At 47.5% G+C, this 72,089-nt stretch overlaps 2 protein-coding genes across 2 annotated transcripts in view; both read right to left on the bottom strand.

Annotated features, from left to right (window-relative positions):
• Nucleotides 1-13,785: 13,785 nt before the first annotated feature.
• On the bottom strand, nt 13,786-44,821 carry LOC144493425 (myelin and lymphocyte protein-like). Its single transcript, XM_078212309.1, has 4 exons — nt 44,655-44,821; nt 27,134-27,301; nt 23,696-23,821; nt 13,786-14,941 (listed from the first exon to the last, which is right to left on the bottom strand). Exons 1-4 carry the CDS (start codon nt 44,742-44,744, stop codon nt 14,864-14,866), a joined length of 462 nt encoding a protein of 153 aa, XP_078068435.1. The 5' UTR covers nt 44,745-44,821; the 3' UTR covers nt 13,786-14,863.
• A 20,171-nt stretch (nt 44,822-64,992) lies between these two features.
• LOC144493424 (myelin and lymphocyte protein-like) overlaps nt 64,993-72,089 on the bottom strand; it is a 23,910-nt gene continuing 16,813 nt past the window's right edge. Inside the window, exon 4 of the mRNA XM_078212307.1 lies at nt 64,993-66,685. Within this exon, the coding sequence (XP_078068433.1) occupies nt 66,611-66,685 (75 nt within the window). The 3' untranslated portion in view covers nt 64,993-66,610. The remainder of the gene's footprint in view (nt 66,686-72,089) is intronic.

Raw genomic sequence — 72,089 nt, 5'->3', positions numbered from 1 at the left:
GAAGGATGAGAGGAGCGTTAATTGAAACAGATAAAATTCTAATCGGGCTGGACAGATTAGATGCAGGGAGGATGTTTTCCCTGGTTTGGGAATCTAGGACAATGGGTCCCAGTCTCAAGAAATGGGGTAGACCATTTAGAAACATAGAAACATAGAAAACTACAGCACAAAACAGGCCCTTCGGCCCCACAAGTTGTGCCGAACATATCCCTACCTTTTAGGCCTACCTATAACCCTCCATCCTATTAAATCCCATGTACTCATCTAGGAGTCTCTTAAAAGACCCTATTGAGTTTGCCTCCACCACCACTGACGGCAGCCGATTCCACTCACCCACCACCCTCTGTGTGAAAAACTTCCCCCTAACATTTCCCCTGTACCTACCCCCCAGCACCTTAAACCTGTGTCCTCTCGTAGCAGACATTTCCACCCTGGGAAAAAGCCTCTGAGAGTCCACCCGATCTATGCCTCTCAACATCTTATACACCTCTATTAGGTCTCCTCTCATCCTACGTCTCTCCAAGAAGAAAAGACCGAGCTCCCTCAGCCTATCCTCATAAGGCATGCCACTCAATCCAGGCAACATCCTTGTAAATCTCCTCTGCACCCTTTCAATCTTTTCCACATCCTTCCTGTAATGAGGTGACCAGAACTGAGCACAGAACTCCAAGTGGGGTCTGACGAGGGTCTTATATAGCTGCATCATTATCCCCGGACTCCTAAACTCAATCCCTCGATTGATAAAGGCCAGCACACCATACGCCTTCTTAACCACCTCCTCCACATGCGGGGCCGATTTTAGAGTCCTATGGACCCGGACCCCAAGGTCCTTCTGATCCTCTACAGTACTAATAGTCTTTCCCTTTATATTGTACTCCTTCATCCCATTTGACCTGCCAAAATGGACCACTGTGCATTTATCTGGGTTGAAGTCCATCTGCCACTTCTCTGCCCAGTCTTGCATCCTATCTATGTCCCTCTGTAACTTCTGGCATCCCTCCAGACTATCCACAACCCCACCAACCTTCGTGTCGTTGGCAAACTTACCAACCCATCCCTCCACTTCCTCATCCAGGTCATTTATGAAAATGACAAACAGCAAGGGTCCCAGAACAGATCCCTGGGGCACACCACTGGAGACTGACCTCCAATTAGAAAAAGACCCATTTATACACACTCTCTGCCTCCTTTGGGCAAGCCAGTTCTGGATCCACAGGGCAGCAGCCCCTTGGATCCCATGCCCTCTCACTTTTTCGAGAAGCCTTGCATGGGGGACCTTATTGAACGCCTTGCTAAAATCCATATAAACCACATCTACTGCTTTCCCTTCGTCAATGTATTTAGTCACATTTTCGAAGAACTCCACCAGGCTCGTAAGGCACGATCTGCCTTTGACAAAGCCATGCTGAGTATTCTTGAGAATACTAAACCTCTCTGAATGCTCATAAATCTTGTCCCTCAGGATCTTCTCCATCAGCTTACCAACCACTGAGGTTAGACTCACCGGTCGGTAATTTCCTGGGCTATCCCTATTCCCCTTCTTGAAAATAGGAACCACATCCGCAATCCTCCAATCCTCCGGCACCTCTCCCGTCTCCATCGACAACGCAAAGATCATCGCCAGAGGCTCTGCAATCTCTTCCCTCGTCTCCCACAGTAACCTGGGGTACATCTCATCTGGACCCGGCGACTTATCTATCTTGATGCCATTCAAAGATTCCAGCACAACCTCTTTGTTAAAGTCCACATACTCAATCTTTTCAATCCACCGCAAGCCCGCAGTACATCCACCCAGGTCCTTTTCCTCTGTGAAAACCGAGGCAAAATACTCATTAAGCACCTCTGCCATTTCTACTGGTTCCGTACAGATTTTCCCACCTTCACCTTTTATAGGCCCTATTCCTTCACGTCTCATCCTTTTACTCTTCACATATTTATAGAACGCCTTAGGGTTTTCCTTAATTCTACTTGCCAAGGCCTTCTCGTGACCCCTTCTGGCTCTCCTAATTTCCTTCTTTAGTCCCTTCCTACAAGCCATATACTCATCTAGATCCCTATCTTCGCCAAGCTCTCTGAACCTTTTGTATGCTTTCCTTTTCTTCTCGACTAGGTCCTGCACAGCTTTCGTGCACCACGGTTCCTTTAACCTACCAACTCCTCCCTGTCTGCTTGGAACATTGTCCTGTAGAACCCTAGACAGACATTCCTTGAAAAACTGCCACCTCTCTTCAGTAGATTTCCCCGAGAATACCTCCTTCCAATTTACTCCTCTAATTTGCTGCCTTATGTCTTCATATTTCCCCTTACTCCATATAAACGCTTTCCTAGCTTGCCTGATCCTCTCTTTTTCCAATGCAAGCATAAAGGAGATAGAGTTATGATCGCTATCCCCAAGATGCTCTCCCACTGAGAGATCTGACACCTGTCCAGGCTCATTGGTCAGTATCAGATCAAATACAGCCTCTCCTCTTGTAGGCTTGTCCACATGCTGTGTCAGGAAACCCTCCTGAACACACCTAACGAACTCCTCCCCATCCAATCCCCTTACCCTAGGGATTTAGGACTGAGATGAGGAAGGTTTTCTTCACTCAAAGTGTAGTGAAGCTATGGAATTTTCTATCACAGAAAGCCGTGGAGGCCAAGTCATTGCAAGTATTCAAGAACGAGGTAGAATGGAATCCCCACAGTGCAGAAGATGGCCATTCAGCCCATCGAGTCTGCACCGACCACATACCCACCAGGTCGTCTCCCCGTAACCCCATGTATTTACCTTCTAATCCCCTGACACTCAGGGACAATTTAGCATGGACAATCAGCCGAACCTACACATCCTTGGAGTGTGGGAGGAAACCGGAGCACCTAGAAGAAACCCACGCAGACACGGGGAGAATGTGCAAACTCGACACAGCCTGTCACCCAAGGCCGAAATTGAACCCGGATCGCTGGCACTGTGAAGCAGTAACCACCGTGCCACCCTTTTTTTCCCTATTTTAATGGAATCAAGTGGTATGGGGTGAAAGTGGGAATATGACATTGAGATAGAGGATCAGCCATGATCACATTGAATGGCGGAGCAGGCTCGAAGGGCTGAATGGCCTACTCTTGCTGCTAGTTTCTACTTTCTATGACATCGGCGCACTCATGTTGTCTCTCAGCATGTCCCTGGGCTTCCTACACCTCTTACACCTCATCTTCATCTGAGGAGGAGAGCATCTCCTCCTCCAGTTCACCTTCTGCCAGGGCCTCATCTCTCTGCATACTCAGATTGTGAAGGGCACAGCATTCTGCGAACATGCAGCAAGCCCTCTACAGTGCATATTGCAGGGAGCCACCTGAGCAGTCCAGCTATCTGAGTAGCATCTTCAGGGTGTGTGTAGAGCAGTGAGCAGTGTTGTACATTTCCTCAACTGAAGTCTGAGAGTGACACACCAGAGATATGAGGCGGTGTTTAAGTGGGTAGCCCTTATCCCATGGCAACCATCCGTGCAGACCTTCTGGTCCTGCGAAGCTCCCAGCCATCTGGGAGCGACTGGGGATGTAGGAGTCGTGGTAAGGGGCGGCATGGAGGCACAGTGGTTAGCATTGCTGCCTCACAGCGCCAGAGATCCAAGTTCGATTCCTGGCTTGGGTCACTGTCTGTGTTGAGTCTGTATGTTCTCCCCGTGTCTGCGTGGGTTTCCTCCGGGTGCTCCGGTTTCCTCCCACAGCCCGAAAGACGTGCTGGTGAGGTGCATTGGCCGTGCTAAATTCTTCCTCAGTGTACCCGAACAGGCGCCGGAGTGTGGTGACTAGGGGATTTTCACAGTAACTTCATTGCAGTGTTAATATAAGCCTACTTATGACACTAATAAATAAATAACTCCCAAGGGACCATGTACAACTGTGCAGGATTTATTTTTGATGGTTGCATAGCAACTGCACATTGATAAACATTAAGGGCTGTGGCCAGGGAGCCTGTATAGCTACATGGGTGCAATCTATTTCTCGCTGCACTCTGGGAAACCCGGAGATTCCTGCAACGCCCCTGAGCCTCCGAGCCTGGCTATCCTCGTCCACAGGAAAGTTCACTTAATGATGGGCTGTCCTGTAAAGGATGTTTGTCATCTCTTGAATGCACTGATGTGTTGCTGAGTGTCAAATGACACACAAGTCCCCAGTCACTCCCTGGAAAGACCCAGAGGCAAAGAGATTGAGTGCTGCAATCACCTTCAGGACGTTGATGGGGGAAAGCCTCTAAACCCATGTGATGTCAGGTCTTCTTGGAGCACGTGGCATATGTGAAGGGCCATGTCCCTGGCCTTGTCCCACATGCAGTGCCTCCTACTGGAGTGTGCATGCAAGTGCCTTTCCCTCCTTCAAAATTTTTTAAAGTTTAAAATTTTAAAGTTTATTTATTAGTGTCACAAGTAAGGCTTACATTAACACTGCAATGAAGTTACTGTGAAAATCCCCTCGTCGCCACACTCCGGCACCGGTTCGGGTAGACTGAGGCAGAATTTAGCATGACCAATACACCTAACCAGCACGTCTTTCGGATTTTGGGGGGGGAATCCGGAGCACCCGGAGGAAACCCACGCAGACACAGGGAGAACGTGCAAACTCCACACAGACAGTGACCCAAGCCGGGAATCGAACCTGGGTCCCTGGCACTGTGCCACCGTACGCACCCCCCCTTCACCCCGTGCCATCTGTGTCTCTGCTCCTCAGTCTCCTGTTGAAGTTCACGCTTATCATGGCTTTGTCCCACATACACTGCCTCCTGCTGGAATGTGCATGCAAGTCCCTTTCTCTCCTTTGCCTCCGGCCTAATATGGGATTCGTAGAAAAGATCCCTGGACCACTGGATCAATTCTCACTTTTGGTTCCTTTCTGAAAAGAGATGTTGAAGACCAGTACAGCTTGACTGTCATGCCTACTCCCCAAATCCTGTCCACCATCTACAAGGTACAAGTCAGGAGTGTGATGGAATACTCTTCACTTGCCTGGGTGGGTGCAGCTCCAACAACACCCAAGAAACTTGATACCATCCGGAACAAAGAAGCCGGCTTGATTGCTACCCCTTCCACAAATGTTCACTCTCTCCACCACCGACAAACAGTCATGTGTACCATCAACTAGATGTACTGCAGGAACTCACCAAGATTCTTAGGCATCACCTTCCAAACTCAGTTAGGGCACTTGAGAGGCTCAGTTAGGGCACTTGAGAGTTACAAGTTAGCCAGGAAGGACCTAAAGAAAGAGTTAAGAAGAGCCAGGAGGGGACATGAGAAGTCTTTGGCAGGTAGGATCAAGGAAAACCCCTACAGCTTTCTATAGGTATGTCAGGAGTAAAAGAATGACTAGGGTAAGATTAGGGCCAGTCAAGGACAGTAGTGGGAAGTTGTGCGTGGAGTCTGAAGAGATAGGAGAGGCACTGAATGAATATTTTTCGTCGGTATTCACACTGGAGAGGGACAGTGTTGTTGAGGAGAGTACTGAGATGCAGGTTGTTGGACTGGATGGGATTGAGGTTCATAAGGAGGAGGTGTTAGCAATTCTGGAAAGTGTGAAATTAGATAAGTCCCCTGGGCCGGATGGGATTTATCCTAGGATTCTCTGGGAGGCGAGAGAGGAGATTGCAGAGCCTTTGGCTTTGATCTTTGTGTCGTCATTGTCTACAGGAACGGTGCCAGAAGACTGGAGGATAGCAAATGTTGTCCCCTTGTTCAAGAAGGGGAGTAGGGCCAACCCTGGTAATTATAGACCGGTGAGCCTTACTTCTGTTGTGGGCAAAGTTTTGGAAAAGATTATAAGAGATAGGATTTATAATCACCTAGAAAGGAATAGTTTGATTATGGATAGTCAGCACGGTTTTGTGAAGGGTAGGTCGTGCCTCTCAAACCTTATTGAGTTCTTTGAGAAGGTGACCAAAGAGATGGATGAGGGTAAAGCGGTTGATGTGGTGTATATGGATTTCAGCAAAGCGTTTGATAAGGTTCCCCATGGTAAGCTTTTGCAGGAAATACGGACACATGGGATTGAGGGTGATTTAGTGGTTTGGATCAGGAATTGGCTAGCTGTAAGAAAACAGAGGGTGGTGGTTGATGGGAAATATTCATCTGGAGTTCAGTTACTCGTGGTGTACCGCAAGGAACTGTTTTGGGGTCACTGCTGTTTGTCATTTTTATTAATGACCTGGATGAGGGTGTAGAAGGAAGGATTAGTAAATTTGCGGATGACACTAAAGTCGGTGGAGTTGTAGACAGTGCGGAGGGAAGTGGCAGGTTACAGAGGGACATAGATAAGCTGCAGAGCTGGGCTGAGAGGTGGCAAATGGAGTTTAATGCAGAAAAGTGTGAGGTGATTCACTTTGGAAGGAGTGACAGGAATACAGAGTACTGGGCTAATGGTAAGATACTTGGTAGTGTGGATGAACAGAGGGATCTGGGTGTCCATGTGCATAGATCCCTGAAAGTTGGCACCCAGGTTGATAGAGTTGTTAAGAAGGCGTATGGTGTGTAAGCTTTTATTGGTAGAGGGATGGAGTTTCGGAGCCAGGAGGTCATGCTGCAACTGTACAAAACTCTGGTGCAGCCGCACTTGGAGTATTGCGTACAGTTCTGGTCGCCGCATTATAGGAAAGATGTGGAAGAATTAGAAAGGGTGCAGAGGAGATTTACCAGGATGTTGCCTGGTATGGTGGGAAAATCGTATGAGGAAAGGCTGAGGGACTTGAGGTTGTTTTCGTTAGAGAGAAGAAGGTTAAGAGGTGACTTAATAGAGGCATACAAGATGATCAGAGGATTAGACAGGGTGGATAGTGAGAGCCTTTTTCCTCGGATGGTGATGGCTAACATGAGGGGACATAGCTTTAAATTGAGGGGTGAGAGAAATAGGACAGATGTTAGAGGTAGGTTCATTACTCAGAGAGTAATAAGGGCGTGGAATGCCCTGCCTGCAGCAGTAGTGGACGCGTCAACAAAGAACAAAGAACAAAGAACAGTACAGCACAGGAAACAGGCCCTTCGGATGGGAGGCTGGTTTGCGTGATGGATTGGGCTACATTCACGACCTTTTGTAGTTCCTTGCGGTCTTGGGCAGAGCAGGAGCCATACCAAGCTGTGATACAACCAGAAAGAATGCTTTCTATGGAGCATCTGTAAAAGTCTTCACTGGTGGAGCCCAGTAGTGATTCTCACCAATGTCGCGCTCGAAGCCTGGAGAATTCCGTGCACTGGGATTTGAACAGGAAATGAATATTCAAATTCTACTTTAAATATGTTAATTGTCTTTGTGCCCTTTCTGGGCGCGATCTGGTTTGCCCCTTTAGAAAGGGGCCAGGAGAATCATAAACTGTTCGGCTCCGGGCGTGAAACGGATACTTAGCCCCGCGCGCTATCCCCTGGGATCGGTGCACTCTGCTCACTGTGCGGCGAGGTCAGAGAATTCCCCCCCCTGCCCCCTCCCCCTCCCCTCCCCCCCTCCCCCCGCAGTGTCTTCATCATCACTGCCGTGTTGTCTCTCCTGCAATGCCTGGCCAGCTGGCACTTCCTGGGCATCTGATAATATTGTGGTGCAGAGACAGGGTGACACTGCAGGATGCAGGGGGGGGGAGATTGGGGGTACAGAGGGAGGATAGCAGAGTGCTGCTTACTCCAGCTTCAGCTGGTAAATCAGAGCCGAGTGCGGGATGAGGGGGACGTGCGATGTGGGAAGGAGGTTTAGGTTTAAGGATACCATCATCGTTGCTGGTTTCAATTTCACCAGCGGCTGTGGTGTCAACAACCGACATCCCAATAATGGCCAACACTGCCTCCTCAATGAGGGTTAGGCCTGCAGGTACACTCGCCATCACTCAACACCGTGTTATCTTGTTAATTAAATGAAGTTAACTTTAATGTGATGACTGATTGTCAAGACTTTGCTAATTACAGTCTGATAGCAAGATAACATGACGTCAGGATTGTTACACCTACCAACGATCTCTATCGATCAGGTCTCATGTCTGAATGTGTTTTGCTCCACTGCATCCCTCATACACTTAGCAGTGCTGGAAGCCTCCACCCCACAGCTCTCAGGTTACACATAGCGGCAGCTGTTCAACTATGACAGTTCTGGTCGCCACAGTACCAGAAGGACGTGGAGGCTTTAGAGAGAGTGCAGAGGAGGTTTACCAGGATGTTGCCTGGTATGGAGGGGCTTAGTTATGAGGAGAGATTGGGTAAACTGGGGTTGTTCTCACTGGAAAGACGGAGGATGAGGGGAGACCTAATAGAGGTGTATAAAATTATGAAAGGTATAGATAGGGTGAACGGTGGGAAGCTTTTTCCCAGGTCGGTGGTGATGTTCACGAGGGGTCATAGGTTCAAGGTGAGGGGGGGGAGGTTTAACACAGATATCAGAAGGACGTATTTTACGCAGAGGATGGTGGGGGCCTGGAATGCGCTGCCGGGCAAGGTGGTGGAGGCGGACACACTGGGAACGTTTAAGACTTATCTAGATAGCCATATGAACGGAGTGGGAATGGAGGGATACAAAAAATGGTCTAGTTTGGACCAGGGATCGGTGCAGGCTTGGAGGGCCGAAGGGCCTGTTCCTCTGCTGTATTGTTCTTTGTTCTTTGTTGTTCTTTGACAGTGACAACACGGTGTCCTGACACACTGTTCTCTCTCTTGCAAGACAAGGTGGTCCACAGAACAGGAGTTAGCTGAGGAGGATCATAGAATCATCGAATCCTACAGTGCAGAAGGAGGCCACTTGGCCCATCGAGTCTGCACCGACCACAATCCATCCCAAGGCCCTATCCCCATAACCCCATGCATTTACCCTAGCTCGTCCCCCTAATACTAAGGGTTAATTTAACATGACCAATCAACCACACATCTTTGGACTGTGGGAGGAACACAGTAAGAGTTTTAACAACACCAGGTTAAAGTCCAACAGGTTTATTTGGTAGCAAATGCCATTAGCTTTCGGAGCGCTGCTCCTTCGTCAAATGACGAAGATGACTTCGTCCATCTGACGAAGATGACTTCGTCCATCTGACGAAGGAGCAGCGCTCCAAAAACTAATGGCATTTGCTACCAAATAAACCTGTTGGACTTTAACCTGGTGTTGTTAAAACCCTTACTGTGTTTACCCCAGTCCAACGCCGGCATCTCCACATCATGACTGTGGGAGGAAACCAGAGCAGCCGGAGGAAACCCACGCGGCCACGGGGAGAATGTGCAAACTCCACACAGTGACCCAAGGCCAGAATTGAACCCGGGTACCTGGCGCTGTGAGGCAGCAGTGCTAACTACTGTGCCATTGTGCCACCACTGTGGTATTGTCACTGGACTAGTAATCTAGAAACTCAGGGCAATGCTCTGGGGAGCCGGGATCGAAACCCGCCGCGGCAGATGGTGAAATTTGAAACCTGGATGGACGATTGTTGTAAAAACCCATTGATGCGCGATTGATTCACTCGGGAGACAAGGTCGTACCCGGGAATAAAGGCTTTTATTCACAACAAGAATAGAGCACACTGCTTAACAATACTATCCCAGACTAAGGGCTACTAGGAAGTAGCAGTGACCTTTATACCCCTGTAAGAAGGCGGGGCCAAACGGAGTGTACCACAGAACAATGCTAACAGGTGGAACACCCCAACCCTAACCCCAACAGCAACAAGAGTAACATATGTACAAGTACCCATAGTGGTAACCATCTATGGTTCACCACACCCATCTGGTTCAGAAATCTGCTGTCCTTACCCGGTCTGGCCTACAGACGATTCCAGATCCACAGCAGTGTGGTTGACTCTAAAAAATGCCCTGATTGCCCAGCAAGCCACAAAGTTGAGAGGCATAGGTAAGGTAAATAGTCAACATCTTTTCCCAAAGGTAAGGAAGTCTAAAACTAGAGGGCAGAGTTTTAAGATGAGAGGGGAGAGATACAAAAGGGTCCACAGGGACACATTTTTCACACAGAGGGTGATGAGTGTCCCTCTGGACGCTTTTGTATCTCTCCCCTCTCACCTTAATGTGGTTGATTCTCAACTGTCCTCCAAGGGCAACTTGGGATGGACAATAAACGCTGGCCAGCCAGCGACGCCCATTGTCAAATGAATTTTTAAAAAATCATTTGAGTCAAAACTATACTTTTTAAGTGAAAAATATTGGTGCCAGTCAACATTGTATTTTAAACCATGTGGTATTTCGAATCATTGCTTGCACGTGGCTAGAATTTCATTATGCAACAGTTTAATTATTTTATTCAAGCCAATTAGCAACATGAATTACAGAAATTGCCTACAGGACATTGAACAAAAATGAATAAGTGTAGCTAAGATTCAGAACAGTCACAATGTAACTGAATAGCACAACAAGCTCAGGGGGCTGAATGGCCTACTCTTCCTCTTGTGTCAATGAATACAAAATATATCTTTCACATTTTCTTCTCTTCGCTCCTACCCGCAATGCTAAATCTTTCAAAGGATCTTTGTGGCTTCTCTGGCCTCTTAACAGAACGTTGAAAGTTCTTATAAAAGGGAATGACACCTGATCAGTTGTTTATTTCCTTTATATTGTTGGCATTCAATTGTGCCTCTAGTTTCGCTCAGCAGTATCTGATACCTGTACATACAATCTGGCCATTGTTTTACACTTTACAGTGGAATATTTATTTTTGAGGCTACTTTTCCAATGTTCCGATTTGGGCGGCAAGGTGGCACAGTGGTTAGCACTGCTGCCTCACAGTGTCAGGGATCAAGGTTCAATTCCTGGCTTGGGTCACTGTCTGTGTGGAGTCTGCACATTCTCCTTGTGTCTGTGTGGGTTTCCTCCCACAGTCTGAAAGACGTGCTGGCTAAGTGCATTGGCTGTGCTAAATTCTCCCTCAGTGTACCCGAACAGGTGCCGGAGTGTGGCAATGAGCGGTTTTTCACAGTAACTTCTTTGCAGTGTTAATGTAAGCCTACTTGTGACACTAATAAATAAACTTTACCTTCATTAGTTCATTTAGATTTCAGCTTAGCCTATACTCTCCGATTTATAAAAATAACAAGATTTTCTGACTATACAAAGAAACATTGAAACTAGAAGCAGGAGGAGGCCATTCGGCCCTTCGAGCCTGCTCTGCCATTCATTTTGATCGTGGCTGATCATCAAATTCAATATCCTGATCCCCCCTTCCCCCCATATCCTTTGATCCCTTTAGCCCCAAGAGCTATATCTAATTTCATCTTGAAATAAGACAAGGTTTTGGTCACAGCTACTTTCTGTGGTGGTGAATTCCACACATTCACCACCCTCTGGGTGAAGAAATTTCTCCTCACCTCAGTTCTAAAAGGTTTATCCCTTATCGTCAAACTATGACCCCTAGTTCTGGATTCCCCCACCATCGGGAACATTCTTTCTGAATCTACCCTGCCTAACCCTGTTAGAATTTTATAAATTTCCATAAGATCCCCTCTCACTCTCACTTAAATAACCTTATTTTCCTTCCTCATTACTTAGTTCCATCGATCAGCGCATCACAATCTCCATTCCTGAAACCTTTCTTGATACCGAAGATTGAGCGCATTCTTACAGCAGGCACCAAGTTATCTGAAGCACTTGATTTATATAACCAAATTAAACCCAATGTACAAGTCTATTGATATGAATTGTGGGGTTGTTAGGACATGGAATGTATCTACCACAAAAAGTGGTGGGAATAGAATCCATTTTACATTTCAGATCTGAAATAAAAAATCAAATATTGGGAACAGGATGATTCATGACACACAAATGTCAGGCAATGACCATCACCAATAAGAGACACTTTAACCACCGCACCTTGACATTCAATGGTGTTACTATCATTGAGTCCCCCACTGTCAACATCCTTGGCGTTACCATTGACCAGAAACTCAACTGGACTCACCACATAAACACAATGGCTACAAGAGCAGGTCAGAGGCTAAGAATACTGCGGCGAGTAACTCACCTCCTGACCCCCAAAGCCTATCCATCATCTGCAAGGCACAAGCCAGGAGTGTGATGGAATACTCCCCACTTGCCTGGGTGGATGCAGTTCCAACAACACTCAAGAAGCTTGACACCATCCAGGACAAAGCAGCCCACTTGATTGGCACCACATCGGCAAACATCCACTCCCTCCACCACCGACACTCACTGTGGCACAGTGGTTAGCACTGCTGCCTCACAGTGCCAGGGACCTGGGTTTGCTTCCTGGCTTGGGTCACTGTCTGTGTGGAGTCTGCATGTTCTCCCCGTGTCTGTGTGGGTTTCCTCTGGGTGCTCCGGTTTCCTCTCACAGTCCAAAAGACGTGCTGGTTAGGTGCATTGGTCATGCTAAATTCTCCCTCAGTGTACCCGAACAGATGCCGGAGTGTGGCAACTAGGGGATTTTCACCGTAACATCATTGCAGTGTTAATGTAAGCCTACTTGTGACTAATAAATAAACTAAAAACTAACAAAACTAGCAGTAGTGTGTGCTATCTACAAGATGCACTGCAGCAATTCACCAAAGATCCTTAGACAGCACCTTCCAAACCCATGACCACTTCCATCTAGAAGGACAAGGGCAGCAGATACATGGGAGCACCATCACCTGCAAGTTCCCCTCCAAGCCACTCACCAGCCTGACTTGGAAATATATCGCCGTTCCTTCGCAGTCGCTGGGTCAAAATCCTGGAATTCCCTCCCTAACGGCATTGTGGGTCAACCCACAGCACATGGACTGCAGCGATTCAAGAAGGCAGCTCACCATCACCTTCTCAAGGGCAACTAGGGATGGGCAATAAATGCTGGCCAGCCAGCGAATGAATTTAAAAAAGGCAGTTCTTTCTGACAGTTGTGCAATTGCAATTAGTGGCTTCCTTCAGTGCTGCGAAATTTTACGATTCCCACACTCCCAGATGAAAATTAGATATAATCTCAAGATTTCTGCTACTGATTGAATCCATTACTTACCAACACATTTAATAAGGAAGAAATTCTTGCCAGCACTCGCTGTTATATATTGAATAAGGTTCTTGCTGTTTCTCTTTTTGCAAATGTTCTTTCCTGGAACAGGTCACTGTCGCCAGAGGCTTATAGCTTGAGGGACAGCATTCCACACCAAGCGTGGCTGACCAGGAGTCTCTCCTGCTCTTTACTGCCTGCCATTGGCATGTTGGAAGGATTTGCAGACTGATGCTAAACCTGTTTGGCCACGCTATGAAGGCATCTTCCGTGGCCATCAAGTCCTGGGTTTGGGACTCGAACACGGAACTTCTCGCTCAGAGGCAGAGACACTACCCACTGTGCCACAAGACCTCCATATCAAATAAGGGAATACACCTGAATTTCTGACCAAGCATCATTGTTTGGGCGGCACGATGGCACAGTGGTTAGCACTGCTGCCTCGCAGTGCCAGGGACCTGGGTTCAATTCCAGCCTCGGGTGACTGTCTGTGTGGAGTCTGCACATTCTCCCCGTGTCTGTGTGGGTTTCCTCCGGTTTCTTCTCACACTCCAAAGATGTATCGGTTAGGTTAATTGGGGGAGATTTAGAAACATAGAGACAAGGAGTGGGAGCAGGTTACTCGATCCTTCTAGCCTACTCTGTCATCCAGTATGATCATGCCTGATCCTCTATCTCAATGCCATATTCCCGCTTTCTTCCCATACCTCATTGATTGAATCCTGAGGCAGGGGGAAGTGTGGACAGTGTCAATGGATGGGAAATCCAGAGGGAGCGAACCTGTTTCCTGGGTACAAACAGCTCACACACATTCACGCACTCTTAGCCTATAAAAAAAGCTACAACAAAGTGTTTGGCAAAAGATTTTTTCCATATTTTATTATTTTCCTATTAAACAATAAAAACCACAAATAAAATTGCTTTGGACTTACATTCGCCAAGGCGTCAAAAGTAAGAAAATTTGAGATAAAGTCAAACGATCCTCCAGCCAAAATGCAAAAGTACAAATCTGTCACAATGTGGCAAAATAATGAATTGTTGGGAATCAAATATACAAAACGAAAAATTCGATTTTCAAGTTATTTTTTGAAAAAAATCAGTGAGTACAATAGGGTTATTATAAATGCAAGGTAAGAGTTCGGAGTATGTGGCCAGATGTTTTAGGTGTAAAGACTCTCCTGGGTTAATAATATAAAGAATTTGGATAGACAAAATTCAACATTTATGCAGCATCATTGATTTTCCATCCATTTCAATTGATAAGCAGACGACCAACAGGCGACTTTCTGGGCTTATGATTTCAACCTGCCCCATTTTGTTTTTATTTTCCTTCCAAGTTACCGCCTCCAAACACAGGAAAATCGATCCCAAATGCTCTCGATTAGACAATGCTCTAGAATTCTCCACCCAACCAAACCTCATCCACACAAAAAAAAACAAGCCTTTCAAACGTCACAAAGCCTACGTCCTCGAGCTTTCAAACGAGCGAGTGTGGGATAAACGAGATATCCATAGGATATGGAGTGTCGGAACAAAAATAGACTATTCCCCTCCTTCACCAATCAAATAGACAATCTGTACATGCATCTTAAATCTATCGACCTGGCTCGGTTTTGTAATTTAATAAGGCCCTTGTCAAACAAAAATCTAACATACACGGTTCGAAATTTTAGTTGTGTTTTTTTTAGTGAAGGTGTTTCAGAGTTCCATTTTCATTTGGAGCTTTCAATATTCCCAACCATTACATATTAAATTCTTTTCATAGCCTATTAGTTCCACCGTGTATGTTCCTCATTATATATATATAAATGCTGCGAGTGCTGTTGCAGTTAGAATGATGTATAACAGTGTGAAGGAAAAGAGCAGTCAGCGAGTTCGGGAAGGGTGAAATAGCTTTGGGTAAAACGTTGATATCTGCGGCTTGCCCAGGCATTCACGAGGAGGACTTCCATCGCAGTATTGACAATATCGCGTGAATTGTGTAAAGTAAAGTGGCCAAGAAGGCAAACACCTGAAATAGCGAGAGACAAGAATGGTTAATACAAAACGAATATCTTATGGCCTTACCCAGACCTGTGACATAGATTATAGAATCCCGACAGTGCAAAAGGAGGCCATTTGGCCCATCGGGTCTGCACCGGCCACAATCCCACCCAAGCCCTATCCCCATAACCCCCACACTTTCACCCCGCCACGCTCCCTGACACTTTAACATGGAGCAATATAACATGACCAATCAACCTAACCTGCACATCTTTGGACTGTGGGAGGAAGCCGGAGTATTCGCCCCATCAAGCCTGCACTGACCACAATCCTGCCCAGGCCTCATTCTCATAACCCCACATATTTACCCTGCTAATCCCCCTGACACTAGGATCAATTTAGCATGGCCAACCAACCTAACCTGCACATCTTTGGACTGTGGGGGGAAACCAGAACACCCAGAGGAAACCCACGCAGACACGGGGAGAACGTGCAAACTCCACACAGACAGTGGCCTGAGGCCGAAATTGAACCTGGGTCCCTGGGCACTGTGAAGCAGCAGTGCTAACCACTGTGCCACCATGCCGCTCTTTTGGAAGTGAGTTTTGATCTACTTTCCATTCGTCATCTGAAACCAATTTTGCTACTCAACATTGGCATCATGTGGATTAGATGTTTACCCTGTGGGTAACTAAGCCTGGCAGATATGGCTAGAATTGAACTTGTTCACAGTCAGCTGATCAAACGTAGAGCATAGGGCATGAGGAGGCCATTGGCCTAGTAGTATAATTGCTAAACTATTAATCCAGAAACTCAGCTAATGTTCTGGGGACCCAAGTTCGAATCCCGCCATGGAAGATGGTGGAATTTGAATTCAGTAAAAACAATCTGGAATTAAGAATCTACTGATAACCATGAAACCATTGTCGATTGTTGGAAAAACCCATCTGGTTCACTAATATCCTTTGGGGAAGGAAATCTGCTGTCCTTACCTGGTCTGGCCTTCATGTGACTCCAGAGCCACAGCAATGTGGTTGACTCTCAACTGCCCTCCAAGGGCAACTAGGGATGGGCAATAAATGCTGGCCAGCCAGCGATGCCCATGTGCCACGAATGAATAAAAAAGAAAGTAGATGAGGTTCTGTAATTGCCACCCCAAAGGGCATAAAAATCTCATCCAGGATTCCAGCTCTGATTCACTCAGTGATCACCCTGCTGTATGGAAAGCAATGGCAGCGGGAGGTAGGAATTGGCATCAGTTCTGATGCCCTCAGCACCATCATCATTGCCACTCCTATACCTGGGCCATGAGCATAACATGGAACAGACAGGAAAGAAAATATTTTCACTGTCATATTAAAGAAATTTCTATAAGACCATAAGGTGTAGGAGGAGGAGCAGGCCATTCGGCCCATTAAGTCTGCTCCGCCATTCAATGAGATCATGACTGACCTCACTTTCCCACATTATTCCCATAGCCCTTGATTCCCTTAAAAATCTGTCTTTCTCAGCGTTGAATATACTTACCCCAGCTTCCACAGCTCTCTGCGGTAAAGAATTCCACAGATTCACTACCCTCTGAGAGAGGAAATTCCTCCTCATCTCTGTCTGAAATGGGCAACCCCTTACTCTGAGATTATGCCTTTGGTCCAAGACTCTCCCACAAGAGGAAACAACCTCTCAGCATTGACCTGTCAAGCCTGCTGAGAATCCTACATGTTTCAATTAGATCACCTCTCATTCTTCTAAACTCCAATGAGTACAGGCCGAACCTACTCAATCTCTCCTCATAAGAAAATCCCTCCATACCCGGGGATCAATCTCATGAACCTTCTCTGGATTGCCTCCATTGGCAACATATATCTTTCCTTGGATACAGAGACCCTGTTCACTGTCCAAGTGTGGTCTAAGTTGTGCCTTGCATTGTTTTAGCAAGACTTCCCTATTTTTATACCTAATTCCCTTTCAAATGAAGACCAACATTCTCTACTATTTTCTTCTCTATTGCTGAACTTGCATGCTCGCTTTTTATCCAGATTCCTCTGTGTTGCAACTTTCTGCAGTCTTTCTCCATTTATATTATACTCAGTTCCTTTATTCTTCCTACCAAACTGCATAACTTCACATTTTAGCATTTATCAAAATGAACAAGATTCAAAAACAGAAAGTGCTGGAAAATCTCAGCGGGTCTGACAGCATCTGTGGGGAGAGAATAGAGCCAACGTTTCGAGTCAGGTTTAGGATCAGCGAGACTCGAAACGTTGGCTGGATTCTCTTCCCACAGATGCTGTCCGACCTGCTGAGATTTTTCAGCATTTTTCCGTTTTTGTTTCAGATTCCAGCATCCAAAGCGTTTTGCTTTTATCTTATTGAACAAGATTCTCACCGGGGAAGAGAAACTATTCGTATTTGGCCGTGTACTGTGGAATCTTCCCAATTCCGCAAAAGTTTTTTTTTAAGAGTTTATTTATTAGCGTCACAAGTAGGTTTACATTAACACTGCAATGAAGTTACTGTGAAAATCCCCTAGTCGCCACACTCCAGCACCTGTTCAGGCACACTGAGGGAGAATTTAGCATGGCCAATGCACCTAACCAGCATGTCTTTCGGACTGCGGGAGGAAACCGGAGCACCCGGAGGAAACCGACGCAGATTAGGGGAGTACGTGCAGACTTCGCACAGAAAGTGACCCAAGCTGGGAATCGAACCCGGGTCCCTGGCGCTGTGAGGCAGCAGTGCTAACCATCATGCCGCTCCCCGCCTTCCCCCCCAACCCGAAAGTTCATTTAGAAGTGGAAATGAGAGCAGAGTTGGGGACTGGGGCTTCAGGTCAGTGAACCAAGGCGTTCCCACCTCCAATTGATCTTAGAAACATAGAAACATAGAAAACTACAGCACAAAACAGGCCCTTCGGCCCCACAAGTTGTGCCGAACATATCCCTACCTTTTAGGCCTACCTATAACCCTCCATCCTATTAAGTCCCATGTACTCATCCAGGAGTCTCTTAAAAAACCCTATTGAGTTTGCCACCACCACCACTGACGGCAGCCGATTCCACTCGCCCACCACCCTCTGTGTGAAAAACTTCCCCCTAACATTTCCCCTGTACCTACCCCCCAGCACCTTAAACCTGTGTCCTCTCGTAGCAGCCATTTCCACCCTGGGAAAAAGCCTCTGAGAGTCCACCCGATCTATGCCTCTCAACATCTTGTATACCTCTATTAGTTCTCCTCTCATCCTACGTCTCTCCAAGGAGAAAAGACCGAGCTCCCTCAGCCTATCCTCATAAGGCATGCCACTCAATCCAGGCAACATCCTTGTAAATCTCCTCTGCACCCTTTCATCTTGCAGAGGACAAATGGATAACACAAATAGCTAACCGCTCAGCAACAGCAGCTAACTAATAATTAACAATTTGGATGCTGAGGGGAAGACTTATGGGGGCGGCACAGTGGCACAGTGGTTAGCACTGCTGCCTCTCAGCGCCAGGAACCCGGGTTCGATTCCTGGCTTGGATGACTGTGTGGAGTCTGCACGCTCTCCCCGTGTCTGTGTGGGTTTCCTCCGGGTCCTCCAGTTTCCTCCCGCAGTCCGAAAGATGTGCTGGTTAGGTGCATTGACCATGCTACATTCTCCCTCAGTGTACCCGAACAGGCGCCGGAGTGTGGCGACTAGGGGATTTTCACAGTAATTGCATTGCAGTGTGAATATAAGCCTACTTGTGACACGAATAAATAAACTTTAAAACTTATTTGTATCATCCTGAAGTTGGACCCACATCCTATTGTGTGCTGAGGCCCGGGCTGTGGGCAGCAACAAATCCAAAGGGGTTTCTTCTCTCCCCCTCTGAAGGACGTAACTAGCTTTGGCCCTCGACAATGTTAAATTTGATGCGCACCTTCATTCAGAGGCACCCCTTATACTGTCCTTGCTGCCTGAACAGAGCCCACCACTCCCAATGGGCCCTCCAGTCATCCAAAGCTGCGGGCCCTCTGACCTAACCCGCAGCCACAGGAACCCACCTACCATCTTTAATCAGATAATCCTCCTTGGAGGCAGCCTCTTATGATTGAGCAGGTGGGAAGAACTCATCGACCACCTGCCCTCAATAGGAAATATTTGTCCAAAGGCAGTAGGGTTCTGCCCACAGGTATCAGCAGCAAACATTCTGGAGAGGCAGTGGCATAGTGGCATTGTCACTGGACTAGTAATCCATAGACCCAGGGTAATGTCCATAGATCTCTGAAGGCGGAAGGGCATGTTAGTCGGGTGGTGAATAAGGCATACGGCACACTCGCCTTTATCAATCGAGGCATAGATTACAAAAGCAGGGGAGTCATGCTGGAGTTGTATAGAACTTTGGTGAGGCCACAGCTGGAGTACTGTGTACAGTTCTGGTCACCACATTGTGATTGCACTGGAGGGGGTCCAGAGGAGATTCACCAGGATGCTGCCTGGAATGGAACATTTAGAACATAGAACATAGAACATAGAAAGCCACAGCACAAACAGGCCCTTCGGCCCACAAGTTGCGCCGATCACATCCCCACCTCTAGGCCTATCTATAGCCCTCAATCCCATTAAATCCCATGTACTCATCCAGAAGTCTCTTAAAAGACCCCAACGAGTTTGCCTCCACCACCACCGACGTCAGCCGATTCCACTCACCCACCACCCTCTGAGTGAAAAACTTACCCCTGACATCCCCCCTGTACCTACCCCCCAGCACCTTAAACCTGTGTCCTCTCGTAGCAACCATTTCAGCCCTTGGAAATAGCCTCTGAGAGTCCACCCTATCCAGACCCCTCAACATCTTGTAAACCTCTATCAGGTCACCTCTCATCCTTCGTCTCTCCAGGGAGAAGAGACCAAGCTCCCTCAACCTATCCTCATAAGGCATGCCCCCCAATCCAGGCAACATCCTTGTAAATCTCCTCTGCACCCTTTCAATGGCTTCAACATCTTTCCTGTAATGAGGTGACCAGAACTGCGCGCAGTACTCCAAGTGGGGTCTAACCAGGGTCCTATAAAGCTGCAGCATTATCTCCCGACTCCTAAACTCAATCCCTCGATTAATGAAGGCTAGTACGCCATACGCCTTCTTGACCGCATCCTCCACCTGCGAGGCCGATTTAAGAGTCCTATGGACCCGGACCCCAAGGTCCTTCTGATCCTCTACACTGCTAAGAATGGTACCCTTCATTTTATACTGCTGCTCCATCCCATTGGATCTGCCAAAATGGATCACTACACACTTATCCGGGTTGAAGTCCATCTGCCACTTCTCCGCCCAGTCTTGCATTCTATCTATGTCTCGCTGCAACTTCGGACATCCCTCCAAACTATCCACAACACCACCTACCTTGGTGTCGTCAGCAAACTTACCAACCCATCCCTCCACTTCCTCATCCAGGTCATTTATGAAAATGACAAACAGCAAGGGTCCCAGAACAGATCCCTGGGGCACTCCACTGGTCACTGACCTCCATGCAGAGAAAGACCCCTCCACAGCCACTCTCTGCCTTCTGCAGGCAAGCCAGTTCTGGATCCACAAGGCAACAGCCCCTTGGATCCCATGCCCTCTCACTTTCTCAAGAAGTCTTGCATGGGGGACCTTATCGAACGCTTTGCTGAAGTCCATATAGACCACATCCACCGCTCTTCCTTCGTCAATGTGCTTGGTCACATTTTCAAAGAACTCAACCAGGCTCGTAAGGCACGACCTGCCCTTGACAAAGCCGTGCTGACTACTTTTGATCATACTAAACTTCTCTAGATGATCATAAATCCTGTCTCTCAGGATCCTCTCCATCAACTTACCAACCACTGAGGTTAGACTCACCGGTCGGTAATTTCCCGGGCTGTCCCTGTTCCCTTTCTTGAATATAGGGACCACATCTGCAATCCTCCAATCCTCCGGAACCTCTCCCGTCTCCATCGACGATGCAAAGATCATCGCCAAAGGCTCCGCAATCTCCTCCCTCGCCTCCCACAGTAACCTGGGGTACATCCCATCCGGTCCCGGCGACTTACCAACCTTGATGCCATTCAATAGTTCCAACACATCCTCTTTCTTTATGTCCACATGCTCGATCCTTTCTGTCCTCCGCAATCCAGCAGTACAACCACCCAGATCCCTTTCCACCGTGAATACCGAGGTAAAGTATTCATTAAGCACCTCCGCCATTTCTAACGGTTCCGCACAAACTTTTCCCCCTTCACCTTTTAAGGGTCCTATGCCTTCACATCTCATCCTTTTACTCTTGACATATTTGTAGAAAGCCTTGGGATTCTCCTTAATCTTACCCGCCAAGGTCTTCTCATGACCCCTTCTCGCTCTCCTAATTTCCTTCTTAAGCTCCTTCCTACATCGCGTATACTCCTCTAAATCCTTAACACCTCCTAGCTCTCTGAACCTTCTGTACGCCTCTCTTTTCTTATTTACCAGGTTCATCACAACCTTCGTGCACCACGGTTCCCGTACCCTACCAACACCCCCCTGTCTCATCGGAACGTTGTCATGCAGAGCTCCAGACAAACATTCCTTGAAAATCCTCCACTTTCCTTCGGCACTTTTCCCCAAGAATGCCTCCTTCCAATTTACCCGTCTAATTATAAAGAGATTATAATTTAAATTATGAAGAGAGGTTGGATAAGCTTGGGTTGTTTTCATTGGAGCAGAGAAGACTGAGGGGCGACCTGATCGAGGTGCACAAGATTATGAGGGACATGGACAGAGTGGATAAGGAACAGTTGTTCCCCTTAGTTGAAGGGTCAGTCACAAGGGGACATAGGTTCAAGGTGAGGGGCAGGAGGTTTAGGGGGGATGCAAGGAAAATCATTTTTACCCAGAGGGTGGTGACGGTCTGGAATGCGCTGCCTGGGAGGGTGGTAGAGGCGGGTTGCAGGTAAAAAGTATCTGGATGAGCACTTGGCACGTCATAACATTCAGGGTTGTGGGCCAAGTGCTGGCAAATGGGATTGGGTAGGAAGGTCAAGTGTTTCTCACGTGTCGGTATGGATTCGATGGGCCAAAGGGCCTCTTCTGCACTGCATGATTCTGTAATTCTGTGAATCCTCTGGGGACCCAGGTTCGAATCCCACCACGGCAGGTGGTGAAATTTGAATACAATAAAAATCTGGAATTAAGAATCTAACGATGACCATGAAACCACTGAGGATTGTCGTAAAAACCCATCTGGTTCACTAATGTCCTTTGGGGAAGGAAATCTGCCATCCCTTCCCCGGTCTGGCCTACATGTGACTCCAGACCCGCAGCAAAGTGGTTGACTCTTAAATGTCCTCTGAAATGGCCTAGCAAGCCACTTACTTGGAGGGCAATTAGGGGTGGGCAATAGCCCAGCCAGGGATGCCCACGTCCCATGAACGAATAAAAAAAAATTATCTGGTGGTGTATTCCTGAGACCCAGTAAAGATGAGCAAGTCTTCAGAGTGAGCGTGCATTGACAATCCAACCAAGGCACTTGAGAAGTGATCAGTCCTCAGACAAAGGTGCCAGCCATCACAGCACTGTGGCACACAAACCAGAGAATAACCGATTTGATAGCTGGCCTGTGCTGAGTTTGCTGATACAGCCGTGGTAGAACTTCAATTGCTGCATTTGTCTCAGCACTGCTGGTCTGGAGGAACAAATCAGACAGTGTCTTGGACCCAATCATAACCCAACTGGATATGTGAAGACCCAGGCTCACGCATGGAGAACAGCACTTTTAGAACTGTACGCAAGCAAGCTCATGACAGATGGCAAGGAAACTGCATTTTGTACAGAGCATTTAATATTTGCAACCAGGATTATTAGTTCACTTAATCATCGTTTCCAATCTTTGTTGCTTTTTTAAAACATGTCACTGGCTGGCCAGTATTTATTGCCCATCCCTAGTTGCCCGAGGGCAGTTGAAAGTCAACCACATTGCTGTGGCCCTGGAGTCACATATAGGCCAGACAAGGTAAGGATGGCAGATTTCCTTCCCTAAAGGGCATTAGTGAACCGGATGGGTTTTTCCGACAATCGACAATGGTTTCATGGTCATCAGTAGATTCTTAATTCCAGATTTTTTTTTTAACTGATCTGCCGTGGCAGGATTCGAACCCGGGTCCCCTGAACATTCGTTGAGTTGCTGGATTAATAGTCTAGCGATAATACCACTAGGCCATCGTCTCCATAATCAGGCGAATGTCAGTGTTGTAGCTAAGTCGCCCAGTAAAGCTAGACGCGTGGCTAGTTCTGGGGCATAAGTTTCAGCATGGCCTTGGCTGTACCCTGTGCACTCGGCCGTTTCCTGACTAACATGGAGTGGCGACTGACATTTGTGATGCTGGGGAACCTCAGGAGGAGGCCAAGATATATCATTTACTCCGCACTAAGGCCATTCGTTTCAGTCTTGTTCTTTGCATGAGCAGAATTTCACCAGAATAGGGGTGTCCATGATCCCCTCCCACCCCTCCCTCCAAACACACTAGTTATTTAATTGTCCACCACCACTGGATGTGGCAGGGCTGCAGAATATACCTCTCCTGCTTAGTGTGCCTGCAGTTTTGTGTTGTAGCTTCACTTTCGCTAAATTGGCAATTCAATGGGCCGAATGGACTCCTTCTGCACTGCAGGGATTCAATGATTCGATGGTTTTTAGTTGTAGCTGCTGTTTCTCCTGGACATGCCCTCCGACACTCCTCATTAAACCTCATTGCTCATTAATATTGATACCGCTGTCCTCAAAATAGGCTTCAGAGAGTGTGTCAGCAAATGAAAAGGTGACTTACTGAAGCAGCAATGTTGATTTTGTAAACTTTCGGACTCAGCACGATGAAGCTGAACCTTGTGTCGCTCGCCTCCAGAACCGCGATACTTAAATAAAACACCGCTGCAGTGAAGTGGTAGAAGACGTCCTGGAAGAGAAATCATTATCTTAAATTTGTGGCATTTATTTTTTATTCAATAATTTGCTTTCCCAAAAGTTTGCAAACAGGCACAGGGGGAAAACGGGCAGGATTCCACACCCCCTCCACCCCACACAGCGCTTTTTCTGGTGGTGGAGACAGGTGAACATAGTAAGAGTTTTAACAACACCAGGTTAAAGTCCAACAGGTTTATTTGGTAGCAAATACCATAAGCTTTCGGAGCGCTGCTCCTTCGTCAGATGGAGTGGAATCCATCTGATGAAGGAGCAGCGCTCCGAAAGCTAATGGTATTTGCTACCAAATAAACCTGTTGGACTTTAACCTGGTGTTGTTAAAACTCTTACAGAGACAGGTGAGCCATGGGAGTGGCCATGGATGGTCTAGTGGTATTATTACTAGACTATTAATCCAGTAACTTAGTTAATGTAATGGGGACTCGGGTTCGAATCCCGCCACAGCAGATCAATTAAACAAAATCTGGAATTAAGAATCTACTGATGACCATGAAACCATTGTCGATTATCGGAAAAACCCATCTGGTTCACTATTGTCCTTTCGGGAAGGAAATCTGCCGCTTTTACCTGGTCTGGTTTACATGTGACTCCAGAGCCACAGGTGAGCCATGGGAATTTTACAGTACAAAAGCACAGCTTGAGATATCTCTCTTAGTGAAGGAGTCAATCAGTCCCAATTCCTCACTCCTCCCTCTTAATGTTATCTTTTTTCAGTGTTTGCCTATCTCCCTTTACAAGGTGGTTCAGATTCTGCTCCCCACTGTTGCGTCTGGACACATCCTTCTTCACTGTCGCTGGGTTAAAATTCTGGAACTCTCTCTCTAACAGCACTGTGATGTACCTGCACCACAGGGACTGTAGTGGTTCAAGAAGGCAGCTCACCACCACCTTCAAGGGAGGTGCTTCGCTATTGGCCGCCGGTGGGACTTCCTGTTCCCGCTGAAGCCTGTGGCCATTCCCGTGGCTCACCTGTCTCGCCGCCTGGGTTGGGGTGGGTCACCTTCGGCAGATCCAGAAGAACCCGCCAGCGGAGTCAAATAATCCTGCCCAAATTACAGATTTATTACAGTGCAGCAGGAGGCCATTCGGCCCATCGAGTCCGTATCAACTCTCCGAGAGAGCTTCTCACCCAGGCCCACCATCTTCCCCGTTACCCCACACATTTATCCCACTAATCCTCCTATCCTACACTTAAGGGCAATTTAGGATGGCCAATCCACCTAACCTGAATGTCTTTCGGACTGTGGGAGGAAAGCAGAGCACCCGGAGGAAACCCACGCAGACACGAGGAGAACATGCAGACTCCGCACAGTGACCCAAGCCGGGAATCGAACCCGGGTCCCTGACATAGTGCTAACTACTGTGCCACTGTGCCACTCCAATGATGCGAAATCTGGGCAGTTATGTAGAGTCAAGCTGGATGTGATTAAATATGGTATTTGTAGAATTTTACAGCACAAAAGCACAGCTTGAGATATCTCTCTGATAGTTTAATGGAGTCTCACTTCCTCACTCTTCCCTCTTAATGTTATCTTTTTTCAGTATTTGCCTATTTCTCTCTAAAAGGTGGTACAGATTCTGCTCCCTCCATGCGCCTGGACACATCCTTCTTCACTGTCGCTGGGTTAAAATCCTACAACTCTCTCTCTAACAGCACTGTGACGTACCAACACCACATGGACTGTAGTGGTTCAAGAAGGCAGCTGACCACCACCTTCAAGGGCAGTTATGGACAGGGCAATAAATGCTGGGCCAGCCAGCAATGCTCACATCCCACAAGTAAATAAAAAACAAGCCCTCGTCACAACAATATTCTGCACTCCTGCTCGGACCGAGACTGCAAGAAACTACAAAGAGTTGTGAACGTAGCCCAGTCCATCACACAACCAGCCTCCCATCCAATTGACTTCGAAACACTTCCCGCTGCCTCGGCAAAGCAGCCAGCATAATCAAGGGCCCCACGCACCCCAGATATTCTCTCTTCCACCAAAGGTCTGAGGTCACGTACCAACCGACTCAAGAACAGCTTCTTCCCTGCTGCCATCAGACCTTTGAATGGACCTACCTCACATTAAGCTAATCTTTCTCTACACCCTAGCTATGACTGTAACACTATATTCTGCAAACTCTCCTTTACTTCTCCCCGATGTACTCTATGAATGGGATATTTTGTCTGTGTAGCAGGAAACAATACTTTGCACTGTCTGCTAATACACGTGATAACAATAAATCAAATCAAATCAAATCACATACAACTCTCCAATCATTCTAAAATGTTAACTGTCTCTAGTGATCAAATCACTAATGGAAATAATTTCTCCAAGTTTATTTTATCAAAAATAATTGCAATCAGAAGATAGGTCACAACAATAAAGTGCTTCTTAGCGATTATATTGTAATGCAAATAAAATTGCTTTATATTTTCCTGCACTCTGTATTACTGGGACAGAGGTGCTAATATCACTCCATCGGAGTGATATCAAAGATTGAACTCTTGGAAATTATACACTACTTTGCATATGTGACTCTGTCATAAATTCCATACAAATCAATTATTGGTGTTTCATTGGAGTAAAGTCAATGTTGCTTATTCCCCACATAGCCACTGACGGGCTGCCAACACCCATGGATCTAAAGTTTATTTATTAGTCACAAGCAAGGCTTACATTAACACTGCAATGAAGTTACTGTGAAATTCCCCTAGTCGCCACACTCCAGCGCCTGTTTGGGTCAATGCACCTAACCAGCACGTCTTCCAGACTGTGGAAGGGAATCGGAGCACCCGGAGGAAACCCACGCAGACACGGGGAGAACGCGCAGACCCCACACAGACAGTGACACAAGCCGGGAATCGACCCCAGGTCCCTGGCACTGTGAGGCAGCAGCGCTAACCACTGTGCCACCGTGCCACCCCTGCACTCCTGCATGGGCAGCATTGCCAACACTTTAGGATTTCATTAACGATTAGCTGGGGGGTCATTTCAATTAGCCACCCAGCGGTCAAAGGGCAAGGGAGGGCCTATTAAAACTGAGAGTTCAGTCTGACCGCTCTGTTCATTTTGGTCACCATTTTATCTCCTTTTCCTGTTATCACCAACAGTGTTTTTAAAGGCATGTGGTCAAATCTGTGATGAGAGTGATTCTTGAGTGGTCTTCCTCCTGGATTGAGATATCATGTAAAATAAAGCACTGCAATGCGTTAACTTTGTTGCTGAGGTTAGAGTATCACAGACAGGTTTGCAATGGGAACTTGTTCTGTTGCCTAATGCAGAGCTCACAGACATACCACCACAGTCCAGGCAGAGGAACTGTTCTGAACTCCAGCCAGGTACAGAATGAGCAGCAGTGTCGTTATAACAAAACAGAAAACCGAAACAAACATCACCCAGCCTTGATCGCCTGGGAATGAAACTCGAGCCGAAGCCACAAGAATCCAAACTAGGCCGCCAAAAACCTAGAAAAAGAAAAGCAAACAAAAACATCATATAGTCATTTTTTTAAATACAGAAATACACTTAGAATCATAGAATCCCTACAGTGCAGAAAGAGGGCATTCGGCCCATCGAATCTGCACCTACAATCCCACCTAGACCCTATCCCTGTAACCCCACATATTTACCCCGCTAATCCCTCTCAGCCATGCATCCCAGGACACTAAGGGGCAATTTAGCATGGCCACTCAGCCTAACCCGCACATCTTTGGAGTGTGGGAGGATACCGGAGCACCCGGAGGAAACCCACGCAGACATGGGGAGAATGTGCAAACTCCACACAGACAGTGACCCAAGCCGGGGATCGAACCCGGGTCCCTGGAGCTGTGAGGCAGCAGTGCTAACCACTGTGCCACCGGGCCGCCCAAACATTTACATTTGACATTCTTGGGAACGTCCTGATAAATGCAAGACAAAATGCTTTTGACATGTCTCTTTTTTTGAGTGATAGTCAAAAGCATCATAATCAGATAAAATGCATAGTCAATCCATCACGCAAACCAGCCTTCCATCCATTGACTCTGTCTGCACTTCCCGCTGCCTTGGAAAAGCAGCCAGCATAATCAAGGACTCCACGCTCCCTGGACATTCTCTCTTCCACCTTCTTCCATCAAAAAAAAAGTCTGAGGACACGCACCAACTGACTCAAGAACAGCTTCTTTCCTGCTGCCATCAGACTTTTGAATGGACCTACCTCGCACTAAATTGATCTTTCTCTACACCCTAGCTATGACTGTAACACTACACTCTCTCATTTCCTTCTCTATGAACGGTATGTTTTGTCTGTATAGTGCACAAGAAACAATGCTTTTCACTGTATACTAATACATGTGACAATAATAAATCAAATCAAATTATTCCAGTTCTAGACTATCGGATGTACCCATAACTTGACATTGTCTAAGAAGCCATATTCATGGAGCACTTTCCATCACTACAGGGATTGCATCAGTTCAATAATTGCAAGAAGGAATTAGACATAGCTCCATGTTCACCGTGTCCAGAACTGTGAAACCACAGGACCTGACCTGCCATTGAAAGGAGCAGGAGGAGGCCATTCGGCCCTTCGAGCCTGCTCCACCATTTATTGTGATCATGGTTGATCATCCAACTCAATAGCCTGAACCCGTCTTTCCCCGCTCCCCCCACCCCCACCACCACTGCATATCCTTTGATCCTCTTGGCCGCAAGAGCTCTATCTTACTCTTTCTTGAAAACATACAGGGCAGTATTCTCCGGCCATCTACTTCCCACCACCACTGCCAGCGAGAATGGAGAATCAGGCACTCAGCCAAATCTCCATTCACTGCAGCGGGACTGGATAATCCCAGCTGCAGGCGAGGTCGGAGAATCCGGCCCATATTGTCTTGGCCTCAATTGCTTTCAGTGATCGCGAATTCCACAGGCTTTCCACTCTCAGATTGAAGAAATATCTCCTCATCTCGATCCTAACAGGTTTACCCCGTATCCTCAGACAGTGACCCCTGGTACAGGACACCCGCATTTTATAAAGCTCTGGAATAGACTCCTCAGAGACACAGAGGAAGTGCGTAACCCTGATTCTGCGAATGAGATAGAATTATTTCTGAACAACAAAGAACAAAGAACAGTACAGCACAGGAAACAGGCCCTTCGGCCCTCCAAGCCTGTGCCGCTCCTTGGTCCAACTAGACCAATCGTTTGTATCCCTCCATTCCCAGGCTGCTCATGTGACTATCCAGGTAAGTCTTAAACGATGTCAGCGTGCCTGCCTCCACCACCCTACTTGGCAGCGCATTCCAGGCCCCCACCACCCTCTGTGTAAAAAACGTCCCTCTGATGTCTGAGTTATACTTCGCCCCTCTCAGCTTGAGCCCGTGACCCCTCGTGATCGTCACCTCCGACCTGGGAAAAAGCTTCCCACTGTTCACCCTATCTATACCCTTCATAATCTTGTATACCTCTATTAGATCTCCCCTCATTCTCCGTCTTTCCAAGGAGAACAACCCCAGTCTACCCAATCTCTCCTCATAGCTAAGACCCTCCATACCAGGCAACATCCTGGTAAACCTTCTCTGCACTCTCTCCGATGCCTCCACGTCCTTCTGGTAGTGCGGCGACCAGAACTGGACGCAGTACTCCAAATGCGGCCTAACCAGCGTTCTATACATCTGCATCATCAGACTGTATAACATTTTGAACATTTTGAAATGTTGCACATGTGTAATTTGAGACATAGGCCGGAATTTTCCTGGCATGCCTGCTCTGAGGCCCGGAGGATGGAATTCTCTGTTGGCCTTGGGTGGGAACGTACGAACCTCGGGCGGACGTGCCAGTAAACTTCCGCCTTTGGTGTGGTAAGTAAAGCACACTATGGAGGAAGAAATGACTATAGATTTCAAGGCTTTATACCATTAAATCTGCTGTAGACTAACTGCTTGCTATGATTAATCAATAGCTCCATTATCATTGACAAATCTTTCAGTTTTCAGCCATGATCACAATGAATCATGGAGCAGGTTCAAAGGGCCGAAAAATTTGTCAATTATCCTCACTCCTGAACACTGTCTATTGATCACTGCTGGAACTGTTCATGATGTGTGCGTAGGTGCAGCTCAGCGGCACGGTGGCACAGTGGTCAGCACTGCTGTCTCACAGCCCCAGAGGCCTGGGTTCAATTCCGCCCTTGGGTTGGACTGTTTGTGTGGAGCTTGCACGTTCTCCCTGTTTTACACAGATGATTTGGAGTTGGGGACCAAGTGTAGTGTGTCAAAATTCGCAGATGACACTAAGATGAGTGGCAGAGCAAAGTGTGCAGAGGACGCTGAAAGTCTGCAGAGGGATATAGATAGTCTAAGTGAGTGGGCGAGGGTCTGGCAGATGGAGTACAATGTTGGTAAATGTGAGGTCATCCACTAGGGTAGGAATAAGAGCAAAATGGACTATTATTTAAATGGTAAAAAATTGCAGCATGCTGCTGTGCAGAGGGACCTGAGTGTCCTTGTGCAGGAATCTCAAGGAGTTGGTTTGCAGGTGCAGCAGGTAATCAAGAAGGCAAATGGAATTTTGCCTTTCATTGCTAGAGGGATGGAGTTTAAAAACAGCGAGGTTATGTTGCAGCTGTATAAGGTGCTGGTGAGGCCACACCTGGAGTACTGTGTACAGTTTTGGTCTCCTTACTTGAGAAAGGATATACTGGCACTGGAGGGGGTGCAGAGGAGATTCACTCGGTTGATTCTGGAGTTGAGAGGTTTGGCTAATGAGGAGAGACTGAGTAGACTGGGGCTATACTCATCGAATTTAGAAGAATAGAAACATATAAAATTATGAAGGGAACAGATAAGATATAAGCAGGGAGGTTGTTTCCACTGGTGGGTGAAACTAGCCATTATGTGGAGATGCTGGCGTTGGACTGAGGTAAGCTCTTTGTAGAAACTTGATGTCTGTGTCGTTTTCTTTGTAGAAACTTGATGTCTGTATCGACACAGACATCAAGTTCCTACAAAGAAAAGGACTACAGATCACGAACCCACTCAGGTCAACCTATAACACAGACTATGCTGAGAGATTTTGCCGTCGCACCTCTCTCACACTCCTCAACCACCTCATACACCAGCTCTACAGCAAATGCCGCATCCTGGAAACCAAGATAGAATCTATATTCTCAACTCAGGATGCAGACCAGGTGTGAAACACTGCCAAGCAGACGAGACAAAGGAACTACACCATCTACATGCACACCAAGAACAGGAAACTTGAGAAACTCGGCATCACCACCAGCAGCAAGCAAGCCTCCCCCGGTACCACAGTAAAAAACAGTACCACTGCAGGGAAGTCCATTGTCAACTTGTCGGACTACACACTTCAACCAGATGAAATCCGAAGTTCTCAGCCGAGGGCTCAATTTCTCAACATCAGTCTCGCAGCAGACACAGAGGAATTCATCAGGCGAATGAGGCTGCGGGAGTTCTTCCACAAACCTCAAGAGGTCAGTGAGACAGCCAATGAACCGGAACAGCTGATACTTCTTACGGGTGAAACCAGAACAAGAGAGCATGACCTCAAAATAAGGGGAAGCAGATTTAGGACTGAATTGAGGAGAAACATCTTCACCCAAAGTGTTGTGAATCTGTGGAATTCCCTGCCCAGTGAAGCAGTTGAGGCTACCTTGTTGAATGTTTTTAAGGCAAGGATAGATACATTTTTGAACATTAAAGGAATTAAGGGTTATGGTGAGCGGGCGGGTAAGTGGAGCTGAGTCCACGGAAAGATCAGCCACGATTTTATTGAATGGTGGAGCAGGCTCGAGGGGCCAGATGGCCTACTCCTGCTCCTAGTTCTTATGTTCTTACGTCTGCGAATGTTTCCTCCGGGTGCCTCGGTTTCCTCCCACAGTCCAAACATGTGCGGGTTAGGTGCCACTTAGTGCCCCAAGATGTGTAGGTTAGGGAGGTTAGCCAGATAAATGTGGGGGGTTATGGGCATAGGGCGGGGTGGAGGGGCTGGGTAAGATACTCAGTCAGAGTCAGGGCAGACTCGATGGGTTGAGTGGCCTCTTATGCACTGTAGGGATGCTATGATTATGTTTGGCCAGGATATCTCCATGCTGATTGGCCTGCCGATATTTATCATTCAGGCTCATTGGAATAATCGATTGATGAAATGGGGCGACAACTAACATCTATGAAACTGTGTGTCAACAAGGGAGTCAATGAGTAGGGGGAAGAGGAAAATTGAAGGGGCAAAAAAACTTTAAAAATTGAGACTAGCTCACAGGTTAAGTGGCACGGTGGCACAGCGGTTAGCACTGCTACCTCACAGCGCCAGGGACCCGGGTTCAATTCCGGCCTTGGGTCACTCTCTGTGTGGAGTTTGCACATTCTCCCCGTGTTTGCATGGGTTTCCAGTTTCCTCCCAAAGGTGTGCAGGTTAGGTGTATTGGCCATGCTAAATTAGCCCCTTAGTGTCGGGGGATTAGTAGGGTAAATAGGTGGGATTACAGGGACAGAGCCTGGATGGGATTGTTGTCAGTGCAGGCTTGATGGGCCAAATGGCCTCCTTCTGAGCAATAGGGATTCTGTGAATAAACTCAGCCGTAGTCTCAACCTCAAATATTCCTTCACCTCCAGCCTTGACTACAAATCAAAAATGTCACCAGAGCTTCCATTCAAGTTCAGGTTTAACTTTCCGGCTTTACTCCTGCATTTAACCTCAGCTTTCTCGTTTAAATCCACCTCAACTTTAACTTCAAACTGTTCTTCGTCTTCAACCTCAATCTCACTGCAGTCTCAGCCTCAATTCCAATCCGAAACCTGAGCCCAGACCCTCCACCCTAACCTCAGCCTTCTGCGAGTGAGTGAGCTGGAGCGGTTTAATAGGAAAAGCAGAGAGAAATACCATGCTGCGGAATTCACTCCCAGTGTTAACCCTTGAGGCAGAAACCATGACAACGTTTCAAGGATCGGCTGGATGGACAGATGAAGGAAAAGGTATGTGAACAGTGTGTGTAAAAATGATTAGAATTATCGAGTCATAATGACACAGAAGGAAGCCAGATGCCCCACTGAGTCTATCCCAGTTGCAATTAGAATTATTTACACAAATGGAATATTAAGAGTAGCATGAACTGACTGGGCAGATGCCATTCCCTGCTGCCACTTCTAGATCTTTCTCTATAATGCGTCTTGTTAGCATTTGCGTACCTTGGTTAAAAGACCAGCTTGCGTGATCAAGTGGTCTGTAAACCACAGAATCCCGACAGTGCAGAAGGAGACCATTTGGCCCATCGAGTCTGCACCAGCTCTCTGACAGAGTATTTTACCCAGGCCCCTCTCCCCGTAATCCCAAATATTTCTCCCACTAATCCACATAACCCGCACATCTTTGGACTGTGGGAATATGATGTGGAGATGCCGGCGTTGGATTGGGGTAAGCACGGTAAGAAGTCTCACAGCACCAGGTTAAAGTCCAACAGGTTTATTTGGCAGCACAAGCTTTCGGAGTGTCGCTCCTTCTTCAGGTGAGTGAGGAGTTGTGTTCACAAACAGGGCATACATAGGCACAAACTCAACTTACAAGATAATGGTTGGAATGCGAGTCTTTACAGGTAATCAAGTCTTAAAGGTACAGACAATGTGAGTGGAGAGAGGGTTAAGCACAGGTTAAAGAGATGTGTGTTGTCTCCAGCCAGGACAGTTAGTGAGATTTTGCAAGCCCAGGCAAGTCGTGGGGGTTACAGATAGTGTGACATGAACCCAAGATCTCGGTTGAGGCCGTCCTCATGTGTGCGGAACTTGGTTTCTGCTCAGCGATTCTGCGTTGTCGTGTGTCATGAAGGTTGCCATGGAGAACGCTTACCCGAAGATCAGAGGTTGAATGCCCGTGACTGCTGAAGTGTTTCCCGACTGGAAGAGAACAGTTTTGCCTGGTGATTGTCGAGCGGTCTTCATTCATCCGTTGTCGTAGCGTCTGCATGGTCTCCCCAATGTACCATGCCTCGGGACATCCTCTCCTGCAGCGTATCGAGTAGACAACGTTGGCCGAGTTGCAAACGTATGTACCGTGTACCTGGTGGATGGTGTTCTCACATGAGATGATGGCATCCGTGTCGATGATCCGGCACGTCTTGCAGAGGTTGCTGTGGCAGGGTTGTGTGGTGTCGTGGTCACTGTTCTCCTGAAGGCTGGGTAGTTTGCTGCGGACAATGGTCTGTTTGAGGTTGTGCGGTTGTTTGAAGGCAAGAAGTGGGGGTGTGGGGATGGCCTTGGTGAGATGTTCTTCTTCATCAATGACATGTTGAAGGCTCCGGAAAAGATGTCGTAGCTTCTCCGTTCCGGGGAAGTACTGGATGACGAAGGGTACTCTGTCCGCCATGTCCCGTGTTTGTTTTCTGAGGAGGTCGGTGCAGTTTTTCGCTGTGGTGCGTCAGAACGATGAGTCGAGCGCCATATCCTGTTCTTATGAGGGCGTCTTTCAGCGTCTGGAGGTGTCCGTTGCGATCCTTCCCATCTGAGCAGATCCTGTGTATACGGAGGGCTTGTCCGTAGGGGATGGCTTCTTTAACGTGTTTAGGGTGGAAGCTGGAGAAGTGGAGCATCGTGAGGTTATCCGTGGGCTTGCGGTACAGTGAGGTGCTGAGGTGACCATCCTTGATACCCTAAATACGGAAACCCACGGACACACAGGACTCTACACAAGACAGTCACCCATGTCAGAATTGAACCCGGGTCCCTGGCACTGTGAGGCAGCAGTGCTAACCACTGTGCCACCGTGCCTGCCGTGTTAAAGTTGAAGTTTATTTATTAGTCATAAGTAAGGCTTACATTAACACTGCAATGAAGTTACTGTGAAATTCCCCTAGTTGCCACAATCTGGCGCCTGTTCGGGTCTTTCAGACTGTGGGAGGAAACCGGAGTTGCTGGAGGAAACCCACGCAGACACGGGGAGAACATGCAAACTCCACACAGACAGTAACCCAAGCCAGGAATCGAACCTGGCACCCTGGCACTGTGAAGCAACAGTGCTAACCATTGTACTACCGTGTCACCCCCGTGCCCTTGAGTTGTTGAGGCACAGTCATTGGTGTAAGGATATCAGCAAAATATTTGCGCAAAGCAAGCTTCCACAAAGAGCAATGCACAAACATGCAAACCTGGAGCAGAAGGTAGGCCTCTCGAACCTGTTCCGTCACTCAATAAAACGAACCTGACTGTAGCCTGTAATCCACATTCCTGCCTACTCCCCATCTCTTGTTAGTCAAGAATCTATCTACTTCTGCCTTAAAAATATTCATTGGCCCCACTCCCACCACTGTCTGGGCAGGGAGTTCATCGCATTCACAACCCTCAGGGAAAATATTTCTTCACATTAAGAAACTATTTTTTAAATGGGCGACCCCAGCATGAAAATGACCAAATAATTCACTTTTAGTGATGTCGATTGAAGGATCAAAATTGGCCAGGACGCCAGGGTAACCCCTGCTCCTCTCCAAACTGAGCCAGGGAATAGTTTACATCCCAGTTTAATGAGTTTAAAGTTTACTTATTAGTGTCACAAGTACAAAGAACAAAGAACAAAGAAAATTACAGCGCAGGAACAGGCCCTTCGGCCCTCCAAGCCTGCACCGACCGTGCTGCCTGACTTAACTAAAACCCCCTACCCTTCTGGGGACCATATCCCTCTATTCCCATCCTATTCATGTACTTGTCAAGGCGCCCCTTAAAAGTCACTATCGTATCCGCTTCCACTACCCCCCCCGGCAACAATTTCCAGGCACCCACTACTCTCTGTGTAAAAACTCTGCCTCGTACGTCTCCTTTAAACTTTGCCCCTCGCGCCTTAAACCTGTGCCCCCTCGTAATTAACTCTTTCACCCTGGGAAAAAGCTTCTGACTATCCACTCTGTCCATGCCTCTCATAATCTTGTAGACTTCTATCAGGTCTCCCCTCAACCTCCGTCGCTCCAGTGAGAACAAACCAAGTTTCTCCAACCTCTCCTCATAGCTAATGCCCTCCATACCAGGCAACATCCTGGTAAATCTTTTCTGTACCCTCTCCAAAACCTCCACATCCTTCTGGTAGTGTGGCGACCAGAATTGAACACTATATTCTAAGTGCGGCCTAACTAAGGTTCTATAAAGCTGCAACATGACTTGCCAATTTTTAAACTCAATATCCTGGCCGATGAAGGCAAGCGTGCCAGTAAGTAGGCTTACATTAACACTGCAATGAAGTCATTGTGAAAATTCCCTAGTCGCCACACTCCGGTGCCTGTTCGGGTACACTGAGGGAGAATTTAGCATGGCCAACGCACCTAACCAGCACGTCTTTTGGACTGTGGGAGGAAACCGGAGCACCCGGAGGAAACCCACGCCGACACGGGGAGAACGTGCAGACTCCGCACAGACAGTGACCCAAGCCTGCCTGCCTGGGAGGCGGCACGGTGGCACAGTGGTTGGCACTGCTGCCTCACAGCGCCAGGGATCCAGTTTTGATTCCCAGCTTGGGTCACTGTCTGTGCGGAGTTCGCGCGTTCTCCCCGTGTCTGCGTGGTTTTCCTCTGGATGTTCCGGTTTCCTCCGGGTACGGGTTATGTTGATTGGCCATCCTAAATTACCCTTGGTGTCAGGGGGATGAGAAGAGTAAATACGTGGGTTACGGGGATAGGGCCTGGGTGGGATTGTGGTCGGTGCAGACTCAATGGACCAAATGGCCTCCTTCTGCACTGTAGGGATTCTATGATTCTATGAAGCCAGGATTCAAACCCGGGTCCCTGGCGCTGTGAGGCAGCAGTGCTGACCACTGTGCCACCGTGTCACCCTAACGAAAGGTGACTGCTCCAACAACTTTTACTGGAATGTTAATTTAGATTTTCTTTGCGCACAATGTCACTGGAGTGGAATCCATGACCTTCTAACTCTGAGGAGGGATTGCTGACAAGGGGGGCACAGTTGGCAACTTCATTTAATTGGAGGCGGACGAGATTAATTGGAATAAAAGCAAAATACTGCGGATGCTGGAACTCAGAAATGAAAACAAAGTGCTGAAAAAACCCAGGCCTGGAAGCATCTATACAGGAACTGAGTTAACTCTGAGTCCGCATGACTGCACCAGAGCTTCCCAACTCTGAATAAGAGTCATAGAGACTCAAAATGTCAACTCCTGTCTCCCTTTCCAAAGATGCTGCCAGACTGCCTGAGGTTTTACTGTATTTTCTGTTTCTATTTGCTATAGTGTGAAGAGATGATTAGCTCACTCATGGAATCATAGAATCTCCACAGTGCAGAAGAGGCCATTCGGCCCATCGAGTCTGCACTGACTCTCTGACAGAGTATCTGACCCAGACTCTCCACCCCGCCCAATCCCTGTAACCCCACACATCCAACTCGCCAATCCCCCTAATCTACACATATTTGGTCACTAAGTGGTAGTTTACCATGTTTAATCCACCTAACTCGCACATCTTTTGAGTGTGGGAGGAAACCGGAACACCCAGAGGGTTCTCTCGCTATGACTGTAACACTACATTCTGCACGCTCTCGTTTCCTTCTCTATGAACGGTATGCTTTGTCTGTATAGCGCACAAGAAACAATACTTTTCACTGTATGTTCATATATGTGACAAAATAAATCAAATCAAACCCCCACTCAGACACAGAGAGAACGTGCAGACTCCACACAGATAATGACCCAAGGCCAGAATTGAACCTGGGTTATCTGGAGTTGTAAGGCAGCAGTGCTAACCACTGTGCCACCGTGCCGCCCTCATTTAAATGCATTGCTGCTTTTAGGGAGATGTGTTGTGACACTTCCTTTCTAAAAGAATAAGAGAAGCAATGTTTTCCTTCCTCTGTTCCGCATGCCTTGAACTCCTATTGGCCCAGAGTTCCACAATCACCCTCCGGTATTATGTCCAAGCGACCAATCATTCTCTGAGTGTATCTCTAAAACATACTTGTCCAATCTTTTCACTCACGGGGGTGTATAAACGTCAGCCTTTGGGCTAAGATCAAGTGTCAGATCAAGCCAAAGATGGGATACAATGCCTCATCTTGTCAGCTTGGATCTTGTTTGTCTCTCTTGTGGGGACCGTGAATTTGAATTTGGTTTTTGGAGCAAGCAAGGGGATGGATTCAGATCTGCCCAGCCCTCTATGAGAATTGTAACTCTAAGATTGGAGTAAAAAATTAATTTTTTAAAAAATCTTTTTGACTCCAGAGGCCGATAAGTGAATTTCAGAAAGACAAGGTTTGGTGTAACAATGAAGTGAATTTCAAAAAAGAGGTTTATTTATTAGTGTCACAAGTCGGCTTACATTAACACAGCAATGAAGTTACTGTGAAAATCTCCTAGTCGCCACACTCCGGCGCCTGTTCGGGTACACTGAGGGAGAATTTAGCATGGCCAATGCTCCTAACCAGCACGTCTTTCAGACTATGGGAAGAAACCGGAGGAAACCCACGCAGACACGGGGAGAACGTGCAAACTCCACACAGACAGTGGGTTCGATTCCCGGCTTGGGTCACTGTCTGTGTGGAGTTTGTACATTCTCCTCGTGTCTGCGTGGGTTTCCTCCGGGTGCTCCGGTTTACTCCCACAGTCCAAAGATGTGCGGGTTAGGTTGATTGGCCATGCTAAAAATTGCCCCTTAGTGTCCTGAGATGCGTAGGTTAGAGGGATTAGTGGGTAAATGTGTAGGGATGTGGGGGTAGGGCCTGGGTGGGTTTGTAGTCGGTGCAGACTCGATAGGCCGAATGGCCTCTTTCTGTACTGTAGGGTTTCTATGTTTCTATGTTTCTATGACAGTGACCCAAGTTCGGAAACAAACTCGGGCCCCTGGCGCTGTGAGGCAGCAGTGCTAACCACTGTGCCACCGTGCCGCTCGTGCCATGTTGAGGCTTTAAAAAAAGAAATAATTGTTGAACAAAATTTAAAGCAATGAAATTGATGAGCTGAAAAAAAAGAGTAAGCTCCAAGCAGAATTTTGCATTGAAACTCAGCTGGCTGACAGGAACTTTGGAAACTGCTTCAGGGGGCTTTGTAGTGGCGCTTAGCGGGTGACATCCAGCCCTGGGGCTTGGACAAACATGCTCTGCAGTGAACTGGCAGCTTGTTGAGGGGAGGGAGTTGTCAAGCATCACATTGTCCTCACCCGATAGCCACACACATACACATTCCTGCTACTTGGGGTGGCACGGTGGCACAGTGGTTAGCATTGCTGCCTCACAGCAATGGTTCAATGCTGGCTTCGGGTGTCTGTCTGTGTGGAATTTGCCTGTTCTCCCCATGTCTGCGTGGGTTTCCTCCGGGTGCTCCAGTTTCCTCCCACAGTGCAAAGATGTTCAGGTTAGGTGGATTGGCCATGTTAAATTGCCCCTGAGTTTTTTTTATGCTTTCGTGGGACGTGAGTGTCGCTGGCTAGGCCAGCATTTATTGCCCATCCCTCGTTGCCCTTGAGAAGGTGGTAGTGAGTTGCCTTCTTGCGCAATTGATACAACTGAGTAGCTTGCTAGGCCATTTCAGAGGCCAGTTGAGAGTCAACCACATTGCTGTGGCTCTGGAGTCACATGTAGGCCAGACCAGGTAAAGTGTCCAAAGGTGTGCGGGTTAGATTGATTGACGATGCTAAAATTGCCCCTGAGTGTCAATGGGGATTTGCAGGGTAAATGCATGGGGTTACAGGGATAGGGTGGGATTGTTGTCGGAGCAGGTTGAATGGCCTCCTTCTGCACTGTAGGGATTCTATAATGGTTAGATGCAAATTGGCAGCAAGAACAATTTAACAATGTTTATTTCCCCCCCCCACCCCGTCCCACCCCACCCCTCCCTGGCTTAAGGCAGCAGGGGGCAAAATCTGCATTTACCCCCGGAATAAGTGAGCAGGGGTCGAAACCCGAGATAATAATCCAGTTTCCAAGCTTTCCCCCAAGGCTAGGGTGCTTCCAAGTGCCGTGCGTGGAAATTGCCACTTAGTGCCCGGAGTACAGAGTTAGCAAGGGCGGCACGGTGGCACAGTGGTTAGCATTGCTGCCTCATAGCGCCAGGGACCCGGGTTTGATTCCTGGCTTGGGTCACTGTCTGTGTGGAGTTTTCACGTTCTCCCCATGTCTGCGTGGGTTTCTTGAGAAACATTAAGGTAGACAAGTCCCCAGGGCCTGATGGGATATACCCCAGAATACTGAGAGAGGCAAGGGAGGAAATTGCTCGGGCCTTGAGAGAAATCTTTGTATCCTCACTGGCTACAGGGGAGGTACAGTAAGAAGTCTCACAACACCAGGTTAAAGTCCAACAGGTTTATTTGGGAGCAAATACCATAAGCTTTCGGAGCGCTGCCCCTTCGTCAGATGGAGTGAAAATCTGTTCTTCAACAGTGCACAGAGACACAGAAATCAAGTTACAGAATACTAATTAGAATGCAAATCTCTACAGCCAGCCAGGTCTTAAAGGTACAGATAATGTGGGTGGAGGGAACATTAAACACAGGTTAAAGAGATGTGTATTGTCTCCAGACAGGGGAGGTCCCAGAGGATTGGAGAATAGCCAATGTTGTTCCTTTGTTTAAGAAGGGGAGCAAGAATAATCCAGGTAATTACAGGCCGGTGAGCCTTACATCAGTGGTAGGGAAATTATTGGAGAAGATTCTTCGAGACAGGATTTACTCCCACGAGGAAATAAGTGGACATATTAGCGAGAGGCAACATGGTTTTGTGAAGGGGAGGTCATGTCTCACGAACTTGATCGAGTTTTTCGAGGAAGTGACGAAGATGATTGATGAGGGTAGGGCGGTGGATGTTGTCTACATGGACTTCAGTAAGGCCTGTGACGAGGCCCCTCATGGCAGATTGGTGCAGAAGGTGAAGTCGCATGGGATCAGAGGTGAGCTAGCAAGGTGGATACAGAACTGGCTCGGTCATAGAAGACAGAGGGTAGCAGTGGAAGACTGTGTTTCTGAATGGAGGGCTGTGACAAGTGGCGTTCCTCAGGGATCAGTGCTGGGACTTTGCTGTCCATAATATATATAAATGATTTGGAAGAAAATATAACTGGTTTGATTAGTAAGTTTGCGGATGACACAAAGGTTGGTGGATTTGCGGATAGTGATGAGGGCCATCAGAGGATACAGCAGGATACAGATCGGTTGGAGACTTGGGTGGAGAGATGGCAGATGGAGTTTAATCCGGACAAATGAGAGGTAATGCATTTTGGAAGGTCTAATACAGATAGGAAATATACAGTAAATGGCAGAACTCTTAGGAGTATTGACAGGCAAAGGGATCTGGGTGTACAGGTACACAGGTCACAAAGTGGCAATGCAGGTGGAGAAGGTAGTCAAGAAGGCATACGGCATGCTTGCCTTCATCGGCCGGGGCACTGAGTTTAAAAATTGGCAAGTCATTTTGCAGCTTTATAGAACCTTAGTTAGGCCGCACTTGGAATATAGTGTTCAATTCTGGTCGCCACACTACCAGAAGGATGTGGAGGCTTTGGAGCGAATACAGAAAAGATTTACCAGGATGTTGCCTGACATGGAGGGCATTAGCTATGAGGAGAGGTTGGGGAAACTTTGTTTGTTCTCACTGGAACGATGGAGGTTGAGGGGTGGCCTGATAGAAGTGTGGAAGATTATGAGGGGCATGGACAGAGTGGATAGTCAGAAGCTTTTTCCCAGGATGGAAGAGTCAATTGCTAGGGGGCATAGGTTTAAGGTGCGAGGGGCAAGGTTTAAAGGAGATGTACAAGGCAGATTTTTTACAGAGTGGTGGGTGCCTGGAACTCGCTGCCGGGGGAGGTAGTGGAAGCGGATACGGTAGTGAGTCTTAAGGGGCGTCTTGACAAATACATGAATAGGATGGGAATAGAGGGATATGGTCCCTGGAAGGGTAGGGGGGTTTGGTTAAGTCGGGCAGCATGGTCGGTGCAGGCTTGGAGGGCCGAAGGGCTTGTTCCTGTGCTGAAATTTTATTTGTTCTTTGTTTGCATTGACCCAAACAGGTGCCGGAGTGTGGCGACTGGGGGATTTTCACAGTAACTTCATTGCAGTGTTAATGTAAGCCTTACTTGCAACTAATAATAAATAAAATAGAAAATCTGCGTTGGCGAGGGGAGGGGTGGAATGGCTGACTTTGGAGAGAGTGTGAAAAGGGGAGATAGCCTGATATTCTGCCAAGATTTACAAACTCCTGCAGTCTACATTTACATTCAGCAGACAGGCAGGTGCATACCTGCGGATGTTTTAATCTGTTTACCCCCCCCGTGTTCATTTCGATAACTCGAGTTCAGAGATCCACTGAAGGCGCTGAGAGTATTTTTTTTTAAAAGTGGAAATCCTACAGAGGATGGATCTTGGTGAGGGAATTTGGTAATAAGCTTCACACTGAAATGTTGACAAGTTATAGCCGCAGTAACCCTTTCTCCATGCAAGTGAAGTAAAGTAAAGTTTATTTATTAGTCACAAGTAAGGCTTACATTAACACTGCAATGAAGTTACTGCAAAATTCCCCTAGTCGCCACACTCTGGCAAACTTGCAAACTCCACACAGTCAGTGACTCAACCCAGGAATCAAACCCGGGTCCCTGGCACTGTGAGGCAGCAGTGCTAACCACTGTGCCACCGTGCCGCCCAACCAAGTGGGTCTCTCCTTGGTTCTCCGTTACTGCTACTTTTAGTAAACAAGGACACACTTCAAATCCCCTGTACCTGAATAATTTCCCCACAAGCAGAATAACACAGTTTGTCCAAATCCATCAGCGGTTTATAATTCTGAGCGGGAAAAATGACCTCAATTGCAAACACTGAACGCCAGAAAAACCGATTTCCCTTCTTTCCCAGCAATGGGGCAGCTTAGTTGAGAGCGCAAGGATTATTTGTAAACTTTTTTCTTCCAGAGACTGGAGTGCAAATGTTAACTGAGCTGCCAGAGTTTTTCCCGCCTTTTGGGGATCCTTTCCCCCCCTGTTCCAGGTCTCCAGCAGTCTCGATATTGGCTTCGATTTATCTTCAACGTTAAGGTTGGTCCTGTCGATTTAGTTCAGAATAAGTTGCCTTTCAATTTTATCAACTTTAAAAGGTGGCACGGTGGCACAGTGGTTGGCACTGCTTCCTCACAGCGCCAGGGACCCTGGGTTTGATTCTCGGGTTGAGTCACCGTCTGTGTGGAGTTTGCAAGTTCTCCCCGTGTCTGCGTGGGTTTCCTCCGGGCGCTCCGGTTTCCTCCCACGGTCCAAAAGATGTGCTGGTTAGGTGGATTGGCCATGATAAATTCTCCCTCGGTGTACCCAAACAGGTGCCGGAGTGCGGTGACTAGGGGATTTCCACAATAACTTAGTTGCAGTGTTAATGTAAGCCTACTTGTGACAATAAATAAACTTTACTTTTAAGCTGTCCTCTCTTGTTTTAAACATTTGTGTCCATTCTTCACCTGTTATCTTATCCCCCTGTGTTTTCCTTAGTAAGAAGTTTAACAACACCAGGTTAAAGTCCAACAGGTTTATTTGGTAGCAAAAGCCACACAAGCTTTCGAGGCTCTGAGCCCCTTCTTCAGGTGAGTGGGAATTCTGTTCACAAACAGAACTTATAAGACACAGACTCAATTTACATGAATAATGGTTGGAATGCGAATACTTACAACTAATCCAGTCTTTAAGAAACAAAACAATGGGAGTGGAGAGAGCATCAAGACAGGCTAAAAAGATGTGTATTGTCTCCAGACAAGACAGCCAGTGAAACTCTGCAGGTCCACGCAACTGTGGGAGTTACAAATAGTGTGACATAAATTCTGATTCTAGGATCGCATGATAAAGACTCAGGAGGAAAAAAGCAGAAATATTTATGTGAAATAGTGTGACATAAACCCAATATCCCGGTTGAGGCCGTCCTTGTGTGTGCGGAACCTGGCTATCAGTTTCTGCTCCGCGACTCTGCGCTGTCGTGTGTCGCGAAGGCCGCCTTGGAGAACGCTTACCCGAATATCAGAGGCCGAATGCCCGTGACCGCTGAAGTGCTCCCCAACAGGAAGAGAACAGTCTTGCCTGGTGATTGTCGCAGCGTCTGCATAGTTTCCCCAATGTACCATGCCTCGGGACATTTCCTTAGAGCAGAGAAGGCTGAATGAGGTGTATAGAATTGTGAGGGAAATGGATAGGAAGAAACTTTTCCCCTTTGTCGAGGGGTCAATAACCAGGGGGCATAGATTTAAGGTAAGGGGCAGGAGATTTGAGGAAAAACCTTTTCACCCAGATGGTGTTGGGAATCTGGAACTTGCTGCCTGAAGGAATGCTAGCGGCGGGAACCCTTGCAACATTTAAAAAGCATTCAGATGAGCACTTAAGACGTCACAGCATACAAGGCTACGGACCAAGTGCTGCAATAGGATAGGTGCTTGAATGGGGTGTATTATAAATCTCTCTGACCCTTTCCCTTTGTCTCAATGCTCATCCTCCAATACTCTTGTCTCTCTCCTTCCTCTCCCCTTCTCCAAGCCTCCATGTACTTACCATTTTCTCTGCCACCTTTTCTGCCCCCTCACTCTTTTTCCCCCACTCTGCCCTGTCCTCCAGTTTTACTCTGCCCCTCTCCTGTCTGTGCTGAGATCTGCCATTAGCCAAATCTCTCATATCACTTTCCACCCAGATACACTTAACTTCTCCCTATAAATGTACCTGCATTCCTCCTCTCTAACTTTGTTGGACTATCAAACATGCTGGAGAAGACGCATTAATTTCACAGTAACTTCATTGCAGTGTTAATGTAAGCCTTACTTGTGACTAATAAATAAATAAACTTGATAAACTTTAAACAGACTTTTTGCTCACAACATGGTGTTAAATAATGTTACTCACAAACTCGCCAAACATCAGGATCTCTGGAAATGTTATGCACACTTTCATCCCAGATGGAATGGGACTAGTTGAAGGAGCAGGAACCGACATGATCCTTACTTGCAGCAGACACCAAGTTAGTGAAGGGTTGCCTGGCTTGGCAGAAGCACACTCACGGTCAGGCGACCCTGTGCAATCCTAGAGTGTGTATCAGCACTGATATACCAGGGCCAGCTTGAAGGTGTGTCCCTCGGATTTAATCATTCCTCCCCAAACATTTCATCATTGCAGCCACACCGCCTCTCAAGCGAGATGGGGGAGGAGGAGGGGGGGAGGGAGAGATTGCGTTTAAATGTTTCAGAGGTGAATACTCACCTACTTCCCTCTGGCTCAAGGTGTCACCTTACTGCTATTTTCCTGTGAAAGATTAACCCTGAATTGAAGTTTTACCATCCCAAAACGTGTGGACAGTGCGTTGTGTTTGACAAGGCATCTTTCCAGCAGCGTACATATATATTCCTGCTTGCAAGACAGCCCTGTTAAGTGATTAGTTCAAAGCCTGTCCTTGCTGCTACCTGAGCAAAGCAGATGCCACTGATATCAGTAAATAATTGCAGGCTGTAGCCCTCAGTGACACACCAGATCCCTACAAAATGTTAAATCACCACCCCCTCCCTCGCCCCCCCCCCGCCCCCCCTCGCCCCCCCCCGCCCCCCCTCGCCCCCCCCCGCCCCCCCTCGCCCCCCCCCGCCCCCCCTCGCCCCCCCCGCCCCCCCTCGCCCCCCCCGCCCCCCCTCGCCCCCCCTCGCCCCCCCCGCCCCCCCTCGCCCCCCCCGCCCCCCCTCACCCCCCCCGCCCCCCCTCGCCCCCCCCCCCGCCCCCGCTCGCCCCCCCCCGCCCCCCCTCGCCCGCCCCCTGTCTATGGGACATCCCCAACTCCCCACTCCACTGCCCATTTTGCCTCATTTCTGAAGTGTTGGCAGCCTAGGCAGCTTGCAGTAAACCCCAGGCGTGGTGTGGAGGTTTGGGTGCTACTGAATTCCAACCCCACATCTGTGCACCAAATCACATGAAGGTTCAAGGAGCTACAGAAGCCGGCACCCCTCCCCTCCCCCACAGCCGCTGAAACAACTTTCATGGACAGGGGGAAAATAACCGATTGTTGATTTTCCAATACCTAGACTCAGTAAGACCAGACATAGAATCCCTACAGTGCAGAAGGAAGCCATTCGGCCCATCAAGTCTGCACCAGCCACAATCCCACCCAGCCCCCATTCCCGTAGCCCCACATATTTACCCTGTCACTAAGGGTCAATTTAGCATGGCCAATCAACCTAACCCGCACATCTTTAGATTTAGATTTGATTTGATTTGACTGTGGGAGGATTAGACAGTGGGAGGAAACCAGAACACCCGGAGGAAACTCACGCAGACACGGGGAGAACATGCAGACTCCACACAATAACCCGAGCCGGGAATCGAACCCGGGTCTCTAGTGCTGTGAGGCAGCAGTGCTAACCACCGTGCTGCCCTGTGCAAGTTATATAGGCAAGTTATTGATCAGACACAGTACCCTTTCCAACTGAGCTGAAAAGGAATTGCATCCAGCTATCACTGAGCCACAATAACTTGCATTCATAGTGTGCCTTTAAAACAACTTGACCAGAACCGCCTGCCTTTCAATATAGTGCAGGCATCATGCCAACTTTGTTGGGAGTCTGGCATTACTTAAGATTAGCTTAGAATAGGTGCTGGAAACTGTTAAGACAAGTGTATCTGCCCTGGACAAGAGTTACCACAGAATTGTCACAGTGCAAAAGGGGGCCATTCGGCCCATTGAGTCTGCACTGATTCTCTCGGACAGAGTACCTTATCCAGGCCTTCTCCCCTGTGTTATCCCCATAACCTTAGCACGGCCAATCCATCTAACCAGCACATCTTTCAAGCAGTGGGAGGAACCGGAGCACCCGGAGGAAACCCACGCAGGCACGGGGAGAATGTGAGAACTCCACACAGACAGTGACCCGAGCCGGGAATCGAACCCGGGTCCCTGGCGTTGTGAGGCAGCAGTGCTAACCACTGTGCCACCGTGTCCCCCCACTCTCACACACTTAGCACTTCTTTTTCTTCTTTCATGGGATGTGGGCGTCGCTGACATCCCTAATCACCCTTAAACCAAGTGGATTGTTTAAAGTTTATTTATTACTGTCGCAAGCAGACTGACATTAACACTGCAATGCAGCTACTGTGAAAATCCTCTAGTGGCCACCACTCCGGTGCCTGTTCGGGTACACTGAGGGAGAATTTAGTATGGCCAATGGATTGTTGCAGAGAGCAGTTAAGAGTCAAAGCACAAACAAAGAACAAAGAACAATACAGCACAGGAACAGGCCCTTCGGCCCTCCAAGCCCGTGCCGCTCCCTGGTCCAAACTAGACCATTCTTTTGTATCCCTCCATTATCACAGTGCTGCGGTTCTGGAGTCACGTATTGGCCAGAGCAAGTAAGGATGGCAGATTAGTGAATCAAATTGTGTTTTACAACAATTGGCAATAGTTTCATGGTCACTATTACTGAGGTTAGCTTTCACAGCTGTCGCAGTGGGAGCAAACTTAAACAAAATCCATACCTCACAGCTGGCATGCATTGGCTCGAAGAATCATAGAATCCTACAATGCAGAAGGAGGCCATTTGGCCCATCGAGTCTGCACCGACAACAATCCCACCCAAGCCCTATCCCCATAACCTCATGCTCGTCCCCCTGACACTAAGGGGCAATTTAACATGGCCAATCCACCTAACTTGCACATCTTTCAGACTGTGGGAAGAAACTGGAGCACTTGGAGGAAACCCATGCAGACACAGGGAGAATGTGCAAACTCCACACAGTGACCCAAGCCGGGAATCGAACCCGGGTCCCTGGCGCTGTGAGGCAACTGCGCTAACCATTGTGTCACCGTGCTGCCCATTTCATCAATCATGCATTCACATGACCATGGCACTCACTGGTCTGGTTGCCTGCCCCGGACAGTGGAAGGTGCTGCAGAGCTGAAGTCAGCAGCAGTGGCACATCTGCCTCATCGAGCAGACGCTGTTGGCCATTAAAGGTCGGGTCATTTGGCAAAATGCCTCAACGTCTGAACCTTCAAACAAACACCAAGGCCTAGCTTGGTTGGTGGTTTGAATGTCCCTCCCCGTCAGATCCTTCCTACATGCTTGGGGTCTCACCACTTCCAATCCCCCTCCCAAAACATTGGCCTTTAGGCATCTGTGGTGGGGAAGAGACTGGCGTTAACTTCCTTCTGGAATGTGCCTAGAAGATCTGGAGAGAGATGCAGTGGCGTCCTGCCAAGGTTCATCCCGAGCAGTTCTGTGATTCAGGGTAGGTCATTTAGGACGGAGATGAGGAGACATTTCTTCACCCAAAGAGTGGTGAGCCTGTGGAATTCATTACCACAGGAAGTAGTTGATGCCAAAACATTGAATGTATTCAAGAGGCGACTGGACACATCACTTGGGGCAAACGGGATCAAAGGTTATGGGGAGAAAGCAGGATTGGCTATTGAGTTGGACGATCAGCCATGATCGTGATGAATGATGGAGCAGGCTCGAAGGGCCGAATGGCCTCCTCCTACTCCTCTCTTCTATATGTTTCTATGTGACTCAGGACCCTGTGCTCTACGGGCTGTGGAGAGGCACACCAACTGCAGCTGGAAGATCATCAACTGGGTCAAAGGCACTCTTCAGTCTGCCCGAAACGCGTTGATCTTCCAGTACAGAGGTGTCCACGGCTGTCTGTTGCAGACTGGCACATTCCAAAGCCCAGGCCTATGTGCTGAGGGACGCACTAACGCTTGGGGCAGCAGCTGCAGAGCTACAACAGGGGGGAAGGTCACTGTCGAAGAACTTTCAGCCGTAGTGAACTGAGAGGCTGGAATTTGTATCGACCCCCTCAACCATTTCAGCATTGGCCAAGCCTTTGTGCAGCAAATCGCCACAAGTGGGGCCTTGCAGGGAATCCAGACTGTAGCTCTGATGCATTCCAATCAATGGCTCACATCACTGAAGACTGCCCCCTAACAATATTCAGAGAGCCCCTTTAGCCACTGTTATTGCCTGGCTTACTGAATACAGCGGCACGTTGGCGCAGTAGGGGTGGCACGGTGGCACAGTGGTTAGCACTGCTGCCTCACAGCGCCAGGGACTCAGGTTCAATTCCCGATTTGGGTCACTGTCTGTGTGGAGTTTGCAAGTTCTCCCCGTGTCTGCATGGGTTTCCTCCAGATGCTCCGTTTCCTCCCACAGTCCGAAAGACGTGCTGGTTAGATGCATTGGCCGTGCTAAATTCTCCCTCAGTGTACCCGAACTGAAATGTAGCAGACTGACTCCTGGAATGGCAGGACTGACATATGAAGAGAGACTGGATCGACTGGGCTTGTACTCACTGGAATTTAGAAGGATCTCATAGAAACATTTAAAATCCTGATGGGACTGGACAGGCTAGATGCAGGAAGAATGTTCCCGATGTTTGGGAAGTGCAAAACTAGAAATTACGGTCTAAGAATAAGGGGTAAACCATTAAGGACGGAGATGAGGAAGAACTTCTTCACTCAGAGAGTTGTGAACCTGTAGGGGCGGCACGGTAGCACAGTGGTTAGCACTGCTGCTTCACAGCTCCAGGGTCCCGGGTTCGATTCCCGGCTCGGGACACTGTCTGTGTGGAGTTTGCACATTCTCCTCGTGTCTGCGTGGGTTTCCTCCGGGTGCTCCGGTTTCCTCCCACAGTCCAAAGATGTGCGGGTTAGGTTGATTGGCCAGGTTAAAAATTGCCCCTTAGAGTCCTGAGATGCGTAGGTTAGAGGGATTAGCGGGTAAATATGTGGGGGTGGGGCCTGGGTGGGATTGTGGTCGGTGCAGACTCGATGGGCCGAATGGCCTCTTTCTGCACTGTGGGGTTTCTATGAGGTGCATTCTGTGGGATTCACTCCCACAGAAAGCTGTTGGGGCCAGTTCGTTAGATATGTTCAAGAAGGAGCTGGACGTGGCCCTTGTGGCTAAAGGGATCAAGGGGTATGGAGAGAAAGCAGGAGCGGGATACTGAAAGTGCATGATCAGCCATGGTCATGTAGAACGGTGGTGCAGGCTCGAAGGGCCGAATGGCCTCCTCCTGCACCTATTTTCTATGTTTCTATGAACAGGCGCCGGAGTGCAGTGACTAGGCGATTTTCACAGTAACTGCATTGTAGTGTGCATCACGGTGGCACAGTGGTTAGCACTGCTGCCTCACAGCAACATCCTGGGTTTGATTCCCGGCTTGGGTCACTGTCTGTGCGGTGGCAGGGTCGAGAGCTTCAAGTTTTTAGGTGTCCAGATCACCAACAACCTGTCCCGGTCTCCCCCCCATGCCGACACTACAGTTAAAAAAGCCACCATCGCAGTTCCACAGTAACTTCACTGCAGTGTTAATGTAAGCCTGTGACTAATAAATAAACTTTTTTACTTTTAAGCCAACCAATGCTTCTACTTTCTCAGAAAACTAAAGAAATCATCGATCATCCTCAACACCGGTGCCCCACAAGGCTGCGTTCTCAGCCCCCTACGATGCTCCTTATAAACCTGTGACTGTGCAGTCAAATTCCCCTCCAACTCAATTTTCAAGTTTGCTGACGACACCACCGTAGTGGGTCGGATCTCAAACAATGACAAGACAGAGTACAGGAATGAGATAGAGAATCTGGTGAACTGGTGTGGCAACAATAATCTCTCCCTCAACGTCAACAAAATGAAGGAGATTGTCATCGACTTCAGGAAGCGTAAAGGAGAACATGCCCCTGTCTACATCAACAGGGACGAAGTAGAAAGGGTCGAGAGCTTCAGGTTTTTAGGTGTCCAGATCGCCAACAACCTGTCCGGATCCCCCCATGCTGACACTACAGTTAAGAAAGCCCACCAATGCCTCTACTTTCTCAGACGACTAAAGAAATTTGGCATGTCAGCTACGACTCTCACCAACTTTTACAGATGCGCCATAGAAAGCATTCTTTCTGGTTGTATCACAGCTTGGTATGGGCTCCTGCTCTGCCCAAGACCGCAAGGATCTACAAAAGGTCCTGAATGTAGCCCAATCCATCACGCAAACCAGCCTCCCATCCATTGACTCTGTCTACATTTCCCGCTGCCTCGGCAAAGCAGCCAGCATAATTAAGGACCCCACGCACCCTGGACATTCTCTCTTCCACCTTCCTCTGTCAGGGAAAAGATACAAAAGTCTGCGGTCACGTACCAACTGACTCAAGAACAGCTTCTTTCCTGCTGCCATCAGACTTTTGAATGGACCTACCTTGCATTAAGTTGATCTTTTTCTACACCCTGGCTATGACCGTAACACTACATTCTACACTCTCTCATTTCCTTCTCTATGAACAGTATGCTTTGTCTGTATAGCGTGCAAGAAACAATACTTTTCACTGTATGTTAATACATGTGACAATAATAAATCAAATCAAATCAAATTGGAGTTGCACATTCTCCCCGTGTCTGCGTGGGTTTCCTCCGGGTGCTCCGGTTTCCTCCCACAGTCCGAAAGGTGTGTTTGTTAGGAGCATCGGCCATGCTAAATTCTCCCTCAGTGTACCCGAATAGGCGCCGGAATATGGCGACTAGGGGATTTTCACAATAACTTTGTTGCGGTGTTAATGTAAGCCTACTTGTGACGCTAATAAATTGTAAATAAATAAACAGCAGCAGGCAAAAAGAAGTCAATGGGGGCATTGCCATGCTGAGAGGTGCATTGGTCTCCTATGAAAGGTGCAATTCAAATGCTGAGATGTTTTGCCTCTGGGCGGTTTGTAGGCCACAGGAGTGATCTGGACATGCCAGCATTAAGGAGGTTCACACTCAATCCGTCGCTCCGGTCACATGAGCTGGGCTCATTAAAAAAAGAATCTTAGCAACAAAAGAACTTTCTTTTAGGCCAGTTCCCGCTCCCAAACTTCCCAACGAGAATGGGATGAAAAAAAACCCCTGAATGAAACCGAGCCAACTATTAATGCGATCTCCAAATACCAAAGGGCTGGGACAGATTCTTAACAAAGAGAGCAAATATGCAGCGGTAAAACCAGTTTGGAGACAAGAATGAAGCCTCTACTATCACCTAGAACTTTCAAAATAAATTCCATCAAAGCTGGACGATTAGGGGCCCAACGCTCGGAAACAGAACACCCAGATTCTTAAGCACTGGTGCCAAGCCTGATAGCTCTTTCACAATAGAACATTTGACAGAAAGTGCCTGGCTAAACAGTAGAGTGTTCACAGCAGTAAAACACCTCGAATAGATGAGAATCTCAACTGCATTGAATGTTTATGATTGAGTAATATCTATAAAAAATAAAACCACAAAAGCTGGAACTGCTGCATAGGCAGGGCGTGCTGGAAATGAAAAGTAAAGTTCAAGTTTGTTTATTAGTCACAAGTAGGCTCGCATTAACACTGCAATGTAATGAAGTTACTGTGAAAATCCCCTAATCACCACACTCCGATGCCTTTCGGGTACAACGAGGGAGAATTTAGCATGGCCAATTCACCTAACCCACACAGACACGGGGAGAATGTGCAAATTCCACGCAGACAGTGACCCAAGCCGGGAATCGAACCCGGGTCCCTGGCGCTGTGAGGCTAACCACTGTGCCACCGTGCCGCACCAATGCTTCCGAAAATGCAGGCTAATGTTTGGAGGAAGGGAAGGCCGCATCTCTCTTTTTCATAGCTCCCTACATTGCAAAAGATGCAATTCGGCCCATCGAGTCTGCACCAACTCTCTGACAGAGTACCTTATCCAAGCCCTCTCCCCCACCCTATTTCCGTAACCCCACACATTTCCCATGTCTAATCCATCTAACCTATTCATCTTTCTACACCAAGGGGCAATTTAGCATAGCCAATTCACCTGACCCACACATCTTTGGACTGTGGGAGGAAACCGGAGCAACAGAGGAAACCCACGCAGACACGGGGAGAATGTGCAGACTCCGCACAAACAGTGACCCGAGCCTGGAATTGAACCCGAGTCCCTGTGAGGCAACAGTGCTGCTGCCCCTTTTTCTCAGCCCTGGAAATGGACCAGCTATGACTGGAGCACTACATTCTGCACCCTCTCCTTTCCTTTTCTATGAACAGTATGCTTTGTCTGTATAGCACCCCAGAAATGATACTTTTCACTGTATACTAATACATGTGACAATAATAAATCAAATCAAATCAAATCAAAAGGCTTCCAATCCAGGGTCAGGGACCCACCCGATGGCAGGAAAATCTCTGGGTCCTGACCTCACGCCCTGTCAGCATCGGTGACGTGAAATGATTTTGAAACATCTGACCTCGGCCTCATGGGCATTTGTAAATCTAGGCCCTGAGGTGCATTTCTGACATGCTTTCCTTTCTCGCTTGTAGACATTGTGTGGTGTGGCTAATGGATAATTGGGGGTCAGCAGTATGGTTTTCTTTCTGTTTATCACTGCTCCACATTGAGATATCAAACAGATACTGAGTAACCCCTGGTTCTATTCAAACCCAAAACGCAAGCACTGCTGCTGCAAATTTACAACTTAGTCTCTCCAATGGGTACGATGTGTTAGCTGTCATAGAGACCTGGCCACAACATAAGCATGAGTGGGTATTAAATATTCCAAGCTATAGGATCTTCAGGAAGGACAGGGCGATTTGGAGGTGTTATACTGCTAAAGTTGCTTTGGTTAGTGCAGTTGGCTGGACAATTGGTTCATTGGCGTGTGCCATTTTCCAGTGCACGATGGAAAGCTTACTACAAAACCCACCGAAGGTGGTTTGTCTATCTAGATGATTCACTGATTACAGGACCATCCAAAGAGAAGCACCTGGCAAATCTCAAAGAAAGTTTTAAAGAGATTTCAGCAGGCCGGAGTGAGGTTAAAAAGGGAAAAATATACGTTCCAGTCTCATGAGGTAACGCACTTAGGGTTCGAAGCGGATGCAAAAGGGCAGCATCCTATGGAGAGAAGATAAAAGCAACCATGAAGCACTAACTCCGATAAATGTATCAGAATTTAATTCATTTTTAGGAATGGTGAACTATTATGGGAGATCTATTCTTAATCTTTCTACAGGGTTACACCACTACACACACTGCTTCAGAACCGTCAGAGGTGGTTTTGCTTTTTAGTAGTGTCGCAAGTAGGCTTACATTAACACCGCAATGAAGTGACTGTGAAAATCCCCTAATCGTCACACCCCGGCATCTGTTTGGGTACACTGAACCCGAAGTTTCATCCGAATACTAAGTTTTCATCAAAGTTTCATCTGAGGGGTACACTGAGGGAGAATTTAGCATGGCCAATGAACCTAACCAGCAGGTCCTTCGGACTGTGGGGGGGAAACCGGAGCACCTGGAGGAAACTTGCACAGACATGGGGAGAACGAGCAGACTCCGCACAGACAGTGACCCAAGCCAGGAATTGAACCCAGGTCCTTGACGCTGTGAGGCTAACCACTGTGCCACCGTGCCATCCACTTTGGGACAAGCATCAGGAAGAAGCCTTTGAACAGGTTAAACTGACATTGCAGTCATCCAGTCTCTAAGTGTATTTTGATCCCTCAAAATATATAATTCTTACTTGCGACGCATCTCTATGGGTCATGTGACCCAATCAGCTGATCGGGCCGGAGCGTGCGGTTCCAGAGTGAGGGCTTTCCCTTGTTGTTCGGAGTCTGGAGCGATAGAGTACAGCCGCCATTTCATCACCCTCTGTAAACAGTTATTTATCTCAATAAACCATTTATTCAGTAATCTACCTGGTGGTTGCCTGTTGTTCAAAATATAAGAGTCATATACCAAAGCCCTCAGTTTAAGTAAAGCAAAATAGAAAAGGGTGAGAAATATATTGCCCACAGTAAACCGGACCAACAGTAGGAAGTAATTCAGAAAGTATTTGATGGGAAACAAAGCCAATACAGATCCTTAAATACCAAAAGATCCACTTAAGTAGATCAACATGGTCAACAACTGGTGAAAGAGAGTTCCATCTCGAAGATAAGACTGACACAAATGCAAGGAAAAGTGGAAAACTAGTGGGCCGAGAGAGCAAAATGAAGAGATGCACAATGACAATAGGCGGAAAAAACTTGCCCTTAAATAGCATCTTTCATGACCTCAGGAGGTCCGCCTTCTTCCGTCGGGAAATAAATACAAAAGGCTGAGATCACGTTCCAACCGGCGTAAGAACAGCTTCTTCCCTGCTGCTGTCAGACTTTTGAATGGACCTTCCTCGCATTAAGTTGACCTTTCTCTACACCCTAACTATGACTGTAACACTACATTCTGCACCCTCTCCATTTCTTTTCCCCTATGTACTCTATTCTTTGTCTGTATATCTTAAAATAGAAACCCTACAGTGCAGAAGGAGGCCATTCAGCCCATCGAGTCTACACCGACCACAATCCCACCCAGGCCCTATTCCCGTAACCCCACATATTTGCCCTGCTAATCCCTCTGATACTAGGGTCAATTTAGCACGGCCAATCCATCTAACCTGCACATCTTTTAGACTGTGGAAGGAAACCGGAGCACCCGGAGGAAACCCACGTAGACACGGGGAGAATGTGCAAACTCCACACAGACAGTGACCCGAGGCTGGAATTGAACCCGGGTCCCTGACGGTGTGAGGCAGCAGTGCTAACCACTGTGCCACCGTGCCACCCGAAAGAAACAATACTTTTCATTGTGTCCCAATAGATGTGACAATAACAAATCAATTCAATTCAAAAAGGGCCTTTCAGCCAGTGCAGAACGTTTGGAAGTGTAGTCACTGGGTAATGTATGAAACATGGCGGTCAATTTACCCACAGCAAGCTCCAGCAAGCAGCAATGTGAAAATGACAGGAAGGTCTTGTTTTCTTTAGCAACACGTTAGGTGATAAATTTTAGTGAGACCACAGAAAGAACCTTGACAGGGAATATCCACACTAGCAACAAATGTTTCCGTAAATCTACTCAGCCAAAGAAAGCGATTAAGCAGAATGCGAACCCACTGAGAGAACTGCAGGTGAAACTACAATACGTCAAAGAAAACCGCACTTTTGTTAACTTGATGCTTTTTTGAAGTTGTTTGCAGAGAGGAGGAAGAGGACACAATGCCCGCAGCACAAGGGAACCTAACATCTGTCAGGGAGAGGCAGCCGAGTTTTAATTTTACTGGGTAAGTAATGGAACTCAAAATAGAAACATGTTCATAACCTAGCTACCGAGCGGCATGGAAAGAATCCGTGGAATGTGGCCAGGTAGCTACGCTCGTTTGAGCATGAATGGGGTTATGTTGGAATAGGGCTCCAATTGGCCACAACAGATACCAAAATTCCCATTGATAATCCAGTTGATATGAGCTGTCACTTTTATCTGACTTGCTTGATCTGAAATTATTTCGATTTTTTTTGCCAAAGGAATGTGAGCTCGGCAATGTTTACGATTCCATGTTACAAATGTGCACCCCAGCCCCCCCCCCAGCCCCACCCCTGCCCCACACTGTTCTCCTTTCCCCCACCCCTCCCCAGAGGTACAGGCATGCATGAAGTCCCCAGGAAAAAGCTTTAATCTTGTTTGAGGACTTGACCTAGAATCATGGAAACATTGAAACTAGAAGCAGGAGGAGGCCATTCGGCCCTTCGAGCCTGCTCCGCCATTCAGTTTGATCATGGCTGATCATCAGATTCAATATCCTGATCCCCCCTCCCCCCCCCCCCCCCCTCCATATCACTTGATCCCTTTACCCCCAAGAGCTATATCTCATTTCTTCTTAAAGCGAAGCATACACAATTAAATACAGGAGTTGGGACGTCTTGTTGAAGTTGTACAAGACATTGGTAAGGCCACACTTGGAATACTGTGTACAGTTCTGGTCACCTTATTATCGAAAGGATATTATTAAACTAGAAAGAGTGCAGAAAAGATTTACCAGGATGCTACCGGGACTTGATGGATTGAGTTATAAGGAGAGGCTGAATAGACTGGGACTTTTCTCTCTGGAGCGTAGGAGGCTGAGGGGTGATCTTATAGAGGTCTATAAAATAATGAGGGGCACAGACAAGGTAGATTGTCAATATCATTTTCCAAAGGTAGGGGAGTCTAAAACTAGAGGGCATAGGTTTAAGATGAGAGGGGAGAGATACAAAAGTGTCCAGAGGGGCAATTTCTTTTACACAGAGGGTGGTGAGTGTCTGGAACAAGGTGCCAGAGATAGTAGTGGAGGCGGGTACAATTTTATCTTTTAAAAAGCATTTAGATAGTTACATGGGTACGATGGGTATAGAGGGATATGGGCCAAATACGGGCAATTGGGATTAGTTTAAGGGTTTTTTTAAAAAAAGGGTGGCATGGACAAGTTGGGCCGAAGGGCCTGTTTCCATGCTGTAAACCTCTATGACTCTATGACAAGTGAAGAGTAAAAGTCCAGAACTAAGTACTTGGCAGTGCGTTCCCACAAAAGATGGTGCTGTCTATGTTACAGTAAGATGTGAGATGGTAGAGAATTTGGATAGGATGGAAATATATGAAGCATAAGTACTGGAAAGAAAAGCAGTGCTCAAAGTAGAAAGGTCACCCAGTCTGGATGGAATACACCCTTGGCGTGGAATTCTCCATTCTGTTTTCTCAGTGCGGAGGCAGGCAGTTCTGGTGGCCACGTTCCCATTGGAATGTCTGAAGATGTGCAGGTTAGGTGGATTGGCCATGCGGAATTGCCCCTTGGTGTCCAAGGATCTGTAGGTTAGGTGGATCAGTCGTGGTAAATGCACGGGGGTTACGGGGATAGAGTAGGCGGAGGGGTAGGCCTGAGTAAGATGCTCTTTCAGAGAGTCGGTGCAGGCTCGAAGGGCCAAAGGGCCTCCTTCAGCGCTGTAGGGATTCTACGGTTCTATGGCATGAACTCAATCCCAATTCCTCACTTGAGGCCTCATTAATTACACAGAAGCGAGTATCTCTCAGAATTACCTGGCAGGTGTGGAACTGATTCATCTGCCCGCTGTCAGCTGGCGGGTTCAAAGGTCACGGCACCATATTTAAACGCCAGCTCAAAGCACTCATATCACTCTTTCCAGCCCACCTGTCAACAGGAGACTGAACATCATGACATCCAGACACAAGCAAAAGGCCACCTCCCTCAAGATGAAGGCCGCTCTCTGCTTCAGCCACCAAGTCCCTGACACATTGATTTGAGGGGTTTGGACACAAAGACATGTCTTATAGCTTAGAGTAGATAGGTACTTGATGGCCGGCACAGACATGATGGACCGAAGGGCCTCTGTCTATGCTGTTAACTCTATGAATCCATGACTTGCAGGATGGCTCCAGGAAGCACCTGAACATCACCCAGGCCGCCAGTGTGGCTGACAACCCATACCCGAAATGCCACGCAGTGCAGGAAGAGGATGAATGATCTCGTTGGCGCTACCAGGGTTAAGTCATCCTTCCACTCCCTCCAATATCAAACTCTCATCATGTACTCAAATGCCCACTCTGTTCATGGTTCTCACACATCCATTAGCGGGGGACATATATTAACACTCATCCCCTCTCCAACACTTTCACATCATTACTATCCCATCTTACATGTTGTTCACATTCCATCTTCTGGCCCTTCTGGGGAGGGCTCACCACACACACAGGGGACATTCATTTCACCCAACCTCCGCTCCATTCCCTCTGATCACGTGCCTTGCTTTCATCTTCATATAGGGCAAACTGGAACACAACAAGCCATAGAACATTGAGTCCATAGAATCCCCACAGTGCTGAAGGAGGACATTGGGTCCATCAAATCTTAACCGGCTCTCCGAAATAGCATCCCCCCCAGGCCCTCCCCTCCGCCCCATCCCCATCCCCATAATCCCACACATTTACCATGGCTAAGCCATCTAATTTACACATCTGGGGACACTAAGGGGCAATTTGGCGTAACCTACACATCTTGGGACACTTAGGGGAAATTTCCCGTGGTCAATCCATCTAACCTACACATCTTTGGACACAAAGAGGCAATTTGACATGGCCAATCCACCTAACCTACACATCTCTGGATGAGAGTGAGACCAGACCAGGGGAGACACAGAGACCTTCGGCCTCAGAGGAGGCTGCAGCAGAGCTTACTGGGAAGAGCAGGGATCGTTCATGTGATGACGCGGAGATTGGCCTCTCCCAATACCCTAGTACAGATCTCAGCCCCGTCACTTCATCAAATCCCAACAATATCACAGTGAGTCAAATGTATTCTGAAAAAGCTTAAACTTGTCCACTAAAACTGTCTTTTCCTTCTTGTAGACACGAGTGAATTGCAGCCAGCCAGGCAGCACTCTGAGCCCCCAAAGCACGTCTGAGCCTGAGGGGGTTCAGGAAGACCCATCACAGTGCTGACCCACACCAGCGCAGAGACACACACCTCGCTGCAACAGAGCTCTAGATTAGACTCAGGGTCACTCAGAACAGTAGATTAGACCATAAGACCATAAGACATAGGAGCGGAAGTAAGGCCATTCGGCCCATCGAGTCCACTCCACCATTCAATCATGGCTGATTTCAACTCCATTTACCCGCTCTCTCCCCATAGCCCTTAATTCCTCGAGAAATCAAGAATTTATCAATTTCTGTCTTGAAGACGCTCAACGTCTCGGCCTCCACAGCCCTCTGTGGCAATGAATTCCACAGACCCACCACTCTCTGGCTGAAGAAATTTCTCCTCATCTCTGTTCTAAAGTGACTCCCTTTTATTCTAAGGCTGTGCCCCCGCGTCCTAGTCTCCCCTGTTAATGGAAACAACTTCCCTACGTCCATCCTATCTAAGCCGTTCATTATCTTGTAAGTTTCTATCAGATCTCCCCTCAACCTCCTAAACTCCAATGAATATAATCCCACGATCCTCAGACGTTCATCGTATGTCAGGCCTACCATTCCTGGGATCATCCGTGTGAATCTCCGCTGGACCCGCTCCAGTGCCAGTATGTCCTTCCTGAGGTGTGGGGCCCAAAATTGCTCACAGTACTCCAAATGGGGCCTAACCAGTGCTTTATAAAGCCTCAGAAGTACATCCCTGCTTTTGTATTCCAAGCCTCTTGAGATAAATGACAACATTACATTTGCTTTCTTAATTACGGACTCAACCTGCAAGTTTACCTTTAGAGAATCCTGGACTAGGACTCCCAAGTCCCTTTGCACTTTAGCATTATGAATTTTGTCACCGTTTAGAAAATAGTCCATGCCTCTATTCTTTTTTCCAAAGTGCACGACCTCGCACTTGCCCACGTTGAATTTCATCAGCCACTTCTTGGACCACTCTCCTAAACTGTCTAAATCTTTCTGCAGCCTCCCCACCTCCTCAATACTACCTGCCCCTCCACCTATCTTTGTATCATCGGCAAACTTGGCCAGAATGCCCCCAGTCCCGTCATCTAGATCGTTAATATATAAAGAGAACAGCTGTGGCCCCAACACTGAACCCTGCGGGACACCACTTGTCACCGGTTGCCATTCTGAGAAAGAACATTTTATCCCAACTCTCTGCCTTCTGTCTGACAGCCAATCGTCAATCCGTGTTAGTACCTTGCCTTGAATACCATGGGTCCTTATTTTACTCAGCAGTCTCCCGTGAGGCACCTTGTCAAAGGCCTTTTGGAAGTCAAGATAGATAACATCCATTGGCTCTCCTTGGTCTAACCTATTTGTTATCTCTTCAAAGAACTCTAACAGGTTTGTCAGGCACGACCTCCCCTTACTAAATCCATGCTGACTTGTCTTAATCCGACCCTGCACTTCCAAGAATTTAGAAATCTCATCCTTAACGATGGATTCTAGAATTTTGCCAACAACTGAGGCCAACAATAATTTTCCATCTTTTTTCTTGTTCCCTTCTTGAACAGTGGGGTTACAACAGCGATTTTCCAATCCTCTGGGACTTTCCCTGACTCCAGTGACTTTTGAAAGATCATAACTAACGCCTCCACTATTTCTTCAGCTATCTCCTTTAGAACTCTAGGATGTAGCCCATCTGGGCCCGGAGATTTATCAATTTTCAGACCTTTTAGTTTCTCTAGCACTTTCTCCTTTGTGATGGCAACCATATTCAACTCTGCCCCCTGACTTTCCTGAATTGTTGGGATATTACTCATGTCTTCGACTGTGAAGACTGACGCAAAGTACTTATTAAGTTCCTCAGCTATTTCCTTGTCTCCCATCACTAGATTACCAGCATCATTTTGGAGCGGCCCAATGTCTACTTTTGCCTCCCGTTTGTTTTTAATGTATTTAAAGAAACTTTTACTATCATTCCTAATGTTACTGGCTAGCCTACCTTCATATTTGATCCTCTCCTTCCTTATTTCTCTCTTTGTTATCCTCTGTTTGTTTTTATAGCCTTCCCAATCTTCTGACTTCCCACTACTCTTTGCCACATTATAGGCTCTCTCTTTTGCCTTGATGCATTCCCTGACTTCCTTTGTCAGCCATGGCTGCCTAATCCCCCCTCTGATAACCTTTCTTTTGTTTGGGATGAACCTCTGCACTGTGTCCTCAATTACTCCCAGAAACTCCTGCCATTGCTGTTCTACTGTCTTTCCCACTAGGCTCTGCTTCCAGTCGATTTTTGTCAGTTCCTCCCTCATGCGCCTGTAATTACCTTTATTTAACTGTAGAACCTTCACATCTGATTCTGCCTTCCTTCTTTCAAATTGCAGACTGAATTCTACCATATTATGATCACTGCTTCCTAAGTGTTCCCTTACTTTAAGATCTTTTATCACGTCTGGCTCATTACATAACACTAAGTCCAGAATAGCCTGTTCCCTCGTGGGCTCCATCACAAGCTGTTCCAAAAAGCCATCCTGTAAACATTCAATGAATTCCCTTTCTTTGGGTCCACTGGCAACATTATTTACCCAGTCCACCTGCATATTGAAATCCCCCATGATCACTGTGACCTTGCCTTTCTGACATGCCCTTTCTATTTCGTGGTGCATTTTGTGCCCCTGGTCCTGACCACTGTCAGGAGGCCTGTACATAACTCCCATTATGGTTTTTTTGCCTTTGTGGTTCCTCAGCTCTACCCACACAGACTCCACATCGTCTGACCCTATGTCGTTTAGTGCTATTGATTTAATTTCATTTCTAATTAAGATTAAAGTCCTTCTTACTGTGCCCACCCCAGTCCAACACCGGCATCTCCACATCATTCCTGGAGAACACAGACACATACCCCCCGACAGTGGGAGGCAGGGACAGCCTGGGTCTCCGGCATTCGGAGGGCTGCTGGAGACCAGCTAGCTAGCTAGCTCACTGTTGGAGATGGTAGTGGAACATTGGGTGCAAGTTCGAGAGTCGCTCAGCAGAGTAGGGTGAATGATGGAGGCGTTAATCCGCGTTCTTTCCAATGTGGTGGCTCTGACGTGCGAGTGCCACAAGGCCACCATGGGGAGGTTGGCAACCGTCATGAAGACCTTGGTCCAACAGGTCCAGCCAGACTTGCGGACAGCCCTGCACTCCATGGCCACGCCCTCTGGCAGGCACCCATCAGGATGTAAGCAACATGAGGACAAGGGCACCTTGACCTCCCTCCAGGTGCCCCATCTCCTGAAGGAGTCAGACCAGGAACCCTCTGGCACCCACATGGAGGATGAGCATCAGCCGGACACCCCGAGAACCTTCACTCAGGACAGCCAATGATGTGCAACCTGCGCAGAGCGCCCTCTGCCTGTACCCACACCAGCTGCCGGGTGCACTCCTGCCCTTGAGCAGGAGACAGTTATCAGGCCAGGGCCTTGGGCCACCACAGGATGTCACAGAATCAGTGCAGAAGGAGGCCATTCGGCCCATCGAGTCTGCACCGATGACAATCCCACCCAGGCCCCATCCCCATAACCCAGTGCATTTACCCTAGCTAGTACCCCTGACATTAAAGGCAATTTAGCATGGCCAATCCACCTAACCCAGACATCTTTGGACTGTGGGAGGAAACCGGAGCACCCGGAGGAAACCCACACAGACACGGGGAGAACGTGCAAACTCCACACGGACAGTGACCTAAGCTGGGAATCGAACCCGGGTCCCTGGCGCTGTGAGGCAGCAGTGCGAACCACTGTGCCACCGTGCCGCCCCAAGGTCATCACAGACATCAGGGCGTAGCAGTCAGCAGGCTGCCTCCACCCCTGCTGCAGAGGCCAGGAGTGCCCCAAGGAGTAGTGGTAGCGTTAGGAAAACTAAACAAGTGTTGTTGTCACTTCTGGTTTAAGGGTGCGCTATCACTGGAAATAAATTGCACTTCATTGTCTGGGTATGCGCACGTTCTGGTCAACTGTTTTGTACTTTAGAATCGTCTTACCTCGAGGTTTAGCCATCCTCCTACTCAGTGATAGTCACCCTTTCTGAACATTCATGAGATATCAACCTCAGTGCAGTTAGTGTCTGGACACTTGTGTGTTGCCAGGGCGATGGTGTTTAATTCTTTATTAGCAGTGTATGCTGGGAAAGTTCTTATTCCTCCGGGTTCAGAAATGGGTGAGGGCAACTCATCAGCAATGAGACTCTGGCACCGTCTGGGTCTCCTTGCTTAATGTCCAAACCAAAGACACTTTTTTTGATTTGATTTATTATTGTCACATGTAATTAGTATGCAGTGAAAAGTATTGTTTCTTGCGCGTTATACAGACGAAGCATACCGTTCATAGAGGAGGAAAGGAGAGAGTGCAGAATGTAGTGTTACAGTCATAGCTAGAGTGTCGAGGAAAGTCAACCTAGTGCGAGGTAGGTCCATTCAAAAATCTGACGGCAGCAGGGAAGAACCTGTTCTTGAGTCGGTTTGTACGTGACCTCAGACTTTTGTATCTTTTTCCTGATGGAAGAAGGTGGAAGAGAGAATGTCCGGGGTGTGTGGGGTCCTTAATTATGCTGGCTGCTTTCCTGAGGCAGTGGGAAGTGTAGACAGAGTCAATGGATGGGAGGCTGGTTTGCGTGATGGATTGGGCTACATTCACGACCCTTTGTAGTTCCTTGCACTCTTGGGCAGAGCAGGAGCCATACCAAGCTGTGATACAACCAGAAAGAATGCTTTCTATGGCGCATCTGTAAAAGTTGGTGAGAGTCGTAGCGGACATGCCAAATTTCCTTCGTCTTCTGAGAAAGTAGAGGCGTTGGTGGGCTTTCTTAACTATAGTGTCGGCATGGGGGGAACCAGGACAGGTTGTTGGTGATCTGGACACCTCGGAATTTGAAGCTCTGAACCCTTTCTACTTCGTCCCCATTGATGTGTACATTTTAGGATGAAGGCCCGAGGCTGGTTCATACCTCATTCTCAGTAGTGGGTCCAGTATTGTCTCACTTTGCTGTCATTCCTCAGTGGGCTTTAGGTTGACAGAGTGAGCGCATTAGCAGGTCACTGCCGACTGCAGCTAAAATCAAATCTTAGCGAGTCATCAGGTCAGAATGTTCAAGTGTGGATGTAGGACCTGTTCTCTCAATGGTGGTTGGGCTGTATTGTGTGGATTGTTGTCTGACTTCAAGAAGAAATTAGATGTAGCTCTTGGGGCTAAAGGGATCAAGGGATATGGGGGGAAGGGGGAGGATCAGGATATTGAATTCACTGATCAGCCATGATCAAAATAAATGGCAGAGCAGGCTCGAGGGCCGAACGGAGCGGTGGTTGAGTTTCTATGTTTCTATGACAGGAAATGGTTTGGAGGGGCTGACTTCACCATGACAGACACCTCGAGGGGGAGTTTTCCCATCCCGCCACCACAGGAATCATAGCGGGCGGGGAGCAGACCATGAAAATGTCTGCTGCCTCACAGCGCCAGGGACCTGGGTTCGATTCCCGGCTTGGGTCACTGTCTGTGTGGAGTCTGCACGTTCTCTCCGTGTCTGCGTGGGTTTCCTCAAGGTGCTCCGGTTTCCTCCCACAGTCCGGAAGACGTGCTGGTTTGGTGAATTGGCCATGCTAAATTGTCCCTTAGTGTCAGGCGGGCGAGCTAGGATAAATGCATGGGGTTACGGGGATAGGGCCTGGATGGGATTGTGGTCGGTGTAGACCCGATGGGCTGAATGGCCTCTTTCTGCACTGTACGATTCTATGATTCTATGACCTCGGGCAGGATTTTTCGGTTTTGGGGCAAGTACAGCCGGATAATCCCGCCCCTCATCTCGTTTGTCATATCCTCTTACACCTTTTGTCTTTAATCGGATTCCCTTGAATGATTGCGCAATCACAGAATTGTCAAGGGGCCATTTGGCCCATCGTGTCTGCACCAGTTCTTACTGTTCAATAAAAAGCGATGTACAACAATTAGCGATTCTACAGCGTATAGTTACAAAAAGATTTTAATGTTCAACTTTGCAGTTACAAATTGATCGACAGGTTTTTATTTGTTCTCTGGATCTTGACCGTGCTCCCAAGGCCACACCCATTGCTGACCCTAGCTGCCCTGAGAAGGTTGTGGTGCCATTCTGAAGTGCTACAGTCTTCGCGGTGATGTTGCCCCTGCAACAGGAGCCTGTAAATTCAGTCACAAAGTTGTACTCAGCCCGTGTACTTTAACAATTCTGTTTTCACGCTTTACTGAACTCAGTAACGTTTACATTCCCAGTACACAATGAGGCAAGTTACATTTCAAGCCACTCCCATACAGTTACATTTGAAAGCAGGAAAGACCAACGTGGCCAAATCAAGACGCAAAATCATAGAATCCCTACAGTGCAGAAGGAGGCCATTCGGTCCATCGAGTCTGCGCCAACCACAATCCCACCCAGGCCCTATTCCCATAACCCCACATATTCACCCTGCTAATCCCCCTGACACTCAAGATCAATTTAGCATGGCCAATCAACCTAAACCACACATCTTTGGACAGTGGGAGGAAACCTGAGCACCCGGAGGAAACCCACGCAGACACGGGAAGAATGTGCAGACACCGTACAGTCACCCGAGGCGGGAATTGAACCCGGGTCCCTGGCACTATGAGACAGCAGTGCTAACCATTGTGCCACCGTGCCGCATGCGAGAGATACTCAGCAGGTCAGGCAGCATCTGTGAGCGAGAAACCCGAGCTTGTGACCTTTGATCAGAACAGTTTGTGACCGTTTGTACAGAACAGTTCGTGATCTTTGATCAGAACAGGTTTCTTCCAGACCCACTGAGCTCTTCCAACATTTTCCGTTTTTATTTCAGATTTCCAGCATCTCCAGTGCTTTCCTTTCTTTTTTCCGACATAGTCAAAGATTGGAACAGGCAAAGAGGGCGGATTGATTGCTTGCTGAACGCTGTTTGAAAGCAAGCTTTGGGCAGTGTACAAGCTGTCAGGGTTTGACAGTAAAATTCTGAATGTTGGAGCTTGCTTGCGTTGTGTTTTTCCAATATTGGGAGGTGGAGGGCGGGGGTGGGGGGGGTGGAATTAAGGGGAGGATAGCTATGGTAACCGTACCCACCCATAGCCTGCATGCATTTTCATTTCCTGGGAGGGATATATGGACTACCAGGTTTCTATATCCCACTCCAACACGTCGTACAAGGGAGTCGATTGCTTAGGTCTTGGAAATACGTTTTAGCGAGTGTATATTTTAGTTGTTCATGTTCTTCTGTTGACCTGAGCTGAGCTGAGCTGGAGTTTGGATCACGACAACATTTCTCTTCTGTAACTGCCCCAAATCCCTCTGGAGTTGAATAAATATGTCATAATAGAATCCCTATGGAATTGCCAGGGAAGAGGAGGGGATGAGCAGGGGGGGGGGAAGAAATAATGAAAATACAAGGAAAATTAAAACAAGGTTACGCTCTATCAGAACAGAATTACCACCCCAGGCGCAAAGTAAGAATTACAAGACTGCGATGCAAGTTGTGTGGAGACAGATCAGCTTTCTGAGAGATGTAATTCCGACAGATGTCTTCCACAAAATCCAACATTTTCTATGCTCCTCAAAGACAGTTACACCGTTTTCCACCTTTTGAAGGAGAACATTGCATGAACTATATAGAGCGCAGTGGCTGCAAATGCAAATACCTGCAAAAAATTGAAAGGAAATAGGTGTCAGTGTATATTTTCAATCTTAATAATCACCCGTGTCAGTCAGTGCAAAGCAACAATGGTTTAGCATGCCGATTTGAATTGAAATTATTTCCTACGTGCTCCTCATATGGGAATAAAGATGGGAATTCCACATTGCAAATCGTAGACCCTCGGGATTTAATAGATTCATGGAAGTGGAGGCGAGGACGCCCAGCTCACCTGCGCTGGTGCCAGCTCTTCAGATGGAGCTGTCTACCCTAATCAACATCCTGGGGTTACTATTGACCAGAAATTGAACCGGACTAACCGTGTAAATACTGTGGCTACCAGAGCAGGTTAGAGGCCAGAAATCCTGCGGAGAGTAACTCACCTCCTGACTCCCCAAACCATGTCCACCATCTACAAGGCACAAGTCAGGAGTGCAAGTTTTTAAAAAAATTTTATTTATTAGTCAGGCTTACATTAACGATGCAATGAAGTTACTGTGAAATTCCCCTAGTCGCCACACACCGGCATCTGTTCAGGTCAATGCATCTGACCAGCAGGTCTTTCAGACTGTGGGAGGAAACCAGAACACCCAGAGGAAACCCAGGCAGACACGGGGAGAACATGCAAACTCCACACAGACAGTGACCCAAGCCAGGAATCGAACCCAGGTCCCTGGTGCTGTAAGGCAGCAGTGCTAACCACTGTGCCACCGTGCCTGGATGGGTGCAGCTCCAACAACACTCAAGAAGCTTGACACCATCCTGGACAAAGCAGCCCATTTGATTGGCATCCATTCCACAAACGTTCAATCCCTCCACTACTGACGAACAATAGCAGCAGTGTGTACCATCTACAAAATGCACTGCAGGAAGTCACCAAGGTTCCTTAGGCAGCACCTTCCAAATCCATGACCACTTCCATCTAGAAGGACAAGGGCAGCAGATACCTGGGAACACCACCACCTGCAAGTTCCCCTCCAAGCCACTCACCATCCTGACTTGAAAATATGTCACCATTCCTTCACTGGGTCAAAATCCTGGAATGCCCTCCCTAACAGCACTGTGGATGTACCTACACCTCAGGGATTGCAGCGATTCAAGAAGGCGGCTCATCACCACCTTCTGAAAAGCAATTAGGAATGGGCAATAAATGCTGGCCTAGACAGTGATGCCCACATCCCGTAGATTAATTTTAAAAGTCTCACGCCCTATCCTTTGCCCGCATGTCCTTCTATTCGTGCCTTCCTCTCAGAGCCTGTTACTGTGGGTTTCTCACACATCAATCTGAAGCACTCAGAGGCCATTTCGGAGGGTTTTAATCAGGTGCGGCACTTGATTTTTTACAGCAGATTAATTTTTAAATTGCAGTTGCTTTAATGATGTATGTACAGTAATGTTAAAAGCCTAATGCTCCACCAGCTGTATTTCCAATGGTGCATTTAGCTGTTAAATGTCGGCATGTGATCGTCCTACAAGTTAATGAATAGCTACTCGGTGGAGCGAGCAAGAAGCAGTGAGTGTACCCGTGCTGTTGACCTCCTGAGGCCTAGTCCTCCTCCCCAAGCCTGACCTGGATTACACCACTAAAGACAGTGGGGAAACAAAATGGGAAAATGCTGGAAATGTGCAGGTCAGGCAGCATTTCTCCATTAGAACCTTAGCACCACTGGATCATTGCTCTTAAAATGCCCTTAAACTTCAAAACAAGCTTGCAAAAGTGTTCAGTTCCATTCAATGTACCTTTTAAACAATTTATGTATTTTTTGTTAGGTTCAATTTTTTTTTTAATTGAATAAATGGATAAAAACACTGTTCTTTGAAAAGTATCGCAGGGACTTTTAATCAGCCTGACCCACAGGTGGGATCCCAGTCTAATGTTTTACCCAAAGGAGAATATTCTTTTGTGTGTGCGGAGTCTGTACATTCTCCCCGTGTCTGCGTGGGTTTCCTCCGGGTGAACATAGAGAACATAGAACAGTACAGCACAGAACAGGCCCTTCAGCCCACGGTGTTGTGCCGAGCTTTATCTGAAATCAAGATCAAGCTATCCCACTCCCTATCATCCTGGTGTGCTCCATGTGCCTATCCAATAACCGCTTAAAGGTTCCTAAAGTGTCTGACTCCACTATCACTGCAGGCAGTCCATTCCACACCCCAACCACTCTCTGCGTAAAGAACCTACCTCTGATATCCTTCCTATATCTCCCACCACGAACCCTTTATTATGCCCCCTTGTAATAGCTCCATCCACCCGAGGAAATAGTCTTTGAACGTTCACTCTATCTATCCCCTTCATCATTTTATAAACCTCTATTAAGTCTCCCCTCAGCCTCCTCCACTCCAGAGAGAACAGCCCGAGCTCCCTCAACCTTTCCTCATAAGACCTACCCTCCAAACCAGGCAGCATCCTGGTAAATCTCCTCTGCACTCTTTCCAGCGCTTCCACATCCTTCTTATAGTGAGGTGACCAGAACTGCACACAATATTCCAAATGTGGTCTCACCAAGGTCCTGTTCAGTTGCAGCATAACCCCACGGCTCTTAAACTCCAACCCCCTGTTAATAAAAGCTAACACACTATAGGCCTTCTTCACAGCTCTATCCACTTGAGTGGCAACCTTTAGAGATCTGTGGATATGAACCCCAAGATCTCTCTGTTCCTCCACAATCTTCAGAACCCTACCTTTGACCCTGTAATCCACATTTAAATTAGTCCTACCAAAATGAATCACCTCACATTTATCAGGGTTAAACTCCATTTGCCATTTTTCAGCCCAGCTTTGCATCCTATCTATGTCTCCGGTTTCCTCCCACAGTCCCAAAGACGTGCTGGTTAGGTGCATTGGCCATGTTAAATTCTCCCTCAGTGTACCCGAACAAGCGCCGGAGAGTGGCGACTAAAGGATTTTCACAGTAACTTCATTGCAATGTTAATGTAAGCCGACTTGTGATACTAATCAATAAACTTTAAACTTTAAACATTGCCCTGGGTGTTGGGTAGGTGGTTTAGTACGGTGATGGTTGGTATGGCCTTATAAGTCCTCGTTGTGGGTGAGGAGAATTCCCCCGTTAGATCTATTGAGGCCACGTTTTTCTTTTATAATTTTGTCGTTGTGGGATTTTGGAATTCTTGCTGTATCCTGAGAAAGTTCAAACAGATCATGTATCCTGGAAAAGATGGGGGGGGAAGGAGATGTCGGGGGGGGGGGATTTTATCGGCTTGTCACACCGGTCAATGGGTGGGGTAAGCCAATAAGATTGCACAAGAGGTGCGAGGCTTATTTAAATACTTAAATCAGATTTTCCATGTGATTAGTGAGCTCAGGACCGAATCGTCCGGGTTCACTTGCCTTAATGGCCTCGCCGATTAAGATCCTGTTGCACAGAACGGAGAGATCTACGCATGCGCAACAGCGCCCCCTTGTGTGAGCAGCTGGCTTTCCGGCGGGAATAGACTCAGTCCACTCCCTCTACTGGCGGGAGTCAGATCCTGCATCATTTGCTGCATTATGTGGCGAAAGATTTCATTTCTGGCATCGCTGAAAAAACGGATCTGAAACTTTCCTGTTTTCACACTCGTTTGGCCCTATGAATTTTTTTTGGTAAGATCGCCCCCTAGGTTCTTTTTGTCGTTGATATTTCTGCTGTCACTGGATTGGGGAAATTGTGTTCCAGTGCATGCTGGTTGACTAATCCTTGGATATCTAACCTTTTTAGGTTGATATGCTGTTTTGATTTGGTTGTGCAGGCAGGGGCGATCTAACTCGATTACTTTACTCATGTAGTGTCCTATTGGCTGTGGACCTGAGTGTGAGTCTGGGTGCTTCGGGTTCAGTACTAGGGTCTCTCTTCGATTGGGGATTGGGCTGGTTGGAGAAAGTTGGCTCCTCCAAATGGAGACTTGCAGTCTGTCCATCCTTGCACCACAGAAAGCAACGTTTCTGGATGTATCACAGCTCCTGCTCCAACCAAGACCGCAAGAAATTAGAAAGAGTTGTAAACGTAGCCTAGTCCATCATGCAAACCAGCCTCCCATCCATTGCCTCCATCTACACTTCCTGCTGCCTTGGAAAAGGATCCCATGCACCCAGGACATTCTCGCTTCCACCTTCCTCCGTCAGGAAAAATATACAAAAGTCTGAGGTCACGTACCAACCGACTCAAGAACAGCTTCTTCCTTGCTGCCATCAGACCTTTGAATGGACCTACCTTGCATTAAGTTGATCTTTCTCTACACCCTAGCTATGACTGTAACACTACATTCTGCACTCTCTCCTTTCCTTCTCCCCTTGGTACTCAATGAACGGTATGCCTTGTCTATATAGCATGCAAGAAACAATACTTTTCACTGTATCCCAATACATAAGACAATAATAAATCAATTCATTTCAAAAACCATGGGGCCAAGCTCTGCTGAGATTCCCCTATCCTTTCTGGTATCCTTTCATTATCTGTATTATAGGAAAGATGTGGAAGTGTTGGAAAGGGTGCAGAGGAGATTTACCAGGATGTTGCCTGGTATGGTGGGAAAATCGTATGAGGAAAGGCTGAGGGGCTTGAGGTTGCTTTCGTTAGAGAGAAGAAGGATAAGAGGTGACTTAATAGAGGCATACAAGATGATCAGAGGATTAGATAGGGTGGACAGTGAGAGCCTTTTCCCTCGGATAGTGATGGCTAACACGAGGGGACATAGCTTTAAATTGAGGGGTGAGAGATATAGGACAGATGTTAGAGTTAAGTTCTTTACTCAGAGAGAAGTAAGGGCGTGGAATGCCCTGCCTGCAGCAGTAGTGGACTCGTCAACTATAAGAGCATTCAAATGGTTATTGGATAAACATATGGATGATATTGGAATAGTGTAGGTTAGATGGGCTTTAGATTGGTTTCACTGGTCGGCGCAACATCGAGGGCCGAAGGGCCTGTACTGCGCTGTAATGTTCTATGTTCTATGTATGAGAGGAAATGCCAACTACACCGATTGCAATGATTGATAATTTGAATCATTTGTATGAATGTTCACTGGTCTTTTCTGTATGTTTATGTGGGATAATGATTACTCTGCACTTTACTGGATTGTGGGAATTTGTTGCGTCTTGTGGTAAATGTAAAATGAAAACTTTAAATTAAAATAGCTCTTAAAAAAAAGAAGGCTGTTCGTCACCACCTCCTCAAGGGCAATTAGGGATGGGTAATAAATGCTGGCCTAGCCAGTGACACCAACATCCCATAAATGAATTTTTTAAAAAACAGGTCATTATTTTAGTCAAAAACCATTTGATTTTATATGATATATAATAGTGTTGCTTATATGAATGCAGAGAGTTCTAGATCAGGGCTGTGATGTTTAGCCGCTAAGCTGAACCTGTGTTTAATGTAACATGTCCCTGTGGGGTAGAGTTCAGGGTGGCATGG

Source organism: Mustelus asterias, chromosome 5 (assembly GCF_964213995.1).
Source record: "Mustelus asterias chromosome 5, sMusAst1.hap1.1, whole genome shotgun sequence".
Taxonomy (NCBI): domain Eukaryota; kingdom Metazoa; phylum Chordata; class Chondrichthyes; order Carcharhiniformes; family Triakidae; genus Mustelus; species Mustelus asterias.
The sequence above is the reverse complement of the archived record's forward strand: the minus strand, read 5'-3'. Positions and strand labels throughout refer to the sequence as shown.

Excerpts from the sequence above, each read along its gene's own strand:
- LOC144493425 (XM_078212309.1), bottom strand. The coding sequence starts at position 44,744 with ATGTCGGTTCCTGCTCCTTCAACTAGTCCCATTCCATCTGGGATGAAA. Across the intron at positions 27,302-44,654 it reads TCCTGATGTTTGGCGAGTTT|GTTTTTGGCGGCCTAGTTTG; the intron begins GTGAGTAACATT and ends TTCTTTTTCTAG. Across the intron at positions 14,942-23,695 it reads AAATCAACATTGCTGCTTCA|GTGTTTGCCTTCTTGGCCAC; the intron begins GTAAGTCACCTT and ends TCGCTATTTCAG.